Source organism: Triticum aestivum, chromosome 1B, assembly GCF_018294505.1.
Source record: "Triticum aestivum cultivar Chinese Spring chromosome 1B, IWGSC CS RefSeq v2.1, whole genome shotgun sequence".
In the NCBI taxonomy this organism is placed as follows: Eukaryota; Viridiplantae; Streptophyta; class Magnoliopsida; order Poales; family Poaceae; genus Triticum; species Triticum aestivum.
The window spans coordinates 584,987,235-585,058,931 of NC_057795.1; the positions used below are offsets into that span (position 1 = coordinate 584,987,235).

At 46.7% G+C, this 71,697-nt stretch overlaps 2 protein-coding genes and 3 long non-coding RNA genes across 8 annotated transcripts; 1 reads left to right on the forward strand and 4 right to left on the reverse strand.

Annotated features, from left to right (window-relative positions):
* Window positions 1–7,658: 7,658 nt before the first annotated feature.
* LOC123080099 (bisdemethoxycurcumin synthase) lies at window positions 7,659–10,272 on the reverse strand. Its single transcript, XM_044502981.1, has 4 exons — window positions 10,210–10,272; window positions 9,183–9,225; window positions 8,846–9,049; window positions 7,659–8,737 (listed from the first exon to the last, which is right to left on the reverse strand). The coding sequence occupies exons 1-4, from the start codon at window positions 10,270–10,272 to the stop codon at window positions 7,743–7,745; spliced, it is 1,305 nt and encodes a 434-aa protein (XP_044358916.1). The 3' UTR covers window positions 7,659–7,742.
* A 7,100-nt stretch (window positions 10,273–17,372) lies between these two features.
* On the reverse strand, window positions 17,373–19,272 carry LOC123096179 (uncharacterized). The gene is made up of 2 exons (XM_044517826.1): window positions 18,296–19,272; window positions 17,373–17,747 (listed from the first exon to the last, which is right to left on the reverse strand). Exons 1-2 carry the CDS (start codon window positions 18,707–18,709, stop codon window positions 17,529–17,531), a joined length of 633 nt encoding a protein of 210 aa, XP_044373761.1. The 5' UTR covers window positions 18,710–19,272; the 3' UTR covers window positions 17,373–17,528.
* Window positions 19,273–19,632: 360 nt separating this feature from the next.
* On the forward strand, window positions 19,633–22,341 carry LOC123140088 (uncharacterized). Of its 3 annotated transcripts, XR_006469781.1 has the most exons (3): window positions 19,675–20,139; window positions 20,214–20,439; window positions 20,521–22,341. It is a non-coding gene; the product is annotated as an uncharacterized lncRNA (long non-coding RNA). The 3 variants fall into 3 exon arrangements; XR_006469779.1 differs by lacking the exon at window positions 20,214–20,439 and having other exon boundaries at window positions 19,633–20,139; XR_006469780.1 differs by lacking the exon at window positions 19,675–20,139 and having other exon boundaries at window positions 20,146–20,439.
* Window positions 22,342–22,546: 205 nt separating this feature from the next.
* On the reverse strand, window positions 22,547–27,619 carry LOC123140097 (uncharacterized). 2 transcript variants are annotated; one of them, XR_006469786.1, is made up of 8 exons: window positions 27,090–27,619; window positions 26,303–26,349; window positions 25,349–25,411; window positions 24,829–24,971; window positions 24,074–24,265; window positions 23,769–23,859; window positions 23,483–23,640; window positions 22,547–23,338 (listed from the first exon to the last, which is right to left on the reverse strand). It is a non-coding gene; the product is annotated as an uncharacterized lncRNA (long non-coding RNA). The 2 variants fall into 2 exon arrangements; XR_006469787.1 differs by lacking the exon at window positions 23,769–23,859 and having other exon boundaries at window positions 24,120–24,265.
* Window positions 27,620–40,212: 12,593 nt separating this feature from the next.
* LOC123096187 (uncharacterized) lies at window positions 40,213–41,177 on the reverse strand. The gene is made up of 2 exons (XR_006446496.1): window positions 40,834–41,177; window positions 40,213–40,759 (listed from the first exon to the last, which is right to left on the reverse strand). It is a non-coding gene; the product is annotated as an uncharacterized lncRNA (long non-coding RNA).
* Window positions 41,178–71,697: the final 30,520 nt, after the last annotated feature.

A 71,697-nucleotide genomic window follows, 5' to 3' on the forward strand; every position in this document is an offset into this window, starting at 1 on the left:
ACTTTCATAAATATTATATGATTCAACATCCTCCAAAATGGTGGGATCATTACTTCATAAAGTTGACACTCTTCCAAACCCACTTTCCTCAATATAATCATCATAGGTAAGAGGCATGCTATCATCATAACAACTTTGCATATCAAAACTTGGGATGCTAAAAATATCATCTTCATTAAACGTAGAATCCCCAAGCTTGGGACAAACATTAATTTCAGCAAATATATTCTCAAATATTTCATCCTCATCAAACATAGCTTCCCCAAGCTTGGGCCTTTTCATATCATAAGCATAATCACTCTCATCATTAATAGTATGGATAGCACAAATAGTATAGCAATTATCATCATCACAATGAGTAGTAGGAGTAACATCATTTGGGAGAGATACCTTTTTACCTTTGTTGCTCCTTCTTTTCTTTTTCTTCTTCACATTATGTGTGGGTTCAACCTTCTTTTTGAGCTCCTTATTGATGAGATTGGTTGAATAGAAAGCTCCTCCTCGTTACCTGATTCATCATAAGAAATAATAGGAGGATATTGGGAAGTATCTTCCCTTTCATTAGTGTTCTCTTCATCTTCTATTTTCTTCCTTTTCTTTAGGTAATTGGCAATATAAGGATTTTCAATGCAATTCACCGCACAATACATATAAATTTCCTCTAGATCAATATCAAGAAAATTCTCAAGATTAAATTCTGGAATAAGCTTAGTTGCACGTTTCAATTCTTCATAATCCAAAAGAAAACTAAGTTCATTATGATGCGCAAGGGAAATCAATTCATCACAACTTTTGGACACGATTCGATCATGAAACAATTTGCATAGGAGATTTAAATGACCACGTTCATTGCAAAGTTCACAAGTACGGCAAAGATATCTTAAATTTTCAGCACTAACATTAAGCCTTTCTTGCAACCCTTTAGTTTCTAAATACTTATGCCTCTTGCAATATCTATTTTCCCTATTTGGTGTGTACTTGCAAACCCAATCTACTCCACAAAAATCGACATGCTTATAAGAGATATTTTCATCATAACTAGTGCAATCATCATTAGTACTATGGATATTCAAAGGGTTCATACTAACAACATTGCAATCATGCTCATCATTCAAAGATTTAGTACCAAGCATTTTAATGCATTCTTCTTCTAGCACTTGAGCACAATTTTCCTTCTCATCATACTCACGAAAGATATTAAAAAGATGAAGCGTATGAGACAAACTCAATTCCATTTTTTGTAGTTTTCTTTTATAAACTAAACTAGTGATAAAACAAGAAACAAAAAGATTCGATTGCAAGATCTAAAGATATACCTTCAAGCACTCACCTCCCCGGCAACGGCGCCAGAAAAGAGCTTGATGTCTACTACACAACCTTCTTCTTGTAGACGTTGTTGGGCCTCCAAGTGCAGAGGTTTGTAGGACAGTAGCAAATTTCCCTCAAGTGGATGACCTAAGGTTTATCAATCCATGGGAGGCGTAGGATGAAGATGGTCTCTCTCAAACAACCCTGCAACCAAATAACAAAGAGTATCTTGTGTCCCCAACACACCCAATACAATGGTAAATTGTATAGGTGCACTAGTTCGGCGAAGAGATGGTGATACAAGTGCAATATGGATGGTAGATATAGGTTTTTGTAATCTGAAATATAAAAACAGCAAGGTAACTAATGATAAAAGTGAGCGTAAACGGTATTGCAATGGTAGGAAACAAGGCCTAGGGTTCATACTTTCACTAGTGCAAGTTCTCTCAACAATAATAACATAATTGGATCATATAACTATCCCTCAACATGCAACAAAGAGTCACTCCAAAGCCACTAATAGCGGAGAACAAACGAAGAGATTATGGTAGGGTACGAAACCACCTCAAAGTTATCCTTTCTGTTCTATCTATTCAAGAGTCCGTAGTAAAATAACATGAAGCTATTCTTTCCGTTCAATCTATCATAGAGTTCATACTAGAATAACACCTTAAGACACAAATCAACCAAAACCCTAATGTCACCTAGATACTCCATTGTCACCTCAAGTATCCGTGGGCATGATTATATGATATGCATCACACAATCTCAGATTCATCTATTCAACCAACACAAAGTACTTCAAAGAGTGCCCCAAAGTTTCTACCGGAGAGTCAAGACGAAAACGTGTGCCAACCCCTATGCATAGGTTCATGGGCGGAACCCGCAAGTTGATCACCAAAACATACATCAAGTGGATCACGTGATATCCCATTGTCACCACAGATAAGCACGGCAAGACATACATCAAGTGTTCTCAAATCCTTAAAGACTCAATCCAATAAGATGACTTCAAAGGGAAAACTCAATCCATTACAAGAGAGTAGAGGGGGAGAAACATCATAAGATCCAACTATAATAGCAAAGCTCGCGATACATCAAGATCGTATCACTTCAAGAACACAAGAGAGAGAGAGAGAGAGAGAGAGAGAGATCAAACACATAGCTACTGTAACATACCCTCAGCCCCGAGGGTGAACTACTCCCTCCTCGTCATGGAGAGCGCCGAGATGATGAAGATGACCACTGGTGAGGGACCCCCCCTCCGGCAGGGTGCCGGGACGGGCTCCTGAGAGGTTTTTGGTGGCTACAGAGGCTTGCGGCAGCGGAACTCTCAATCTATTTTTTTCTTCGATGGTTTTAGGGTATATGGGAATATATAGGCGAAAGAAGTCGGTCGAGGGAGCCACGAGGGGCCCATGAGAGTGGAGGGCGCGCCTAGGGGGTGGGCACGCCTCCCTATCTCGTGGCCTCCTTGAAGCTTCCTTGGCTTGCACTCCAAGTTCCCTCGATTGCTTCTGTTCCAAAAATAAGTTTCCCGAAGGTTTCATTCCGTTTGGACTCCGTTTAATATTCCTTTTCTTCAAAACACTAAAATAGGCAAGAAAACAACAATATGGGCTGGGCCTCCGTTTAATAGGTTAGTCCCAAAAAATAATATAAAAGTGTATAATAAAGCCCATAAACATTCAAAACAGATAATAAAATAGCATGGATGCTTCATAAATTATAGATACGTTGGAGACGTATCAATGGTGAGAAGTATCGATATACTAGGAACTCTTAAGAGGTGGAGCAATCCTCACAACATCCTTGTCGTAAAAGATAGTAATACTTCAAGGTAGAACATAATATAAGCTGGGAGGCAAGTTGCATCCATAACATGAACAAGTTTGTGATGAAAGGAAGGTAAGGATGTTGTCGATGGTAACTCAAATTACCAAGGGACGAGGATGGCACTTATCATCATGAATTCAATTGATATCTTGAAAGGAGTCAAAATGTTAATGATGATCATGACAAATTATGTCGAGAGAATCCACGAAGAAGCAATCGAACAACGACTGTATCGAGCAAAGGACTGATGCAACGAAATATTATTGGAACCACAAATACAACACAAACTTGGAATCAAGTTTGCTGTTCGAGATAAACGATAAGACGAGGAAATCGATGTAAGCTTAGCTCATCGTCTTCCGGGAGTAAGGAACAAGTAGCACAGTTAAAATCGGCACGATAATGCTATAGCCGAGCAGGCCAGGAATGACATGGTCGAGTACAAACTCATAAGTAAAGAAGATTACTAAGAGTTGTTTAATCATGGTGCGGACCCGATTTAGTTATCGGTTTCCTCGAGTAACTATCAACTCGGAACCCAGGAAAATTGGAATCGGTCAGGAATAATACTTGATGAAGGCTCATAATTAGCAACGTGGTTCGATGATATTATCGAGATACCAGAGGGTAATACTCTGAGGTAGAGCGAGATAGAGGGTTGACAAGTGTATTGATCTGCAGAAGACAAGTACTTTAACTTGACTGAGAAAAGGAATCAAGGAATATCAATATGGCTGAAACCATAGCTGCAAGGGATCCAATTTAATGACACCGAAAGTATTATCCAACCGATTATATGTTCTGTAAGAAGCTTCCATGATAAGTTCCACATCGGGTCCATGGGCATGAACACTAAGTTTAAGGGCGACTCCCACTTCTTCAATGCATAACCCTCCATTCACTTCTCGTTTCCAAAAATGACATTAGTTGTTGAAAGTTTTTTCTGGCGAAGCACCAGAAGAGTATGACTCGTGAAAACTTTCGGGTTCACACATATTAGAGAAGGCTTCAACCCATAGGTGCATCTTGGGAACATATACCACAAACTCCAAGGGTAATCGACACAAGCTCAAAGGTAGAGCATGGTTGACAAAAGCAGAGGATACAAATTGTCAAAGACATTATGTATCATGGGAATAACTCACAAGAATTTTGAACGTGAAGGATACTATCGGATAATAACCCAACAATCACTACAAGGATTCCGGTCTATTGCAACAAAATTTATTGCTACAACTATGTTTTGTTGCAATAAAACACAATATTACCAAAAATTCCCCGGTTGTGGTAATAGGCCGCACATATTGCCATAACTTAGTTTGGTCGCGATAAATACTAACTTTGTTGCAATAGAGGCCTCATATTGCAACAAACTGTATTGGCATTGCAATATGGTAGCGGTATTGCAACAAACAAATTCTGTTGCGTGAGGGCAGTCATTTTGTTGTAATAGAGAGTAGGTATTTCAACATAACAACTATTCATGGCAATATTAAGAAAGATATTGCAACATCGGCGTGACGTTGCATTAGATACAAATATTACTGCAAAAAGGGGCTAAGTATCACAACAAACTGCATCGGCGTTGCAATATGGTAGCGATATTGCGACAAACGAATTCCGTTGCGCCAGGCAGCCATTTTGTTCAAAAGAGACTAGGTATTTCAACAGAATAACTATTTGTGGTAATATTCCAAAAAATATATTGTAAAATCGGTGTGACATTGCATTAGTTACAACTAAAATAGTGGGAAAAAATATTATTCAAATTTATAGATATTAAGTTATGATTTTTGCAAGCTTTAAGGAGTAATTAAAATATATTTTAATTGCACCCATTTTGATTAACCAAAATAATAGAAAAAGTTTATAAATGGATTGAATACACTTTCTTGATAGGAATACATATTTAATTTGTTAAATTTGGATTTGAAATGGCCAAGTTGTTGGCATTTTAAAACAAGGTTGTTTTTTGCAAAAACTAGGGTGGCATCCACGGTGACCTCTAGGGGCAATGACAAGTGTGGCATGCCACCGCGCAGTAACCCAAAAAACTATGGAGGCTCTCGCCTGGGCAGGGATTCGAACGCTCGTCCTCAGACTCGAAAACCCTTCACATCCACAACGAAGAGTATCGGTACTCAATCAGAGTAAGAATTTTGTGGTAATATATTGCGTTTTATTGCAACAGAAGATAGCTATAGCAATAAATTTTGTTGCAATAGACCAGAATCCTTGTAGTGGTATTCTCACATCTAGGACATGGACAACACATAAAACCATTTTGCTTGTTTGCCTCAGCCACTTCGAGAAAATTATGCACGCCCTTAATGTACTCGGAGGTGCGTCTATTACCGTACATCCATTACCGGTTCATCTGCGTGCATTATATATAATTAAGTATGTCAAAAACCATTACAGAACATCATGAATAGAGAAGTGACCAAATTAATAGAAGTTCATCATCACATTAAAACCAAAGTACTGTAATGATCAAATGTTATTACTGAAAAAATAAATACATAAAGTTCATACACTAGTTCTCATTGAACAACATATCTCTCTCTAAAGCATCTAATTAAACCATACATTGAAACGTTGCAAAATATTTCAATGCAACAAGAAATGTGATCATAATTGCAACTAAGGTAACAATTGATTCAATGGCATAATGATACCAAGCCTCGGTATGATGGCATATTTTCTAATCTTTCTAATCTTCAAGTGCATTGCATCCATCTTGATCTTGTGATCATCGACGACATCAGCAACATGCAACTCCAATGCCATATTCTCCTCCTCAATTCTTTTCAATCTTTTCTTCAAGTAATTGTTTTCTTTTTCAACTAAATTTAACCTCTCGACAACAGGGTCGGTTGGAATTTCCGGTTCACATACCTCCTAGATAAAAACATCTATGTCACGTTGGTCAGCATAATTGTCATAAACACTAAACGAACCAAATAGTTATAAAAGATAATATATACCACATCAGAATCATAGACAGGACGAGGGCCGATGGAGGCGGATACCAAAACCATCGCACTATATAACAAATAATAATAAAAGTAAGAAAATTATACAAGTATCTATCTAAATCATACAAGTAAGAATTTTTTTTCTATTAGAAAGAAGATAAGAACAAGAGGCTCACCACGGTGGTGCTGGCCATGAGATCGGCGCGGGCGATCGACGACGGTGAGGACGGGGACGGGACAGGACATACCGCCAAACCTAGACAAATTTTGAGAAAAATGGAGGTTGGACAAGGAGCTTCGAGAGGAGCCAGCTTAAGTGTGGCTCGGGCATTTCATCGAACACCTCATGTGCATAGAAGGTGAGCTAGAGCACCACAAAAGCTCTCCCACAGTTGGCCAAAAAATAGATCAGTGGCTCTGCTCGCGGGCAGGGGCGGGGGTATATATAGGCCTATCTTTAGTCCCGGTTTGTGGTTAAAACCGGGACTAAAGGACAACCTTTGGTTTCGGTTCCAGCCACCAACCGGGACTAAAGGTTGTGGGCCAGGAGCGAGGACCATTAATTGGTCCCGGTTCGTGTCAAGAACCGGGACCAAAGGGGTCATACGAACCGGGACCAATGGCCCCCGAGGCCCAGCCGGCGCCCTGGCCTCACGAACCGGGACCAAAGGCCGATGCCCCCTTTGGTCCCGGTTCGTGAGTGAACCGGGATTAATGCCCTTACCCATGCCTCAACCAAAGCCCTGTTTTCTACTAGTGAAGGACGGCATGGGATGGGCGCGGGCTTGACACCTATGGTCACCTTAACGTTGTCAGTTTGCAACCATTACATCACCTTAACCTATGGTTGACGGGCCCCTTTCGCACTGCGCTACAAAAACAGGGTGGGGGCTTCACGAGGTTCGTCGCGTTGCCAGGATCCCACCAACACTCCCTACCGATCTAGGGCTCGCAGCAGTGACGGAAAGCACCGCCACCACCGCTACTCACTCACCGCCGCCACCACAGCTCCACCATGGCCACCAGCTCGAGCTCATCGAGCCAAGGAGAGGGTATACTGCCGATCTAATCTAGCCTACACCGATCCACAAGATCCATCAAAGGTATTAGAACCAAACTTGGCTGAGATTTTTGGTGGAAGAGAAACACAGAGAAGCAGTACACAACAGGACTTATGCGCACGGATCTCAAACCCATCGCACGTCTATGCGTTACGCGTTAGAAACAGGTTCTGCTAGAATTTCATTTCACGCCCAACTTTGACTATTGTTGTCTTGATATTAGAACAGAAAGATGAGAAAGCGGACTACATTTTGATGATTATATTAGCCTTCCATAGGCTATTAAACTCACGGCTAAAAAGCTTGTCATGAATAGTGTCTTTGTTTATATGGATCCTCTTCACATTAAGAACAAATCAGTTCCAAAGTACGGCCTGTTGGTCAGTGTGAAAGTGATGCTTACAAACAGTTTTAGTTTTTGTATAAGTCAAACGATGAAAGTTTGAAGATATGTGTAGAAAAATATATCAGCATCTACCACATAAAATCAATTATATCATTAGAACAATCATACTTGGTCAAACTTCTCATTGTTTGACATAACAACTAATAGTATGCACTACATTCTAGCATGATTTTGCTTGAGATTTGTGGTCGCATGCAGCACCATAGTCTCAATTGTGAACCCCGGTCCAAATCCCAGCATCACACCCCAAACACCTTCCTCTCCGTCCTCCTCCATTCGGCGCCGCTGCTCATCAAGCACAAAAATCACTGTGGCACTGAGCATATTCCCGTACTCCCTCAGCACGGTCCGACTTGCTGCCAACTTCCCTGGGTCCAACATGAGAGCCAGGTCGATGCTGTCCAAGAGTGCGGTGACGCCAGGATGCACTGCCCAGAAGAGGTCGTTCCATTGGGCGTCAATTCCAAGCTGCTTGAGCTCATCCGATATGCACCTCTCGATGTTGTGTGTAGCTATAGGGGCAAGCTCCTGCATAAACAATTGGTGGTAGATGCCGCCTTCCCCGGTTTTTATAACGGCAACACGATCTGTGTCCGGAATCACGGTCTGTGATGCGGATACCATCTCAAAGAGCGGGCGCTCCAGTGGATGCACCGCGTCAGCGCCGACGATTACCGCGCCGGCGCCGTCACTGAAAATTGCCTGGCTAATGAGGGTGTGGGGGTAGTTCTCCTCTGGCCCCCGCAAGGCAGCAACGCTGAGCTCGACGCATGCCACCAGGACACGGGCGCCACAGTTATTCTCGGCAATGTCCTTGGCGAGGCGCAGCGACGCGGAGCCGCCGGAGCATCCGGTGAGCTGGAGCAGTGTGCGGACCACAGAGGATCCGAGGCCCAGCAGGGATGCGAGGCGGAGGTCGACGCCCGGGGAAAGGGCGCATGAGTTGGTGCTGAGGATGAGGTGGGTTATGTCGGTCGCTGGACGGCCCCACTTGGCTATGGCCTTGGTGGCCGCGGACGCGGCGAGCTCCGGGGCAACGGCAGCGGCGATCTCCAGCCTGTCCTGTCCACCGTCGAAGAAGCGGGGGTGGGCGTCCAGCAGCTCCTGCGTGTGGTGAAAGAAACGTTTCTCCGTGGCAGTCCTGTCACCTGCACGTACGATTGACAGAATTTTTTTTCCCGCAAAAAAAAATATTGACAGAGAAGATAAACAAACGCGCCAAGGCCGATCGACCTGTCATCGCAGATTTGGCTTACATATTAACTTGAATTTGCGTTTGAGGTCCGTGAGGTGTTGGCTTTTGGTGACGCGGAAGTAGTACTCCACGTACTCCTCCTGGGACAATCGGTTGGGCGGGTTTGCTGTCCCGATGGCCAGCACTGCCGCAGGACCGTCCGCACGCTTCAAATGCCGGATCTCGCGCACGGTATTTCTTGCCAAGCTGTCACAGGCCTGCTTAGCTAATGTGTGTGTGTGAGAGAGAGAGAGAGAACAAAATAAGAGTTATTTTTTGTTGATGAAACTAAATAAGAGTTAACGCTGCACGAAGAAAGAAAGAAAGAAAGAAAGAAAGAAAGAAAGAAAAATACGTACCTAGCCACCGGCAAGACAGAAGGGGGACAGTGAGAAGGCTGCTCTTGTTTGCATAGCATGTTCAGATCATGATTCACCTAGAGCCCAAGGGATCGTGTAATGAACGTAATTATTCCTATACCAAACATAAATTCTAAATCTCACATATAGTAATGAATAAAATAAAAGTTAAATAGCTGAGAGGAAGAAAAAGGGAGCTGAGGAGCAGCTCCAACATGTACTAATGAATAAAATAAGAGTTAACTCTGCACATAGAAAGTAAGAAAGAACAGGCAAGAAGGAACCGGAAATACCTAGACAATATGAAGTGAGTGCCACCGGCAAAACAGACGGGGAAGGCTGCTCTTGTTTGCCTCGCGAGATGCAAAGGCTTGGTACTTTATAGGGACGGGAGAGCAGAGCCGAAGCATCTCCGTAGTAGAAAGGCTACCAGCGCAGGCATCCACCAGCCACAAGTAATACTTGGTAACCGTTTTTTTTTCTTTTGCGGGGGAATACTTGGTAACCGTTGCCATGTGAAAGTGAAACACTAGTGCTACTTGTACTAGTTTATGTAGATACATCCACCATCCAGTACAAATCTGAGTTTTAATTAGAGTCGGTTCGTAGATCTGTTTTTTCTAATAAATCTCGAGCCGAGTCTGAGCACTATACCAGTGGCCGGGATTTTCTTAAAACAAAGAAAAAAGCGGCACCACGTTTTTTTTCTAGAAAACAGACACCAAAGATTTTTAGAGTCAGTTTACATATATATTCAATCGACTGTCGTAATTATAATATTTGATACAGCTTTCAGTATTTTGTGCAGAGAGTTGAATTGCAGGTCACACATGACCATTTGGACTTAGTTCTGGGGAACTACTTTCGCAGTTCCTAAATCTTATAGCCTCATCCTTGTTGATTCTAATGTTTACCTTTATTTCAATTAGCTTTGGATTCTTGCTGTAAACAACACAGGGTGTTCTTCTGGCATCTGATTCGTAACAGGCTCAACACCAGAGCAATGTTGCAACGAAAAAACATTCACTTGCTGGATTATAACTTTGTCATGTTTGACTGTTGAGATGCCAGGAGCACAGAGCATCCCCATCATTTATTTTCTCATAAGATGCTACCAGTACATGCATCCACCAGATACAAGTACACGCCAACTATTTTATAACTACTCCCTTGTGAAACACTAGTGCTACTTGTTGGGATTATGCCCTAATGGAAATTTTACGATGACGACATTTACACATGGCTATGTAATTAATACTACTGAGATCAACTGTAACCATGGAAATTTGGGAGAATCTGATGCCAGTACAGGGATTCAGTTTTTTTACGATATATATTACTCCCTCCGTTCCGTCACAGAAATAGATGTATTTAGAACTAAAATATATCTAGATACATCCATACCTGCAACAAGTAATTTAGAACGGAGAGAGTACTATATATAAGACGTAGATCCCAACATTGGTTGTTGAGAATCCATAAATCAAACAGTTGTCGAGATGCCAAGGATCCTCCTACATTACAAGTGATATGTACAGCTAGAAGTTCCTTGGACACAAACAACAATTTTGTAAAATAACGCAACCAGGAGCATAGAGTATCTCCATCAGTTTTTTTTTCTCATGAGATGCTACATCATATGGATCCACCGGCCACAAATAGTAGACGCCAAATATTTCGTAACTACTCACATGTGAAACACTAGTTCTACTTCTTGGGAATTTGCCCTCAAAGCAATTTTAGGATGATGATATTTACACATGGCTATGCAATGGATAGTGCTGAGATGCCTAAGTGTCCACATCAGTACTAGGCTACTAGCCATGGAAATTCGGGAGGATCCAATACCAGTCCGGGGGATCCAGTGTTTTGATGATACTCCCTCCGTCACGGTTTAGAAGGCGCGCTTGGAAATTCTCTGGGACCTAGGTTGTTAGACTGTATATATGTAGTCCTGTATAGGCCTTGTATTGTACCCCTTGGTACGTCTATATAATGAGATAGCCACACCCCGTTTTAGGGTGTCGAGCCGGTTTCCCAAACCCTATGTTTTACATGGTATCAGTTTAGGTTACGATGTCTTCCGCTACACCACCTCCCCCCGCCGCCGTCGCCGCCGCCGCGCCGATCTTGACCACCGCCGCTGTCGCGCCGGCCCTAGCCCCAATGTCGCCCTTCCTGGCCTCCCGGCCACTCGCGGCGACGTACGGCGCCACCCTGCCGCCGCCCGCTTCTCCGCAGGCGCCGGGCTTCGGGGAAGATCTGGCCGCCCCGCCCGACGCTGCGGCGCTGCCGGCTACAGGCGGCCCTCCTCCGCCGAGCAACCCGTGGTACGACGCCTACGGTGCCCCCCCGCCACCGTCGTCTCTCTGGCCGGGATCGGCCCCCGCTGCGCCGCCGCCGCACCCCTGGCCGGGATCGGCCCCTGCTGCGCCGCCGCCGCACCCCTACACGGCGGTGCCACCGCCGCCGCACCACAACTACTCCGCGCAGCCGCAGCAGTCCTATGGGGGCGCGGCTGCCTCGCCGTATGGTGCCCCCGTAGCTCCCGGGCACGATGACTCGGCCACTGCAGCGCCCGGCCTCTACGGCCCTCCTGCAGCGCCGGGCGCCCTGGCTGCTCCCTCGCCCGACTACCCCTACGCGATGATCCCTCGTCCAGAGATGGCTCCGTCCATGGATCCCTATGCATCACTAGCGCAGGCGTACACTGCTCAAACCGCGGCGCCGCCGCCGTTTTATTTCTCGCACCTGCTTCCAGTGAAGCTCGGGCCGGACAACTACCTGTCATGGCGTGCGCAGGTCTTGCCTCTCCTCCGCAGCCGCTACTTGGAGGGCTACGTTGATGGGTCCATCCCGTGCCCACCTCCTCACCATCCGGCATATCACACGTGGGTGGCGCAGGATCAGGCCATTCTCTCTGCCATCCAGTCCTCGCTTACGCCGAGTGTTTCGTCGATGGTCATCATCGCCGCTACGTCCAGGGAGGCGTGGGCGGCCCTCCACACCAGTTTCGCCTCTCAGTCTCAGGCGCGTGCGCACTTTATACGCACCGAGCTGGGTGAGACCAAACTTGGCGATCTCAACATCACGGAGTACTTCAACAAGATGACGAGCCTCGCTGACACCCTGGCCTCTGTTGGTCAGCCACTTCTGGACGCGGACTTCACCACCTTTGTGCTTAACGGGCTCGATGATGATTATGATAATCTCATTGAGAACGTCCATGGTCGAGATGATACACTCCCGCGTCGTGAGCTCTATGCGCGCCTCCTTGGGCGTGAGCAGCCCATCAAGGCGCGCCGTGTTTCCCCCGCTTCGTCTCCGCCAACGCCGCCACACGCGGCAAACCTCAGAAGCCGGCCCCATCAGGTGGCAAACCACCGGCTTCCCCGTCGCATGCCTCGAGGGGCAACGCGCCGACCATCACGGGAGGGAGTCGCCCAGTTGCTTGCTGTTCCAGTTGTGGCGCTCCTCGGGCTTGTCAGCTTTGTGGCATAGATCGTCACCTCGCCTCTCGCTGGCACAGACGCTACAAGCAAGACTTCCTTGGCCTTGGCAACAATGGAAAAGGGAATGATAAGCAGGCTGCAGCTGCGGTGACAGGGCACGAGCACGGGGGCACCCAGTCATACTCCCTTGATCCGGCATGGTACATGGATACAGGAGCGACGAATCACCTCACCAGCGAGATGGGCAAGCTCTCCGTTCAGGAACCGTACCGTGGACATGATTAGGTGCACACCGCCAATGGAGCAGGTATGCGCATCTCCCATGTTGGTCAGGCATCACTTCTTGCACACAATTTTCGCAAACTGCATCTTTCTAATGTCCTTCGAGTTCCCTCTGCTACGCGTAGTTTGTTGTCTATTCCTCAACTTACTCATGAATGTCCTTGCTGAGTTTTACCCTTTTCGTTTCTTTATCAAGGATCGGGACACGAGGGCCGTTCTGCTTAGTAGTCGTCTTCGCCATGGCTTATATGCACTTGACACACCGTCTACATCTCCTACGCCGTCTTCTCCTCAGGTGTTCAGTGGTGTTCGTGTGTCGCCTACGCACTGGCATGCGCGCCTTGGACATCCTGCTGCTTCTATAGTTAGTCATGTGCTGCATCGCCATGAACTACTAGTTGTGTCCAATAAGAGTGCTAAAACTATTTGTGATGCCTGTCAGCAGGGCAAGAGTCACCAACTACCTTTTTCAGAGTCTAGTCGTGTTGTGAAACATCCTCTTGAGCTTGTGTTTTCTGATGTATGGGGTCATGCCCAAACATCTGTTAGTGGTCACAATTACTATGTCAGTTTCATTGATGCTTACAGTCGGTTTACTTGGCTATATCTTATCAAGCGTAAATCTGACATGTTTAATGTTTTCATTCAGTTCCAAGCACACGTTGAGCGTCTCCTTAAGCACAAGATTATTCATGTTCAATCCGATTGGGGGGTGAATATCACAACCTCAACTCGTTTTTTAATAAGCTTGGGATTTCGCATCGTGTGTCTTGTCCTCATACACATCAGCAAAACGGCACCGCTGAACGTAAGCATCGTCATCTTGTAGAGACTGAACTTACTTTACTAGCTCATGCCTCCGTCCCGTTTCGGTTCTGGAGTGATGCCTTCTCCACCGCCCATTTCTTGATAAATAGGCTTTCCTCACGACTGCTGAAAATGAAAACCCCTCTTGAACTCTTGCTCGATGATATTCCAGACTACACGTTTCTCAAAGTGTTTGGGTGCGCATGTTGGTCGCACTTGCGGCCTTACAACAAGCGCAAATTAGAGTTTCGGTCTAAGAAGTGTGTTTTCCTGGGGTACAGTTCTCTTCACAAAGGGTACAAGTGTCTTCATGTTCCCACCAATCGTGTCTACATTTCTCGTGACGTCGTGTTTGATGAGAATGTGTTCCTGTTTCGTGCTCTTCCGAACCACTCTACCTCTAGTTTACCACCTATGCACTCCACTACACCTTCACCTAACCAATTTGTGGATGTTGCAAATTCTCCTGTGTTGCTTCCTAACCATGCTGCAGGTATTGGACGCGGTGCCCGCCTTGAACTCCTAGATGATGAGGTTATGGACGACACGCATGATGGCCCCGTTGATTCGATGCATGGCCCATGCATGGCGGGTCATGCCCGTCGGCCCGACACGTCCACAGCCGCCCCGCGGGCGTCGGCAGTGCCCGCGACTGCACCCGCCTCGGCCGCCCCGTTGGCCGGCTCGCCCGCTCCAGCACCCGGGTCGCCCGCCCCAGCGCCCGGGTCGCCCGCCCCAGCGCCCGGGTCGCCCGCCACGTCGACCGGGTTGCCCGGCCCATCACCCGGCTCGCCTGGCTCGCCCGCCAGGCCACAGGCGCTGCCCTCGCCGGGCCCAGTGGCAGGTGGCCCATCAGTAGGCGGCCCAGCAGCCACGGAAGCTGCGCCGGCCAGCCCCGCCTCGGCTACGTCGTCGCCTAGGGTTGGCAGCCCCGTCCTGGCAACGTCGCCCGGTGTTGAGTCTGCTGACTCTGGCTCCTCCAGCCCCGTCTCGGCCACGATGCCTTCGTCGCCTGTGGCAAGCCCCGTGGTTCCAGCACCGCCCGCTGTGGTTCATCATCGACCACACACGCGCAGCCGGTCTGGTGTTTTTTGCCCTAAGGAACGCAAAGACGGGACGTTGGCGTGGCTTGCTGCATGTGTGGCTCATGCTGCTGCGGATCCCACGGCAGAGCCGCGTCCTTTTCAGGCTGCACTGGGTATTCCTCACTGGCGTGCTGCGATGGAGCAGGAATTTCAGGCCTTGCTGAAAAATGGTACTTGGCAGCTTGTTCCTCCGGTCTCTGGCGTCAACATCATTGACTCCAAGTGGGTGTTTAAGGTCAAACGACATGCAGATGGTTCTATTGAGCGCTACAAGGCACGACTGGTTGCCAAGGGTTTCAAGCAGAGGTACGGTCTTGATTATGAAGACACATTCAGTCCAGTTATCAAGCCTACTACTATTCGTATACTGTTGTCTCTTGCCGTTACTCATGGTTGGTCGCTTCGTCAGCTTGATGTGCAGAATGCTTTCCTCCATGGAATTCTTGAGGAAGAGGTTTATATGCGTCAACCACCCGGTTTTGTTGATCCTACGTGTCCGCATCATCTCTGTCGTCTGGTCAAGGCGTTGTATGGACTTAAACAGGCGCCTCGTGCATGGCATGCTCGTCTTGGTTCTGCTCTCCGGGCTCTTGGGTTTATTCCCTCAACTGCTGACACGTCACTGTTTCTCCTTCAGCGCCCTGAGGTGACGATGTATCTCTTGGTGTATGTTGATGATAGCATCCTTGTCAGTTCCTCCAATGCTGCTGCCGATCGCCTTGTGTCTGCATTAGGTGAGGAATTTGCTGTCAAGGATTTGGGTGCTCTGCATTATTTTCTTGGATTGGAGGTGTCACGGTCCTCTACTAGGTTGACTTTGAGTCAGAAAAAGTACTCCATGGATCTATTGGGCCGTGCCGGGATGCTCAAATGCAAACATGCTATCACTCCGATGTCTGCCACTGATCGGTTGTCTGCCCTTGATGGAGACCTTCTTTCCACTGATGACTCCACTGAGTATCGCAGTCTTGTTGGTGGTCTGCAATATCTCACTATCACCAGACCTGATGTCTCTTATGCAGTCAACCGTGTGTGCCAGTATCTGCATGCACCTCGTACCACTCATCTCTCGGTAGTTAAGCGCATCCTGCGATATATTTCTTCTACTGCTTCGTATGGTCTGCTCCTTCAGTCTGCACCGTCTTGTGAACTTTCGGCTTTCTCTGATGCGGATTGGGCTGGAAGTCCTGATGATCTGCGATCCACGGGGGGATATGCAGTGTTCTTTGGTCCTAACCTGGTCGCCTGGAATGCAAGCAAGCAAGCCACCATGTCTCGTAGCAATACTGAAGCTGAGTATAAAGCTATTGCTGATGCTACCGCTGAGATCATATGGGTACAGTCTTTGTTGCGAGAGCTGAGAGTCTCTCCAGGTCATCCTCCAGTTCTATGGTGTGATAACATCGGTGCTACATACCTTTCATCTAATCCGGTGTTTCATGCTAGGACGAAACACATCGAGGTTGACTATCACTTTGTTCGGGAACGTGTTGCACAGAGACTGCTTTGTATCAAGTTCATCTCCTCCAAAGATCAACTTGCTGACATCTTCACGAAGCCTCTTCCACAACCACAGTTTGTAGGCTGTAGGCGCAATCTTAACTTACTTTGTACTTCAGGCTACAGTTAAGATTGAGGGAGGGTGTTAGACTGTATATATGTAGTCCTGTATAGGCCTTGTATTGTACCCCTTGGTACGTCTATATAATGAGATAGCCACACCCCGTTATAGGGTGTCGAGTCAGTTTCCCAAACCCTATGTTTTACATAGGTGGTTATCTATTGGTTGTGATATGGGCTAAAAAATAGCATTCACACTACACATGCATATAGAAATAGTATATCGGAGTACTAATTAGCTACTAGAAATAAATGCAATGCGCCCTAAACCTTGTCTATTGTGGAAACGCACGTAAATTTAATTGTGCCTTCTAAACTGTGACGGAGGGAGTAAATATTATTAGTACAATAGATAAGACGTATATCCAAATAATGGTGATTAATATTCCATAAAACAAATGGTTGTTGAGATGCCAAAGAGCCTACAACATTACAAGTAACACATACAGTTAAACAGTTCCTTTCATACAATTTTTTTCGTAAACTAACACAACCTAGAACACAGGAGCATCTCCGCCGGGTTTTTTTTATCATGAGATGCTGCCAGCACATACATCATCTTTGACCAGAATCTTGCACGTGCTACCAGCACATGCATACAGCATTGCTTCATCATCGTTGGCAAAGAATCTTGCAGACAAGCTGCGGGATGTGCGAGGAGGATGGGGTGGGGAGGTGATACAAATCGTCTCCAGGGCATGGATGGAGATGCTATGTTACTAGATCGGGTTCGCGCCGTGGTGCGAGGGTGCCGGTCAGAACGTTTAGACAAAACCATGTAATAATTTGTCAGTAAGAGCTCAGAAATAGCATGTGTAGACAACCAATTGTGTTAGAAGCAAAACATAATGGAACTGAAGATGAACATCAGGTTATAAGACAGAATCATATGTTTTGCTTTATAACCTGATGTTCATCTTCAGTCCTATTATGTTTTGCTTTCATACAACCAGAGATAAAACACAGGACCATACATTAGTTTTTATGACAGAGAGATAGGAACTAAAATCTGAAATCTATACATGCCTTGTTCAGAACAAAGTGAAAATAACAACATACCACCAGGTGGTACCTTCCACTACAAAGACAACAACGGGAATCTAAAGGCAGATATCGAGGTTGGAACAAGCAAACCATGATATCGAGGTTGGAACAAGCAAACCATCAAACAATTGTAACAACGAATTAGAAGTAACCGTCACAGGAGACTTGCTGCCCAGACATGTCTTGTGATGGTAAATTGCAGGGGCAGCTTTAGAGCTTGCAACATGAGGGCAAAAAATGTGGGAATAGGGAATCACCATTAGATAGTCATCATCCTGTAGAGGAAAGTCAAGGATAAAATAATTGTTTTACGAAAGGATATGCATGCAAGAGTATTGTTGTTGTAAAACTACTGAAACTACTCCATAGAATTTACAGAATTAAGATGATCTCCTGGAGTAGTTCAAGCAATACTGGAGTAGTTCAAAATACTGAATCTTGGTGCAGCACTAAGCATGAGATACAATACTCCAAAAAATTAACACAATCAAGAAAGTATAAATGCAAGTTAACAATCTAACAAGGCAGGTTTCAGTACTGCACCAAGTCAAAATCTACCGCAATCTTTAAGCTACTGAATATTACAAAACAGAAATGAAGTTCCATTTTAAGCTACTGCAATCTTTCTCTTAAATCTACTCATGCATCTGTGGAACTTAGCAGTACTCATTTAAGAATGGAGTAAATTAACTTGGCAGTATGCAAACTTTGAGTAAGTTGACTTGGCATTATATTGAAATTCCACTACAGTCTTTAAACTACTGTAACCAGTCGGAAATCTACTGGAACCCCCCCAAAAAAATTCATCATTTGTACTGAGTACCTTGCGGATGGCGTTGCAGCCGGCGAGGACCTCCTCGATGTGCGTGCACTTCATCGCCGGCATATTCTTGTCATCCTCGTTGGCTTCCTCGAGCTTGGTCTTGGCCTTGCTGGCGGCACCGGGCTTGGACTTGGGCTCCCACTTCCACTTGTGATCAAAGCTAACGTTGTTGGGGGGAGGCGAGCTCCGCCTCCCACTTGAGAGCCCAGCCCCACCGTGCGGCTTCTCCTCGGCCGTCCACTTCACCTTGCAGCCCCCCGGGGAGGCGGCGGCGTAGGTGTACTTGCGGTGAGCTGAGTGTGCGCCTTGGTGCGAAGGTGCCGGTCCAAACGTTGTAATTAAGCAGGTAATGGTCAAGTTAGTAGGAAGGTGTGAGAAACTGTTTACATCTAAAAAATCAAAGTAACAATCCATGATAGATGAGCTTACTATATCACAAACAACAAAATAAACTCAATGCAAGGTAAGCAAGCCATAGTCGATCCACATGATAATTGATTTGCATGGTCACGACAAAAGCAGGAAGAGAATTGGCAGTGAACTGGACACTAAAACTGAACATTTTTGTTTCATACACATAAACGATTAATTTCACAAGGGAATGAAATGTTCCAGCACATGGGTGTTACATGACACACACGCACGCACGCACGCGTGTGCGCGCGCGCGCACACACAGCCGCTCGGCCATGGCCAGCACTCAGCAGTAGCAGCGACGGGCCAGTAGTGCATGGAGCAGCAACAACAGGAGGAGCAGCAGCTAGCGGCAGCAGGAAACATCAGTAGCAGCGCCTAGCAGAACAGCAGAGCAGCTGCAGGCAAGGCAACCAGCAGCGGCGCAGCAGCCAACGGCAGCAGCAGACGCACGCAACAAAAGGAGCACGAGGACATGGGGAGGGGGGGATCTGGTGGTGGCTACAATCTCCTGGGTTAAACAATGTACAGTCATCCAACACACAACACTTCAATCATTTACAAACCTTCTCAACCTAAGACCCAACGGCAGCTCACCTTGCCTCATGTTGAGTCTCAAGGAGGGTGTCAAGGAGGCGAGGCACCCCAATCGCAACAGGGCGAATCAGAGGCAACCCATCTTAACTCGCCGTCTTGGTCCTCCTTCAGGCAACCGTCAACGGACAAACCAATAAATGTTCATTTGATGAAAATGCCCTTCTTCTTTCAGTTCATTGTACCTTGCATCTGGTCAGTTCACTGAAAATTAAAGCGAACATTAGAAAGGAAAAGGTGAGAAAAGCGGTCCTCACCGAAGTACAAAATCTTTATCTTTACCTCTTTACCTATTAATAAACCAGCTATTGCTTCCGGTCGTCCGTCGTGGCAGTTTTGCGAAAAAGTCCCCGCGTTTCTGAGAAATTAACCAGTAGGAAGGAGACAAAATAAAAAAGAATAGCGCAGCCACCCGCAGTCCCGCGCGACCTTGCCTCCTCGATCCCATCTCGACATCCATCCCGCCGCCACCTCCTGCCCCGCCCCACCGTGCGCCGCCCGCCGCCGCCGCGCCTGCGCCGACGTCCCCCGTATCCATGCTCCTCTGTCCGAATCCCGCCGCCGCGCCCGTCCCGCTCACCGTGGCTGATGATCGTTTCCCTCCCCAAACGGCGGCCATAATGAAGGGCGTCGCCCAGCTCCTGACCGGCGGACGGACTCGCCGGGTCCCCGCTCCTCGGGGCCAGCCCCTCCTCCGTGGATCGCGCATCGGCTTGGAGGCCCCTCGGGGCTGCCGCCGGTGCGGGAGTTCCTGCGCGGCCGTGCGGGCTGGGGACCGAGCGGCGGGGCCCGTGTGCGTTCCCGGCGAAGGCTTGCTGGGGCTGGCCGGGATCTGAGGTTGGTTGATATTTTCATGTAAAGATTGACACTCCTTCTTTTTCGTTTTTATCTTCTTCCCAGTTCACGTGCAGGGACTAGATTGCTGGCTAGATCTTCCTAACTGAACCACTTGATGTTAAACTCTGTACGTGTATAGCTAGATTGCCTGCTAGATCTTGCTTTATAAATTATTCATTGCCTTCCATACAAAGGTTCTGGTTTTGACTTTTGTTTCAGATATTAATTTTTGTTCTAGCTCTTTTTTGTACAGACAATGTGTGTGCTGTTTAAACGATGATTATGACATTGCGAGGCCTGGTACAGATTGTATTTATAATGTATTTATTTCCAGTTTTGGTTAAGAGTTGTTACTTGATACAACGTGCTTTTCAATTGCAGGTCCATGATGCAGTTCCACCTCTCTCCGTAGCACAAAACCTTTCTTGCCACACATTATGCAAGTCATCCTCATTGATCATACATTTATAATTTCTTCACGGTTCAGTATATCACATATATTAGGATGTTAAAGCCACTCATGGGTTGGATGCTATAGCATAAGGAAAATTGATAGCCAGCCATGATCGTCCATCCATCAATTTAGTTTGCTTTTTCTTCTGTTGTTAGTTTCTACTACTTTGCTAGCTAAGTGATGTCTATCTGAAGCTGTGAACCTTATGAACCCTGATCTGAATCTTGGTGTTTGCGAATTCTGAATGAAGGGCATGGAACCAGTCCTTCTAAATGAATTTGCTGATGAGTGTGTTGCATTGTTGATTTCATGGTTATTCTTCATTTTGGATGCATGGCTATTCTTGGGTTTGAGCCATAGGCATGCAGCAATGAAATCTAATTGCATTGATGCCGAGAGGCGAGAGGAAAGTTCTCGCCTTGGGCTTGATCCAGGTCAGGGAGGATTGGAGATTGAATGAATTTGCTGGGCTTTTCACACTATTTTAAGGCAGATAAAATGAAAATTAGTTAGAAAATAGAAGTGACTGGATAGGGAGAGAGAGAGACTTGTTCGAAACAGAGTGGGGTTGGGAATATGACAAATTTTCAGCTGTGACAATGAGCAATAATTAAACTATCTGGTGGTTATGTTGTTCAGCAGGCTGAGTGCACACAAAATCACTCCATTCGTTGGAATAAAATGAGAAGGCGCGGTGCACACAGACGCTGGTGAATCCAAGACGCGGCGACTTCTCGGTCCTGCCATCTAACTATTGCATTTACGAGTGATGCAATTTTTAAAAGGGTTTGGTTTCTGTCAATAAATTAAACATGAATGAGTCTCCAAAAATAAAATACTATTGCAAAAGGGCCCGTGCGTTGCAACGGGACAAAAAAACATATCACAATCTTCAATGTAATTATGTAACACTTATTTAATTCATTTTTTTCAAACGTCAGAAATAAAGCTACATTAAGTATTTCTTTTTGGACTATGGAATTTGGACGTATCGTAGACATGTTTGTCATGACCCATTTCAGCTCTTCGATGAAAGAGTTTTTCAATCATTTTTATTTTTGTTGTTCAGAAAAACATGAATATATATTTAATTTGAGAAGGATTTTTTTCCTAATTTGTTAGAATATTTTTTAAATGGAATCATTTTTTTGAGATGGAAATGGAATCATTTTTATGGTGACTAACATTTGGAATATTATATTTCATCTGTAATAACTTTCGTGAGCATCAAACAATGATGCATCCTAAACATAATTTTAAAAATGATTAACCTGGAAGATAATAGCATATTTAAAATCTACACATTTTTCTGAGAAATTTTCATATAAAACATGTTAGATTTGAAGTTAGGATTTGAGAGATACCACTATTTTTAAAATATTTGAATTTGAAAAAAGAAATTGAACAAAGAGAAAAAGCATGTTGGGTCGAGCAGCCAAAAAGGAAAGAAAGAACGGTCACGTTGTGCAGCCAAAAAGGAAAGGAAGAAAAAAAAGAAGGAAGGACACAAGCTCCAACCACCCGGGTAGGACATATGCTTGTTTTATATTAGAGTGTGGCATCCTATATGAACCAGACGCGAGGCGGATGCAGCCGCAGTGAACAGTTTTTTCTCACTTACCGGTGGCATAGTGGGTAATTAGTGCGAACTTTGGGGGCAATTTTTCTGACGGACGACCAGAAATACTATTTGCTTTATTATTAGGGAAAGATTTGAAGAATTCACTTCACAAGAGCACATGGTTCCAGTAACCTCTTTCATGTCATTTAATCATATGTCTTATTGATTTAGTTGCATTTTACATATTGCTTTTTTCTCATATTATTAGTTGATAGGGAAATTTTACAGATCACATGCTTATAGGAATGCCTCAATATTCTCATGGCAGAATGAGGATGGGGGATTCCGTGATCCAACATCTGTTGTACCATCAGGGCTGATGGCATTCTTTGGCAATACTAAGCCCCTTGATAAATCATGGCATGAGATGGGCCTTGGATATAATCCAAGCATCAGCCCTGGGTGATCTGTGGTGATGCACCTTAATTGAAATATGAACCATGGCTTTATTGGATTAGAGAGAGTTTTTTTTTCTCCCGTTGCAACGCACGGGCATTTTTGCTAGTATAACTTAAACATGAATAAAATGTATTTTATATTTGACTCTCAAACACATGATGTTATTAAAGTAAGACAATAGAAAGGACGTGTAGTTTTCGAACACATTCAGATTCAGAACAGATCAAACTGGTGGAATTGATTCATCATGGTATTGAGGCACATGTATCTTCTAACTACAGAACAGTTTATTTAGAAAATGCTCTTTCAACAAAATGATTAATGGATCATCACATGGACTGATTGTTAGCATGATCTGCCATCTAAAATGTGAATGAAAGAGTAAAATATTTTTCAAGATTGTTCACCTAAATTTAGGAGAACTGCACTATGAGTCAAGCATTTTCAGATGCCTAATTGGATGAATGTGTTCCTACGACCAAGGAAGTAACAATAATATAACTAATATGATATATGCATACTCCTATCTAGGTATCTAAGTTCCTGCAGGAACAGAATCTGTCACAATTCATATCGACTATTTACTATATGGTGTCATCCTTATACTGGGTAGCATAGTAAACAGACTAAACAATTAGCTGCTATATACCATGAAGAAATGTTCCTTCAATCAGTTCTTCGGTCATGACGCAGTGGCCAGTGAGTCCATCTTTGCTCTTGCAATCCTAAACATAAAAGTACAATGACTCCACTATCCAATTTCACAAAACACATGACATATACAAGACATAGATGCTGGCATGTTGCTGGTATGAAACAAATCCAAAAGAAGGCAATCAACACAAAGACTGGGGAAGAAAGAACTCAACAGTGAAAGGCTCGAATATCGCCATTATGTTCACTCCATATGTCGTTCATAAACACATCTTCCATGCTGATTGTCTGGTGTTTATCCTAATTCTTTTCCACTATAGCCGTCAAATCCCTCTCTCATGCCAATGTTCGACAATGGAATGTGAAGGCTTTCCTAAAAAAATACATTGCATATTGTAACTATAGAGTTGATCAGAATTCTTCACAGGCGTCTTATAGAATAATTTGTCTCACAACCACCATTTTTAGCTTATAAAAGAGGAAAAGATGGTTGCTTTGTACCAGATTAAATCTAAAACAAACAATGATGGATGATACACCCCCACCGATATAAAGATCCCATAAACCAAGCATTTTAAATGTCTGAGATCCCCTGCCATAAGCACATAATAGTTAGACAAAGCATTTTAAAGGAATGAAACAGCAATTGGAATGATAGATCTAACTGACGACATGGCTAGAATAACCGCAGAGCGAGCAAGTTCTCGATAGGTCATCATGCTAACTGACGACATGACTACATAAGAAGGTAGAAACCCCGAGAGCAGAACAACCTCAAAAATTTGGAACAGAGATTAAGGATCGACCTAACCTAGGCCACAACTCATAGAAGTGACGTTGTGGTGCAAGTACCGAGCGTGTGGAATGGGAGGCTTCAGTACATCACAACAGTGTTGTTGGGGAGAGCTGCTCTTGTAAATGAAGCATCCCTTTCGAGGAGACGACCTTCTAGGTCTTCACGTTCATATAAAGAGAATGCAACTATTGCCGCCTCATCCCTGTACATATTTATGAACTAAAAGAATCAGACTTAACCAAGAGTGCCCTGTTCAAAGAGTTTCGCTGGGAAGAAAAACAGAGGATAAAAAGCTTGCATATTTATTAGGAACAAGTGAGTGGTACTACACACTTATTTGAAATGTTGATAACATATTTCCAATCCAAAAAAAAGAGGCATTTTTATTTCGAAAGCATATACTACTACAGGCTGCAACAACTCCTACATCATGTATGATGTCGGTCTGAGTGCCAATGCAGATAAGATAACCAATACAGGAACGGACTGAATTAGCATTCCTTATATGAAAAAGGACTGAATTAGCTTCCTTTATATGTCAAAAGGGACTGAATTATCTCCCTTTCCTGAATTAGACAACTACATCAAGGTGATACAGATACAATGGAACCAGCACCAGTTAACTCAATAATCAGTCCTATCAACCTAAGCTATGCATGCCTGACAAACACTAACCTCCACAGCTCAGACAATTCTACTAAATTGCAATCAAATTGGCTAGATAAGATAGATGTGCAGGGGGTAGGAATAGGGGGTGGAGCCCACCACGTCAAAGGGGTAGGAGGAGGGAGGAGCCATGAGGGCTCGTGCCTCGTCCACCTGCAGCGGCAGCAGCAGCTGTTGCTTGTCCAGATCGGAGCAACTAACCTTGTCCATGGGGACAGCGTCATCTCCCTAATTCGATTAACCTAGATACACAATAAACAATCAAAGAAGTCAGAATACATCAACTATTGACTTCAACTCATAAATCAAAGCGGCGCGAGAAGTAAACTGCTAGGCATGCAAGCTAAAACACAAGAACGCAAACACCATCTTAGAGAACAGAAAGACACAGATCAGATAACAATAAGTTTCAAAAATGAAGTACCCAGTGTAAATTAAGAGAAAGAGAATAATCAAGATACGGTAAATTAAAAAAATAGAGTAAGCAACATGTAAGGAAGATAACTTCGATACTATTACCTCCATTTGGAAATAAGCAATGAAATAAAACAGCATCACTTGTTTCCAAACGGGGGAGTCTACAGTTGTAACTGAGGAAGTTTAGAGGACAAATTATTACCTCTCCTGGGTGAATGATAGTCTTGTATTTCTTTAAAAGAAGTGTCCGCGCTTCCTCATTGAACTACAGTACAAACAGACTTCTGGTCAGCTCTATTCTAAACCAATTAATCACCAGTATGAAAAATTCCTAGTTTATGCACTCTCAAACCTGTTAATGTAAGTATACTCCAGAATACATAAAAATCCAAAGAACCGCCATAATTATACCATTATGCACATGCATAAGAAACTCAGACTTTGCCGAGATGAGAGGCCCGATGTTTTACCTTTGTTTGGTTTGTATGTTTTAAACTTTGTGTGGATGTTGCCTAGTGGCTTTAATTTAAAGTCGGACTCCTCTAGCGTCTACGTTCCAAAAAATAGTAGCAGATCAATAGTGATAGGAGCAGGAGAAATAGCAGCAGATGATGATCTGAATTACAATAGCAGCAAATCAACTGAATTACAATAGCAGCAGCAGATCAACACATCACTTTTTTCATTCAAAAAATACACGTCTCCCTCTCTATTGGCAAACACCATCTAAATTTGACCCAGGAAACAATCATGCATGCTCAACACCATCTACATTTGAGCATCTTCTGACTGAATATTCTAGGGACTACAGCTAGGAGTATTTTGTCCTAAATGATTGGAAATAATTATCCAAATAGTCTCCTTTGCACTATCCATAGAAGTAGTTCCTTAATTTATAATCCCATAGGAGTAATTTTGGCTTTGAAAAATTTAACCCACCACATTCTTGGTTTCCAGATGTAACATAAGCAGTACATAAATTGGATTATTCTGTGGTGAACATTTTGCAATAAGTGCTGACTAAATTCAGAAATGCCAAATTTCCCAATGTAACATAAGCAGTATAATGATCAATCTCAAGATTCAGTAATCAATCTGGAGTACAGCAGTAGCATCAATCTATACAACAACTAGAGTTAACTGAATGTGTGTGTACCTGCAGTACAGCCGTAGCATCAATCTGTAGAACAACTGTGTGTGTACCTGTAGTAGTACCAATATTCATCATCCATCATTTTCTCTCTCATCAATACAAGGAGTAACAAGAAGAAACTAATAATGCCTTAAGGAATGAAGCAAAAATTAGCTAACATTATGAAACTGTATTAATTGTCACAGGAGATTAAACCCAATTTTTACAAACTACTCCATCCAAAGTACTGAGATGGCTACCATATTACTCAGAAACTACAGAGATGGTTATCAATGTCCCAAGAGAAGGACATGCTCCTAGCAATCCCCACTACCTGAAAACACTGTACTGTACCATCCCAGAACCTAGTGTAACCAATGATAGACATGAACACTAACAGGAGTATGCAACACAAATATATGCAGGCAACCTTGCATGTTGTTTTCTAAAATGCAGGTTGCAGACTTGCAATATATGTGGAGTTGAAATACACATGACCTTGCAGTATATATAGACTTGAAATACGTATGACCTTGCAATATGTATGAACTTGCAGTATATATTACCAAAAAAGACAGGTAATAACCTAGAAATATATGGAGTTGGCAACATGAGAACAATAAACAGAAATACTTCAATGGAAATCATGCAGCATGACTCATCAAGAAATAATCATCATTATATTCTCACAATATCAAGTCTACAACAAGTAATCAGGAAAAAAACTTGAAGAAACAGAGGATGGAAGAGGGAGGAGGGAGAGGGTGAGGAAAGAGAGGGGAGGGAGGAAGGAGGGAGGAGTGGTCGCTACCTGCCTCTGGACGGGTCGCCGGCGCAGCTTCGGGCGGCGGCGTTGCTAGGCAGGAGCGGCTGCTCCAGGGAGGGATGCGCTGCTGGGTGGGAGCGGCTCCTCCAGGGAGGGAGGCGCTGCTGGGCTCCTGTATTAGCGGCGGGACAGCGGAGGCGTCGGCCGGCAAGGCGCGTCGCGGCGGCGGGCTGGCGGTGGTGGAGGCAGGCCACGACCCCGTCTAGATCGAGGGGGGGCGGGGCCTCCCCCCCTCGCCCGCGGCCCTGTCCCGGTCGGCTGCGCGTCGTGGCCCCGGAAGACGCGGAGGTGGAGGAAGCTGGAGGAGAGGCGCAGGATCTCGGGCTCGATGCCCGCGATCTCGACGTCGGCGTCGTCCTCCTCGCGCTCCGGGGGGTGGGTGGTGTTTCTCCTTCTCGCGCGCAGGGGGGAGGAGGAGAGGGAGGCGCTGGTGGGGAGGAGGAGGCGGCGCGAGCGGGAGAGGAGCCGGCCGGAGGGGTGGAAGGAGGAGGCCGAGCGGCGGCGGGGAAGGAGGAGAGGGAGATGCTGGTGGGGGGAGGACACGCGAGTGCGGGAGCGAGGCGGCTAGGGTTATCTCCACATGAGCCGCCGCTTTTATACCCATGTGTGTGAAATGACGAAAATGCCCCCCGGGGGCGTCGGAATTACGAGCGGTGGCACGAACGGGGTGAACCTGTTCATTGCTACAGGAGCTCCTCCTTGATCCGACGAGCGAGGTCTTCCCAGGGCAGGATCCAACGGCCCAGATCCCATCAAGCCGCCAGATCCAACGACCAGGAAGCCCAAATCGCTGGAGAGGCTGGAGGATGACTGGCATTCTTGTTTCTCAATACGACCATGACCAGCCATGGCAGCAATGACTCTTAGTAGTAATCTTGAGTTAATTGATTGATGAGATGCGTAGGAGTACTAGTCCGGTTCATGCAGGTTGGAGTCCTACTCGGAGTCGTTGGAAATAGCGTGCTAGTTGAGCCCGGCTTAGGAGTTGCACTAGGTTTGTTTAGGATGTAAGTGTCCGTGATGTATCAGGATTTACTGCAAGCCGATGATCTGGCGGGACTAGAAGCAAACACGCGCTTTGCTGCGCCGTTGGATCCCAAACATCACCAACGCAGTGGTAATTAAAGTTTTTGTTCCTATGAATCTTTATATATTTAGTCATACGGCACCATGCCTCAACAAGCAACATGTACAAAATTAAAATTTATGTCTTGTGCATACTGATATCGAGATACATACTAAGATATTAACTATAGTACGTAGGACGTGGAGTAACTGAGCGCGAGCTCAAATGGGCTCGATATCCACCACGTTCGCTGGTGCATATAGATCTGTGTCATTTGTTTATACAAGCGGTGGTGAGCTGCTGGAAAATGCGAACTGTGGAAAAATACGTACGAGGCAGCGGTGGGTGGTGGGCCATGCTTCGGGGTTAGAATATGCAGATTTGACGTGCAGGGGAACGCCCGTCCGCCGTTGACAACTTCACTTTCCGTTTGTTGGTGGAGGCACTAATTGGATGCAAGTTCCAGTGTATTCTCTACGTAGGGCGGCGATTCTACCAGGAGAGAAGGAGCGCCGGCGGCGAGCCACCATGGAGTTTCTGATGCAGCCAATCAGAAGGTACGTAGATCCTTGCTTCCATGGCGTCTTCGTCTCAAACTCTCAATTTTTAGGCGCCTGGTTTCGTCACTGAAAGGATCTTGTTTGGCTTTGAATCAGTTCTGCTGTGCTAGACGAAGCATGAGAGCTTGGTGCCAGCCCGTGTCTAGGCATGGCGGTATGGTGGTGGAGCAGGAGGTGGCGGAGCTGCAACGGCCGGTGGGGAGCGCGGACACGCAGATTTTGGCGGTGAATGAAGAGGCGGCGGACAGGAGAACTCGCCTCCGACTTCAGAGCTTTCAATGGGGAAGATGAATCCCCGAGCGCCTAGCTGGAACAAGAGGTCTGTGCGGAAATTTTTGTCCCAGCGAGATCTCTAGGGATTTAGAGAAACTTGGCATGACTGGATAAAAGCGTGGAATTAGCAGAACTACTGGTAGAATCCTGCTTACTGAATTTAGGCAGTTCATGTTCAGAAAATGGATGTGTCTTTTTCAGGCTTAGGATAGGTGCTGCAGCATCGAGCAGAACCCCTTTCCTAAAACGCATCAATGCATTTGAGAAAGTTGTTAGGAGTTATGGTGACAACCCAACTGAAAATGTCATCACGCCAGTACTTGGGACTTCTTTCGACTCTTTAGGCGAGGCATACGACTTCTACAATCTATACTCGTGGGGAAGGGCTTTGACATCCGATATGGGAAGAGTCGGCTTATTGTCGAGAGGACGAAATGCATGCAGGAAATAGTGTGTGGGTGCTCGCTTAGTACAAACTTTTGACTGAGACTAGTGGTTGAAATTTCAGTCCATTTGCTGGAAGGGGGGCGAGCGTCAAGTAAATCCATAGACCAATAATATTGGTAATAACAAGATTTTCAAGTGGCAAAAGGTTCCACTGATTTTGTGGTTGTGTTGCAGGTGTAGGTGGTCAGGCAAGCTTGGAACTTGGCCACATTGAACGGACAACGAAATCAAACCGGGAGGTAATTCCCAAAACAATATCGTTCCAGAGAATGAGAATATGATTGTTGAACAAGTGGAAAAAATGTATCCTTTGCAGGGCGAAGTCGCAGTACTGGAAGTGCCGATTGTGGTGGACAGAGATCTATGTTAAGAGGTCTAAGAGCCGGAAAGTCAAGAAAAAGGGGAAAAGAGGGATAAATAAGAGGCGGAGGATAGTTTGGTTCTCAAAACATAGTTCAAACAATCTGTCCAATCGAAAGCTCAAAAACCGATGACACTAGCAGTGATGATGGCAACATTGCTAGTGGTGAAGACAATGGTGGTGGTGCACGCGCAAGTATGAAAAACAGTAATTGTGAATTAATTACAATGCATTATTTTTTTCATTCATGGAAGTGTGTGTGACACAACCTGTGTACATCATCAGGCTGTATGAACAGCCCCAGAAATGATATGTCGGTGGCATGGGTCAGGGTGGAAGCAAATGTAGGGGCGGTTGATGCGCCTAGTATAGTCGTGCCAACTGTTACAACAAGGAGGAATGATGGTGAGTGTCGGTGTCAAAACCGGCGGATCTCGGGTAGGGGTTCCCGAACTGTGCGTCTAGGCGGATGGTAACAAGAGACAAGGGACACGATGTTTTACCCAGGTTCGGGCCCTCTTGATGGAGGTAAAATCCTACGTCCTGCTTGATTAATATTGATGATGTGTGTTACAAGAGTAGATCTACGACGAGATCAAGGAGGCTAAACCCTAGAAGCTAGCCTATGGTATGATTGTTGTTCGTCCTACGGACTAAAGCCATCCGGTTTATATAGACACCGAAGAGGGCTAGGGTTACACAGAGTCGGTTACAATGGTAGGAGATCTACATATTCGTATCGCCAAGCTTGCCTTCCACGCCAAGGAAAGTCCCATCCGGACACGGGACGAAGTCTTCAATCTTGTATCTTCATAGTCTTGGAGTCTGGCTGATCATGATAGTTCGGCTGTCCGGACACCCCCTAGTCCGGGACTCCCTCAGTAGCCCCTGAACCAGGCTTCAATGACGACGAGTCCGGCGCGTATGTTGTCTTCGGCGTTTGCAAGGCGGGTTTTCCTTCATGTTTCATGTGTTTGCCGGATAGTGTCCGGTTGCTTCATAAATGCTGCGCTCCTTGGTTTCTACCTTCTTCCACGTGTTGTACGAATGCGAAAAGCCAGGGTTTTCTTACGTTTTACCCCCTAGCTAAGCTGCCTATAAGAGAGGCGAGGATCCAGATCCAAATCACACCATCCTCCTTCCGCAAGTACTCATCGAGGCGCATCTGACAAAAAATCCATTCCAACATGGACAGTCGACGCGGCTCCTCTTCTCGCGCTCCCAGTCCTCAGCCAGGAGATTGGAGGAGATGCTCAGTCCCGCATAGCGAGTTAGTGACGCTCCAAGCAGAGGGATACCTTCCCCCGGCCTTTATGGTTCCCGTTCGAGCTGGACTGGCCACCTACAAGGGGGGGAAGCAGGCGGAGAGCGTCCCCAATCCCTCCAAAGGAGAGCAGGTATGCTTCGTCCCCTACTTAATAAGGGGAATCAGATTTCCTATACATCCGTTTCTCCGGGGGCTCCTGGAGTTCTATGGACTCCAACTTCACCACCTCACGCCTGCCTCCATTTTGCACATCGCGGGCTTTGTAGCTCTTTGCGAGCTGTTCTTGGGCATCGAGCCCCATTTTGCACTGTGGAAGAGGCTGTTTTGCCTCTTAACCCGTTCTCACGAGGGGTCGATATATCAAGTGGGCGGAGCCGAAATATGGCGCATCGCCGGGACCGGATATCTATCCGGAACCTCGAAGAAGGCGTCCGAAGACTGGCCTTCGGAGTGGTTCTATATGGAAGACGCCCCGCTGCCGGATCCAGTTCGGATCGGCCTCCCGGAGTTTAGCAACGCTCCTCTGAAGAAACGCCTGAGTTGGCGCCCGCGGAGCCCTCAACGGGAAGATGATAGGAGCGTCCACTATCTGATGGGCCGGATACGGCTACTAGCCCATTCCGGATTAACCATGATTGGAGTCATGGCCACATGCATTATGCGAGGGGTGCAACCGCTCCAACATAGGGGCCACCCCATGTGGGATTTAAACGGGGAGAATGACCCCACCCATCATGGCCGCACGGGACCGGGATCGGCCGCCGATCTGGTGAAGATCCTGTCCGGCTTGTACAAGGGGGAGGAGGAGGACTTTCTCTGCACGAGTCCATTGAATGGATTCTTCATGAATAACCCTCGAAGCTAGGTAAGCGGACATTTATATATCTGATCCGTGCTTTCAAAGATAAGTGTCTTACCTTATGATTTCAACGCAGGAACTGCACCGGGATGTGGAGGGCATAAAAAGCCCAACTCCACAACCCGAGGATCCGGGAAGATCCCTTGATCCGGCCTCCGAAGAGGATCCGGACATAAAGGTGGAATTGATTGACGGGGTGTTCCACCAGCTCAGCATAGACAATGCTTTAGTCGCCATTACGGCTGACTACCCCGGTTTATGTCCGGCTTCCCAGGTGAGTACGACCGAAGTCCTGACACTGTTACTTTTTAATGCTTATTTCTGACCATCGTGTACCAATGGTGCTTGGCAGGAGGTGCCTTTACGGCGGGAAGCCGAGCCCGCGGCGACTGACCAAACAAGGTCAGTGCGGCCTAGCGGGCGGAAGAGGAGTGCGGCGCGAATCGAAACATCGCCGCAAAGGTATGGTGCACCATTGTCTTTTAAGGGAAAGACTCCTGGGAGGCATATTAGTGCTCATGATTCTTTCAGGAGAAAGAGCGCTCGCCGGACTGAGTCCGGAGAGAGTGCCCACCAAGCCTCCGCCAGCCAAGCTCCAACGCCTGGTCCGGAGGGGGAGGCGAGCGCAAGGCGCGAGCCGGATGCTCCTCCAACGGAGGATGCCGACAGGTTGTCCGCCACCAGGTCTGAGGTGGAGAGCGCCATGAATCACAGGCGCCGTCGGACAGTTCTTCGTGACGCGTGTTTCTCCCCTGAGGCGTTAAATGCCTTTAATGCGGGAGACGCGCACCTCCGTGCTGCTCAAGATGGTTTAACCAGAGCCACGGAGCAGTATGTAAAGGACATACGGGTAAGGAATTTTAATAGTTATATATGCCAGTAGCCCCCGAGACTTAAAATAGTTAAACTAACTGATTTAAGGATCATTTATTATGCAGGATCTTACTGAGAAGAATACCCACCTGTCTCAAGAGCTTCAAGAATGCAAGGCCCAACTTGAGGCCGCACTAGCCGCTGCCGGGGGAGCCACGGAGACCCCCTCTGGTAATTCATATTTTGAAAAGAGAAGTAGTTTATGAAGTGCGGCGTGTGTGTATAGTCTGACAATAATATTGCAGAGGGTGCCGGACTAGATCCGGACAAGCAACAGCTGCTGCGCCAGTTGAAGGCCGGCGAGAGGGTGCTTATGAGGGTGCAGCAGGAGAGGAACAAACTCCAAGATACCAACACCCAGCTGGGCGAAGAAGTAAAAGATGTTCGGGTCCAGCTGTCTAACTCCGTAAAGGAGAATCGGCGGCTTCGTCGCGGCATTTATAGTAAGTGCTTGAGCAAACTCTTTTGAAAAGAAGAGTTCGGCGAGGAAGTCGATTGACAGAAATGTGTCTGTAGGTGTGCTCACGGGTCGTCCGGCGGAGGAGATGCCTGGTTCCACGGGAGACCCTCTTCCCAAGCTGCTGCAACTGCACGAACGTGTTCAGCAGGCGATGAGCGGCGTCGTTCAGGCCTTATGGCCTTCCGTCTCCCTACCTGAGGGTCTTGGAGGGCTTGCTGAGAAGCTTCAGGGAGTACGGCGGCGTCTCCGTCTGTGGAAGATATCGGCTTGCCGTCAAGGCGCCAGGGAGGCCTGGGCCATGGTGAAGACACGGTACCCGAAGGCTGACCCAAACCACATGGCCGAGGTCGGACCTGTGGGGCCCGATGGGAAGGAGATCCCTGTGAGCCTGATGTACGGCCAAGTAGAGTTGGCCGCGAAATATTCCCAACAGGACTGTAAATTAGACAGCCTGTTAGATGGGATTGAAGAGGAGTACAATCAGTCAGTTTGACGATGTAATGTTAAAATGACATGTAAAATGCCTTCTAGCCGGATTGTAGATCGTTTGTCTTTGCGGACCTTTTCGCTTCAACCTCGGGACCCAAGAGTCCGGAGTGTGTCTGAATACCCTTACGGTTATGAAAGAACCGGGGCATGCATGGAGACAAGGCGTAGGGGTCATAATTGCTTTATCAGACAAGTGCCCAACTAGCTATGTTATATTACATGGTTAGTAAGAAACATCTTCCAGGGAGAATAGTTCCGTTAAGGGTTCCTTTCCCTGGGAGGCATGCCCTAAAGTGCATGTCCGGACTGCGAAAATAGCAGAAAAGTATCTGGGGGTAGATAAATAAGTAAGTAATAAATCATCTTTCAGGTCACCGACCGAATATTCCCTTAAGAACGCTAGCCTTCGGCTTCACCTAGTCTGAGGTACACATCCGGCTGACCCGACAGTAACAATCGCAGAGGTGCTCCCTTTACCTCCTAGCCGAACAATTGGGAACGTAGGGGTAACCACAGGAGCCAGGCAACCCGGCTTGGCCAAAACTTAAGTCATATCGATGCATATAATGGTGATCAAAAGGTACATGCGGAAGTGTGACACATGTGTTGGGCATGAAGCCCATATAAATAAGCTTCTGTTAAAGAAGCCCCCAGGTATAACGAGTGCAAGTAGCACATCGAGTCAGTGCGAACAAAGCGCAGATTAGCCCTCAAGAGGTTTGTACTGAAAAAAGGTGGGAAAAAAGAGGGAAAACAAAGACAGCGAAAAAATATGAAATGTGGATGGAGGAAGGAGACGAACCCTGAGTCCGGCGCTAGGCGTAAAATCTTCGGAGACGGGCTGTGTTCCATGGGTTTGGCTCGAGTCGGTTGTCAGATGCGTTGCATAGACGGTATGCACCGCCGGTAAGGACTTGGTCGATGATGAAGGGACCTTCCCATTTGGGTTTAAGTTTGTCCTTTTTCTTGTCCGACAGGCGTAGAACTAGCTCGCCAACATTGTAAGTTTTGGCCCGTACTTCTCTGCTTTGATATCTTCGAGCCTGCTGTTGATAGAATGCGGAACGGGATTTTGCCACGTCGCGCTCCTCCTCTAAAGCGTCCAAACTGTCCTGCCGATCCAACTCGGCTTCTCTTTCCTCGTACATGCGCACGCGAGGTGAGTCATGAATTATATCGCAGGGCAAAACTGCCTCAGCGCTGTATACCATAAAAAATGGTGTGAATCCGGTTGTGCGGTTTGGCGTGGTCCGCAGCCCCCAGAGTACGGAGTCGAGCTCCTCTACCCAGTGTGTGTTAGATTCCGTGAGGGACCGCACTAATCTGGGTTTGATGCCGCTCATGATTAGACCATTTGCTCGTTCCACTTGACTGTTAGTTTGAGGGTGGTAGACTGAAGCGTAGTCGAGCTTGATGCCCATGTTTTTGCACCAGAGTTTAACCTCGTCGGCCGTGAAATTCGTGTCGTTATCAGTGATGATACTGTGGGGGACGCCAAAACGGTGTACTACCCCGGATATGAAGTCTATCACAGGTCTGGATTCTGCCGTTTTAACCGGCTTGGCCTCTATCCATTTGGTGAATTTGTCCACCATGACCAATAAGTATTTGTGCTTGTGAGTTCCCCCTTTAAGGGGTCCAACCATGTCAAGCCCCCAGACCGCGAACGACCAAGTATTGGGTATAGTTTTGAGGGCGGTGGGTGGCATGTGGCTCTGATTAGCAAAGAGCTGGCAACCGACGCATCGTTGGACTAAGTCCTGAGCATTTGCCCGGGCGGTCGGCCAATAAAATCCTGTACGGAAGGCCTTGCCTATAAGGGCCCGGGCGGCAGCGTGGTGCCCACCGAGTCCGGCGTGAATTTCAGCCAGGAGATTTCGCCCTTCCTCTTCGGAGATACACCTTTGAAGGACTCCGGTTGTGCTTTTCTTATAAAGTTCTCCCTCATGGACCTTGTAGGCTTTAGATCGCCGAACTATGCAGCGGGCCTCATTTTGGTCTTCGGGAAGTTCCTGCCTGATTAAGTAGGCTAGGAATGGTTCCGTCCACGGGGCAATTACTGCCAGTATTTCGTGGGCTAAATCTGTTATTTCATTGGCTGAGCCACCGATTGTGTCAGAATGTTCTGCGTTAGGTGATGCAGTTGGTTCCGGATTGTTATTTCTGGACTCCTCTTCCCATAATACGGATGGCTTAAAGAGCCACTCCAGGAAGATGTTTGGAGGGACGGCGTCGCGTTTTGCGCCGATGCGTGCCAATACGTCTGCTGCCTGGTTATTATCCCGGGCTACATGGTGGAATTCGAGTCCTTCGAATCGGGCTGACATTTTTAGGACGGCGTTACGGTAGGCTGCCATTTTCAGATCCTTGGCGTTAAAGTCTCCATTTACTTGGGATATTGCGAGGTTTGAATCCCCGCGCACCTCTAGGCGTTGAATACCCATGGAGATTGCCATCCGGAGGCCATGTAGAAAGGCCTCGTATTCGGCTGCATTGTTGGAGTCCGTGTACATTATTTGAAGCACGTATTGGACTGTGTCTCCGGTTGGGGACGTCAAGACGACGCCAGCCCCCAAGCCAGCCAACATTTTGGAGCCGTCGAAATGCATGATCCAATTGGAGTATGCGCCGTACTCTTTAGGGAGTTCGACTTCGGTTTTCGCAGCATTATAAGTCCCGGATTATCCCAAAACCTGGTTTCGGTTTTTCAGGCGCTCTCCATCGCACAGTATTTTTGTACAATGGTCGCTAGGTCGGTGAAGCGTGTAACTTCGCGACGACTTATGGCGTTTATGATTCCCTTGTCCGTGCAATTGTTGCAAAAAATTGAAATCGCGCTTTCTTCACGGCAGTCCTTTATCCTGTTCATAACCAGGAGAAATCTGGCCCAGTAATGATGTACTGTTTCATCGGGCTCTTGCCGTATTTGAGATAGATCGCTTATGTTTGGGTGGGCGGGTGGAGTTAAGTTCGGAACCCCGCCCGATCTGAGGCTCAAAGGCCAAGAAGTTTCCAGATTTGGAAGCTTGGTTTGTTGGATGCCTTTCAACAAATCTGGTCCGATGCCTGACTTTAGGTTCAGTATTTGATTGACGTTCGTCCCTCCGTGGGAATCCGACATGGAGGGATCGAGAATCCGGACATAGCTGGTTTTTAACATAGAAGAAGAGTCGCCGTATTGTTCCTCTACCACAACAACGTGGTGGGTAGCCTGGGGAGAGTTAATTTCTCTCAGATCGGTTTTAAGACCAATCTGATCGTAGTCTGTAGCGACTCCCAGGGCGGCGATGCGATCCAAGAGCTCGTTTACGGAGGAGAGCTCAATCGAATCTAGCTGCTCGGCGAATTCCGAGCTGACGTGAAGATCGCTTTTGATGACCTGAGAGGTCATCGTCGGGGCGGTGGCCGAACAGGCGATCATAAAAGAACCACCTAGCCGGATAGTTTGGCCGGCGGCCAAAGCTCCCTTGACGACGGCGCCGTCTTTAAAGACGGGAAAAGGCATTCTTCATGATTGCGACGACACAGAGGAACTCTCAATGAAAGCACCAATGTCGGTGTCAAAACCGGCGGATCTCGGGTAAGGGGTCCCGAACTGTGCGTCTAGAGGATGGTAACAGAAGACAAGGGACACGATGTTTTACCCAGGTTCGGGCCCTCTTGATGGAGGTAAAACCCTACGTCCTGCTTGATTAATATTGATGATGTGTGTTACAAGAGTAGATCTACCACGAGATCAATGAAGCTAAACCCTAGAAGCTAGCCTATGGTATGATTGTTGTTCGTCCTACGGACTAAAGCCATCCGGTTTATATAGACACCGGAGAGGGCTAGGGTTACACAGAGTCGGTTAGAATGGTAGGAGATCTACATATCCGTATCGCCAAGCTTGTCTTCCACGCCAAGGAAAGTCCCATCCGGACATGGGACGAAGTCTTCAATCTTGTATCTTCATAGTCTTGGAGTCCGGCTGATCATGATAGTTCGGCTGTCCGGACACCCCCTAGTCCGGGACTCCCTCAGTGAGTGTCCTGGTTTAGCTTGTTTCCTTATGGTTGATTTCTTATTGGTAGTTCTGAAATGTTACTGCCGATTTGTGTACAGCCGGTGGCGCTGCTGCCGAAAACCGTGAAGGTACCGTGCAAGCAGATGCAGGAGTGGTTCCAGAAACTATTGGAACACTGCATCGTCATGACAACAACTCTGGATACACTTTTAGGGGTACTATAGGTGATCTCGGGTCCATAGAAATTGCATATTTGTCAGTCATCCTCATCTTACAAACGAACTCGTGGTGATGGCGCGCAGTGTTAGAAGTTGGCGGTAGCTCAAGGCAAGGAGCAGAGTGTGTGCACACAAATGTTGAAGGTACACAAAAAAATGGGGACAAATACCTATACTGAAGGCCTGATAGCATGCATTTCCATTCTGGTTTTAAAATGTTGTTTTTCACCTGATGTGAGCCTATGGTTTTTGTGTTGGGGGTGGAAATGTGCATAAACATGGCCTTATAATCATGTGGTTGCCGTGATTTGGGGGGGGGGGGGTCTGAGTTTTCTTTTAACTTGCATTAATCCTAGTTGAAAAACTATGGGCCTAAGAGTGCAGAATGTTATGGTTTTTCTATTATTACTAAGTCCGAAAACTGACTGTGATAATGGGGGGGGGGGGGGGGGGGGGGGGGGGCGGTCTGAGTTTTCTTTTAACTTGCATTAATCCTAGTTGAAAAACTATGGGCCTAAGAGTGCAGAATGTTATGGTTTTTCTATTATTACTAAGTCCGAAAACTGACTTTGATAATGTTTGGTGCAGTAGGTGCAGAAGGGCATCGTGCTAAGGCACACCCGGATACGTTAGTTCATGCAAATACTAGGGTACAAGGCTCTAGTAGGGGGGGAGGTTTGAACGTAAGGCTCTACACTATCCACATCTGGAGGAGAATTATATCAATACATGGAATGGAGAGCGATGCTGATTTTGATTGCTGACAAGAATTATCATTGATTGTACAACCGCAGTGTCTGCTAGAATGACAAGGAATCTGGGGTTGCCAGTGGGGATCAACATAGCATGCAAATTCTTACAGACCAAAATACTCTAGGTGAAGCAACAACTAAGAGATGTGGCGCATGATGGTTTGTCCAGTGGCTGGGTAATGTAGCTTCCTAGTCGTCGAAGGCTGAGTCGGACGGCGCTAAAACTTTCCATTGTGCCTTATGCGCGTGTGCTGAGAAGTTACCCTGCAGCTTGAAGCACTCATGCAGGGCATCCTTCTTGGTTTTGGAAACATTGTGCTGTGAAACAAATGTGCATCGACGTGTGAACCCTGGTTGGAAATGCATTTTGCAGAAAAACTTGGCTGAGAAGATGCAAGGATGGAATGATAAAGTTCAGTACTGCTTAAGACTGACCTGCGTAAGCGGTAGTTTCAGCTTGACTCCGTCTAAATGGCGAGCAATGTGTATGCATTTGAAGATTGAGCATGCTGCCAACGCCGATGCTTGTGACAAGAAAATGCTTGAACTAAGATTGAGCATGCTGCCAGCGCCGATGCTTGTGACAAGAAAATGCTTGAACTCATTGAATGCCTGTATAACTTCGAGTCTTCGACCAGCGTGCTTCACCAACAAATGAGAGGTTGGGGCTGGTGGCACACAGCTGGGTCGCCACTCTGTACTGAATTGTGACTAGCTCCGTGTAGGTTTTCGTCAGCCGTCTCCCCCTCGCAACTTCCTTCATCCGACATCTCGGACCTGAAAAAGTGCTTGTAATATAAAGCATGGTATTATGTACTGGTAAATAACTGCGGCATGTAGCGGCAAAGGCCAGTGGATGATTGTGCAATAATGTTACTCGATATAAATAGTATGCGTGAACTTTCTGTTACAATTGTACCTGTCATTCAATCCAAATAAAAGCTACCATGTATCATGAAGGTTCAATACAAAATGCTGCTGTTTTTAAAATACTGAATGTCTGGAACTATGCATGTACAAACAATGTAGATTTCAAGGACTGAATCTTTATATGTATGAATCTATGGAACTTTTTCTCTGAAATATCGAATGTATGACAACAACAATGTTCAAAATGTGAATGCATGAAAGCATCACTGCCGAATTCAAAAGTGTGAATGTTTATATCTATGAATACAGTGTGTCAATCTATGCAAGAAAGGTAAAATGGATCCAGAAGGTTCAGTACAGAGGCTACTGCTTTTGAAAGAGTGAATCTATGAATCTAGAAGCAGTGTTGATTTCAAAGTCTGAATATTTGTATCCATGAATCTATGCAACTTTGTTCTGACAGACTAAGGGGCTGTTTGAATATTTGTATCCATGAATCTATGCAAACAGACTAGTGTGACTGGACATGGTGAATAAAAAATGAGTGGTTAAAAAGTTATGAAAGTACTTTGATTCATGAAAATTATTAAAATGGACAACTGCAAAATTGCAGGCAGAGAACCTGAAAATTTATTTAGAGATAACCATCATTAGGTACATAATGCTCTGACAAAAGCATAAGCGGTGGAGATAACACAAAACAGAGCAATACAACTTGGGACTGCGCGCTACACACGGGTCCTTACTACAGACTAGAATTAGCAAATTAACTACTAGTCAGCTCTCCTTATTACACAGCTCTTGTACTAAAGTAACTGCTGTGCTGCACGAAGATTAAGTACAGCATAGCCATCACAAGAACCAGGTTGGTTCCAGCCAACAGCAGGGCCGTGCGTTGGCTGTCCGTCGATCAGCAGTGCGGTGCAACACCGGCGGGGCTAGCTTGCTGCATCTGTGGCTGGGCACGCATGAGCTGATTGGATCTCTGCCTGGCTGCCGTCCACGAAAGTGTGTTCTCACCTGGATCTCTGCTGAAGGGGAGCGGATGGATGCACGGCTAGAGGCTGATGCAGTAAGTACGGCTGGGACAAGCCATCCCTAGTCAGCTCCGACAGGTACATATCACTGGATCTCATGAACTGTCATAACCCAGCCTGCATGATGCGTGCTGATCTTCAGAAAGGGGATCCGGATGCGAAAATTGAAATTTGCTGGCAAGGAGAACTACATCTTTCCTGACGCACTTGTAGAAGCATGCTCCGGCTCGGGAGATGAAGCCATGAAGGTGACCACCTTGTGGCCACAGGTTGGGCATGGAATCAGCAGGAGAACCTCTTCTGGCTGCGAAGAAGAAGACGAGGTAGTCATCGTTCCCGATCTGGTCCTTGCCGGTGAGGTTGAAGATCAGGCGTGGGGGACAGCGGGGGAGGAATCTTCGAGAGGAAGACCAATTTGGAAGCACGCCGTTTCTTATGTAACGTCTGAGCCGTGGCCCCGACGCAGCGCACCGTCTGAGCCGCCTCACGGGGAGATGACGGCCTCGACATTAATACAGTAGTTGAGTGGGCCACGGTCCGGGAAAATAGCGGCACATACATCTTCGAATACCGAATAAAATACACGTGGTGTTCTGAATCTTAGCGCGGGCTGACATTCTGGATATCGAGCTCATCTGAGCTCGAGCTCAGATTAGTACTTTCGTTGTACACATATTCTCTTCTTAGGCAAGGGGGAGGGGGGAGCATGTAGATCGTGCCACGAGTTATGTATGACTATAGCAATGGCTGCTAAACAGAGGAACGGTGCTCGGCAAGGTGACCAGTGTGGTATGTTTGTAAGTGTAAACGGCAGGATTGTACATGTTGGGTGCACCCAAGACCAAACCACTTGTATAGGAAGGCAGCAGCGTAGTTAGTTTTGCGGCACAAGCTGGTGTTGCATGTGCTAACAACACCAAAGTCTCGCCTTTTTCTCGTACAAGTTAACGGTGACCTGAATTCCAAGTAATAAAGCAAGATGATGCCGCTTAAAAATGCTCCTTTCAACAGGAGCCTCCTGGATATTCTGTTGACTGATATTGTATATGGTGTCTCCTTGAGGACCAAGGCAAGGGGATCGATCAAACGGAGAAGAAAAAGTGGTCATGGGATACGGTCTCCGGCGGATCGTTGCGCCCGATCGATCCGTGTCTCGAGTCTGGACACGGCACGCTCGGTCTTGGGGGCACGGTGACCATGTCCGGAACGGTTCAACTCTGGACGGTGCTGCATATGCATGCATGCCCAGTCTTCTACTTCTTTTTTTAACACCAGTAAAGACACAAGCGCTCATATACACGCGCATACATTCACTCCTATAAACGCACGCACAACCTACCCCTATGAGCGTCTCCGAAAGACTGAGCTGGCATATCATCTTGAGATTTACGAAGTCATTGTAGGCGTCTCATCGTCGGCGGAAACATCTCCTCCTGTCTTCTCTTCCACACGGACATGGTTGAGCGTGCCCCCCCCCCCCCCCCCCCCCCTTTAGGAACAAAAGATTTATGGCGTATCTTCTAGGCTCAGCGCAATGATCAACGCGCAAAAAGAGGCCGTGGGGCGTGTGCGATGGTACATTCTTGCACCAACAGTGCTAGTAGGAACGATTCAACTTCCGGCACCACTGCATGCATGACCGGTCTTCTGGTCTACTTATACAGCGTGTGGAACGATCCAGGGAGAATAGCGGAGATGCGGCAACGGTCCGTGCAAGGACAAAGCTGGAGTCCTAGGGCGAGTTTGGTTGCCTGCGTCGAGGCCAATCAGCCCCGCGCGGTGCAGCATCTTTTTGGACCTTTGTTGTTTGGTTACCCGCATACGCTGTTCAGCCCACATAGCACGATTCTTAAAGCACCTCTGGGCCTGGCCCGTTGGGAACGCACAAAACGACAGTTTCCCGAGAGCCAGGCCCGAGCGATGCTTCGAGGCGCACGTGGGTGGCTTTTTGGAGACGTATGTCTTGAGTTAATCCCTCTCTCTCCCCCTAATCCTCAATCCCCTCCCTCTCTCTCCCTCCACTCCGCCGACGCTGCTTCTCCTGGGCCGGCCACCGCCTACCGAGCCTTCCCTGCGTCCCCTGCGCCGGCGATGCGGCTCGGTCCAGCCCCTCGAGCCACGCCGCGGGGACCTCAATGAGCCTCCGCCACCGCAGGGACCTCCACGAGCCTCCGCCCCGCGGCGACGGCAGCGGCAGCGTGGCCGGCCGCGCCGCACGTAAGTTCACGCTCATCGAGCTTCTGCTGGGTGTCAGGTTGTCCTCCTGCACCACAGAGACGAGGCCGAGGATGGAGTGGAACGGCGGCGCATTCCCTGGCTCATGATGCGCTGGAACGCGTCCCGGGCCTCATTCGCCATGAGCCTGTCCCGCCGTGCCTGCAGCAGCTCGAAGTTCTGCTCGACGAGCCGGTCGCGCATGGCCTGCGACTCCTCGAGCAGCGACGCGTGCGAGAGCGCCACGGCCACCTGGTCGGCGACCACCTCGACGATCACTGTCTCGTGGGCGCCCCAAGTCTTGTCGCGGGCGGCACCAGCACCAGCACGACGTAGCTCATCTCGATCACCTCCGGTGTGCCACCCTTGAAGTCCGACACCTGGAGCATCGGCCGCCATGAGCGCGTGCCCGGGCCAAGCAGCTTGACGCCGTCGCTCCGCCTGCATCGTTGCCCCCGCGTCGGAGCTTGTGGGTGAGGTGTATCGTAACCTAGCCGTCGCCGGCAGCTGCGGAGGGCATCCAGACGGCGCAGTTGGTGAAGCTGAGCACCCGGGAGAGCTCGTTGAGCGGTGGCCGTGAAGCAGCTGTGCCGCGACGGCGTAGGTGAGCCACGAGTTCGTGGTGGAGTGCGCGATGTTGATGATGCAGCGGCGAGCAGGTTGGGGTGAGCAGCGGCGAGCAGGTTGGGGTGCCGCGGCGCAGTGCCTCGACGCCCACCTCTTCCTCTCTCTCCCCAGCGACCTCTCTGCCCAAGCCCAGTACACGACCGCGGTGAGCTGGGCGAGGCCGCAGCCACAGCGGCGAGCCGGATGCGGCCACGGCCACGGCAACGAGTCGGGCGCTTCCACGGTCGCCGGGAGCCGGTGGTGGGCACGATGGGCAGTGGAAGCTCCGGCGCGCTCAAAGTGTTTGACGAAATGTCAAGCCCAACCTGATGGCTGTTAAGTTTTGTTGTTAACGCTGGTAATCGTATGCATGTATGCAACCAAACGCCGGGTGAAAATTGCATCTCGAGAACCCCAATGCAGGCCACCAATCAATTGGTCATCTACGTACTTGACCCTGTTTTTGCATACCCAGGCCTTACTTAGTCTAGCTCGTTTTTCTCCTCTGAGCCAGGCCCGGCAGCGAAAGCAACCAAACACGCCCCTAGTACACTGGCTGACTGATAGCTACTGGTACCTGGCTACTATATCTCAAGACTCTAGATCCGCATGGTCCATTTCTTTGAACCGAAGACCGTAGAACAATCGTTCTACGGTAATTTTCATTCAAATTAAAGCAAAGTTATTTACAAACAAGTAAAGAAAAGCAAAAGGAGCCATCTAACCAATACCAGCTCTAGGAATGTCCATGATCAATTAATTTAGATTATCTGTAATCCATCCACTAAAAGCTTCCATGTGTTTTTCTTTGGTTCTCAGAATCATCAACTTAAGATCGTCTTTGAGTAGCTTTCTCCATCCTTGAACCGATGGGTTTTGCGCTTTGAAAATTTTGGAGTTTCTCTGCATCCAAATGTGCCAGCAACCCATGGTGATGATGCTCATTGCAAACTGCTTGGGCAGATGGATTAACAGCAAGTTGATCTCATCGAAAGCATTTATACCTCTGACTTTGGAAGGAAAAATTGAATCCCAGCATTGCAGAGCAAAAGGACAGTCCCAGATGAGATGGAGGCTGGTTTCTTCGCAAGAATAGTTACATAGTTCATAGTTGTAGTTTGGCAGATGAAAGTGCTTCCTGGCAAGAAGATTTCTGACATTTACTCTATCATGCAGCAGTCACCATAGAAAGATCTTATATCTTAGCATGGAAGCACTTTTCCAGATCCTCTTAAAGAGTGGAGAGGCTACTTCTGTTCCTTGTATGTGACAGTACATTTTGATAGCCAAAAAATCATTCTTATGCTTGTTCCATGGTAGGCACCAAGTGTCCATAGAATTATTCAATTGGGTAGCCTGCATGAGGGTCGATAGCTCTTGGAATTGTTGATGGGCCTGGGTTGATAGTGGAGTAAAGAAGTGTTTAGATGCATCCTCCAAACTTTTGATTTTCTGAACAGAAATCTGCTCTTGCCTACTGAAAGAGAACAACTGAGGGAACCTGTCTTTCAAGATGCCTTGATTCCAGCTGTCAAACCAAAATCTTATAGTGTTGCCAGAGCCTAGCTTGGGAACAGCAGCTTGCCTAAACTCAGGCACTAGCTTGAGAATACTTTTCCACCAAAAAGATCCTTGTGGGTTTGTGTGAAGCATTCTGTCAGGATAATAAGCCTCCCAAATCAATTTGACCCAAGGAATATTCTGTTGATTTAAGAACTTGTGGACATGCTTCATAAGTAAACATTTGTTGTGACTGGAAATATTCAAAACCCCAAGTCCTCCTTTTTCTTTTGGTTGGCAAACTTTGTCCCAGGCAATCAAGGCAGTGCCCCTGTCTTCCATTCCATATTTCCTCCAAAAGAAATGTTTGAGATATTTCTTAATTTGCTCCATGACACCAGCTGGAAGTGCCAGTGTACACATGAAGAAAATGGGCAGGCTGTAGAACACAGACTTTACCAGAACCAATTTATCTCCATAAGATAACAGGGAGGAACAACCAGCCAACCTTCTTTCAATTCTTTGCATGATTGGCATAAAATCTTCAATCTTTGGCTTGGACAGACAGAGAGGTAAACCCAAGTATGTGAAGGGAAGAGATCCAACTTTGCAACCCATAATATTAGCCAATTCCGGCATCTTATCATTTGCAGTGTTAATAGGAACAATCACTGATTTTTCATAATTGACTCTCAAGCCAGTGAAGGTACTGAAATACATGAGCAAGTTTTTGAGCTGATGCAGCTGAGCAGCATTGGCTTGCATGACAAGGACTGTATCATCTGCATACTGGATTACAGGAAAATCCTGATCAGCATTAGTGTGAATAGGAGCAGAGATCAGACCATTCCTCATAGCTTCATTTAAGATTGTTTGAAGCAGATCAACAACTATGACAAACATCAGAGGTGAGAGAGGATCCCCTTGCCTAACTCCTCTTTTACAGAGAAACTGCTTTCCAGGAACCCCATTGAGTAGCACAGAGGAAAATCCAAAAGAGAAAATCATATCCATCAACATAATCCACTTAGGTCCAAAGCCTCTAGCAATGAGAATTTTCCTGATAGCTTCATGCTCAATCATGTCAAAAGCTTTTTCAAAATCTAATTTTAGGATGATTAATTCTTGTCCAGATTGATGACATTGATGAATGAACTCATATGACCAGGCCAGACAATCTTGTATTGATCTCTTCTTAAGGAACCCACATTGATTTTGATGAACCAGCTTTAGGATGACAGCCTGCAGTCTGTTGGCAAGAATTCTCATGCGCCGTCACAGGGTCCACTTGTGTTGTACCTCCTACAGATACACACGCATGCAATGTGTTAAATCTCTGTATTGCTACGTCTGCAATGTCAATCTGATCTAATCGAGTGAATCACAGAAAATCACTACAGTGACGCCTAGCTTTGTAAAACAACACCGTTCTACGAATTTCTATTAGAAACCAGTGATTCTCAGCCTAAATTTTTTAGAAAACATTTTAATCTCGGGCTCAATTATGACAAGAGGGTCCCGATTATTATTAGAAACCCGGCCCGGCCCACCTAGGCAGACCACTGATTCTATTAGAAAACCATCATTTTAAGCATTTTAATCTCGATTATGACAAATGGGTCTTGATTTTGACGATGTGATGTAATGGCTGTGAACTGCTAACGTTAAGGTGACCATAGGTGTCAAGCCCGTGCCCATCCCATGCCGCCCTTCACTAGTAGAAAACAGGGCTTTGGTTGAGGCCTAGGTAAGGGCATTAATCCCGGTTCACTCATGAACCGAGACCAAAGGGGGCATCAGCCTTTGGTCCCGGTTCGTGAGGCTAGGGCGCCGGCCGGGCCTCGGGGGCCATTGGTCCCGGTTCGTATGACCCTTTTGGTCCCGATTCCTGACACGAACCGGGACCAATTAATTGTCCTCGCTCCTGGCCCACAACCTTTAGTCCCGGTTGGTGGCTGGAACCGAAACCAAAGGTTGTCCTTTAGTCAAGGTTTTAGCCACAAACCGGGACTAAAGATAGGCCTATATATTCCCCCGCACCTGCCCGCGAGCAGAGCCACTGCTCTGTCTTTTTGGCCGGCCGTGGGAGAGCTTTTGTGGTGCTCTAGCTCACCTCTATGCATATGAGGTGTTCGATGAAATGCCCGAGCCACACTGAAGCTTGCTCCTCTCGAAGCTCCTTGTCCAAGCTCCATTTTCCTCAAGATTTGTCTAGGTTTGGCGGTCTGTCCTATCCCGTCCCCGTCCTCACCGCCGTCGATCGCCCGCGCCGATCTCGTCGCCAGCACCACCGTGGTGACCCTCTTGTTCTTATCTTCTTTCTAATAGAAAAAAATTCTTACTTGTATGATTTAGATAGATACTTGTATATTTTTCTTACTTTTATTATTATTTGTTATATAGTGCGATGGTTTTGGTATCTGCCTCCATCGGCCCACGTCCTGTCTATGATTCGGATGTGGTATATATTATGTTTTATAACTATTTGGTTCGTTTAGCGTTTATGACAATTATGCCGACCAACGTGACATATATTTGTTTTTATCTAGGAGGTATGTGAACCGGAAATTCCAACTGACCCTGTTGTCGAGAGGTTAAATTTAGAAAAAGAAAACAATTACTTGAAGAAAAGATTGAAAAGAATTGAGGAGGAAAAGATGGCATTGGAGTTGCATGTTGCGGATGTCGTTGATGATCACAAGATCAAGATGGATGCAATGCGCTTGAAGATTAGAAAGATTAGAAAATATGTCATTGATACTGAGGCTTGGTATCATTATGCCATTGGATCAATTCTTACCTTAGTTGCGATTATGATCACATTTGTTGTTGCATTGAAATGTTTTGCAACGTTTCAATATATGGTTTAATTAGATGCTTTAGAGAGCTATATGTGGTTCAATGAGAACTAGTGTATGAACTCTATGTATTTATTTTTCAGTAATAACATTTGATCACTATAGTACTTTGGTTTTAATGTGATGATGAACTTCTATTAATTTGGTCACTTCTCTATTCATGATGTTCTGTAATGGTTTTTGACACACTTAATTATATATAATGCACGCAGATGAACTGGCAATGGATGTACGGTAACAGATGCACCTCTGAGTACATTAAGGGCGTGCATAATTTTCTCGAAGTGGCTGAGGCAAACAAGCAAAATGGTTTTATGTGTTGTCCATGCCCTAGATGTGAGAATACCACTACAAGGATTCTGGTCTATTGCATCAAAATTTATTGCTATAGCTATCTTTTGTTGCAATAAAATGCAATATTAGCACAAAATTCTTACTCTGACTCGAAAACTCTTCACAAATTTATTAATGGGCCTGACGGTCCACAATGAAGCTGATGTGAGTATCGATACTCAATCAGAGGAAGAAAGAATGCAAAGGCATCGGATTATATAACATCTGAATAAGTCGATGCTTAGATAACAAAGGAATTATGATTTCCAAAAAGAAGGATCGGAAGTAGACGCTCTGATCAAGGTTAGATAAGTTGAATAGACTTAGGGGAACAATCAATGGCAATTTTATTGGTCGAGATCCAGCTCCTATTTAAAATGACGTGTGAGTTGGAAGGATGGATTCTAGGATCTGATTGAGGATTGCGAGCATTCGCAACATATTGAATCAAGGGACTCAAGATGATAAGGTAAAGGATGTCAATGAATATTGCTAGGCATTTGGAACTAACCATAATGCAGGCAGACAAGAATTACAAGAGCATAGGCTATAGAGGATTCTCGATAGATCGGATAGTATTTCGAAGAATTTTGTGAGACACCTAAACAACTGGGGATGGACGGATCCCTGGTAAGTGCGATGAATTGTTTGTGGGGGTATTAATGCAGAAAAGAGCTACAAAGTAGTAGGCTCAAAGGATTCTCGAAATATCGGAGAATTTTTTAGGGTATCAAGTAATAACAAGGGCAAATGTGAATGAAGGTATGAACGACAAGCGTAAGTAGTTATCCATAAGGATTTATCGATGGTCAGGAATAGCAAAAGCGGTGGGCACAAAGTCTTGAGAGAACATCGGAGAGTATCTTCGAAATCTTCTAGTGCAGCAGGCGATCATCTGTAATAAGGGGCTCTCCGGGAGGAAGTATTTACGAGAACCTAGAGTTAGAGTTAGTAAAATCATTTAACCTGAATAGAAGAGAGATCAGAGTCCCAGAGTATAGACGAGGAGTAAAAGATCCTAATACCACCCAATGGCGACGTGGGCCCGTAAGCCTCACAACCATGTTAGTAAAAAGTTTTGTAATGACTAGAGTCAACTTCGCCAAGAAGTTTGGAAGGGGGATTCCTACAGGCAGTCGGCTCTGATACTAATTTGTGACGCCCCCGATTTGACCATACACTAATCATGCATGCAAATGTGTATGATTGATAACCCACAAGTATACGTGATCGCAATGGTTTTCGAGGGTAAGTATTTAACCCAAATTTATAGATTCGACACAAGGGGAGCCAAAGAATATTTGAAGGTATTAGCAGCTGAGTTACAATTCAACCACACCTGGAGATTAATTATCTACAGCAAAGTGATCAGTAGCATAGTAGTATGATAGTTTTGATGATAGCAGCAATAGTAGCGGTAACAGTAATAGTGGTAGCGGTGATATTGTAGCAGTAACGATAGCAGTAGCAATAGTAGTAACTTAGCAAGAACAATATGAGATAATATCGTAGGCATTGGATCGATGACTCGTTGGACGATATTCATCATGAGACAGTTATAACCTAGGGCGATATGGCACTAGCTCCAGTTCATCGACATAATGTAGGCATGTATTCCGTAAATAGTCATACGTGCTTTATTAAAAGAACTTGCATGACATCTTTTGTCCTACCCTCCCATGGCAGCGGGGTACATATTGGAAACTAAGGGATATTAAGGCCTTCTTTTAATAGAGAACCGGAACAATGCATTAACACATAGTGAATACATGAACTCCTCAAACTACAGTCATCACCGAGAGTGGGCCCGGTTGTTGTCACTCCGGGGTTGTTGGATCATAACCGTAGTAGGTGACTATAACTTGCAAGATCGGATCTAAAACATGGATATAATGATGAATTCATAAACGGTTCAGATCTGAGTTCATGGCACTCAGGCCGAAAGTGACAAGCATTAAGCATAGCAAAGTCATAGCAACATCAATCTAAGAACATAGTGGATACTAGGGATCAGGCCCTATAAAAACTAACTTGGTTACATGATGAATCTCATCCAACTCCTCACCGACCAGCGAGCCTACGAAGGAATTACTCACTCCCGGTGGGGAGCATCATGGAATTAGCAATGGAGATGGGTTGGTGATGACGAAGAACGAAGATCCCCCTCTCCGGAGCCCCAAACGGACTCCAGATCTGCCCTCCCGAGGAAGAACAGGGCTTGGCGGCGGCTCCGTTTGGATCGCGATAATTCTTTCTCACTGATTTTTTTTCTGGAAATATGTGTTTTTATAGTATTAGGGGGGTCATCTACGGGGCCACCAGGTGGGTACAACCCACCTGGGCGCGCTAGGAGAGGGGGGCGCGCCCTGGTGGGTTGTGCCCACTCAGGTGCCCCTCTCCTGCATGTCTTGGCTCCAGAAATTTTTATTATTGATATAAAAAATCCTCGCAAAGTTTCGTTCCATTCCAAGAACTTTTATTTCTGCACAAAAACAACACCACGGTAGTTGTGCTGAAAACAACATCAGTTTAGGGTTAGTTTCATTCAAATCATGCAAATTAGAGTCCAAAACAAGAGGGAAAGCGTGAGAAAAAGTTGATACGTTGGGGACGTATCAACGATGAAGATCAAGGACTCGCGGGAAGATTTCACAACACAACTTTAAAGGTTAAAAAAAGTCATACATGCATCATATTATAAGCCAGGGGCATCGAGGGCTCAAATACAAGTGCTTGAACATAAACGAGTCAGCGGAAGCAACAATATCTGAGTACAGACACAACATTAAACAAGGTGACATAAGATGGATAGCACAAACTAGGATAAAGATCGAAAGAGGCGCATGCCTCCTGCTTGGGATCCTCCTAAACTACTCCTGGTCATCGGCGGCCTATACATAGTAGTAGGCACCCTCGATGTATTAGGGGTATTCGTCCATGGTGGCGTCTGACTCCTGTGCTCCAACATCTGGTTGCGACTTCCGAGAAGAATGGAAAGGGGAAAAAGAGGGAGCAATGCAACCGTGAGTACTCATCCAAAGTACTCGCAACCAAGGATCTACACTACATATGCATGGGTATCTGCGTAAAGGGGCAGTATCGATGGACTGAACTACAGAATGCCAGAATAAGAGGGGGATAGCTAAGACTACGCTTCTGGCAGCCTCCATCTTGCAGCATGTAGAAGAGAGTAGATGGTAAGTTCAGCAAGTAACATCGCATAGCATAATCCTACCCGGCGATCCTCCTCTCGTCGCCCTGTGGGAAAGAGATCACCGGGTTGTCTCTGGAACTTGTCTGGGTGTGTTTTATTCAGTATCCGGTTCTAGTTGTCATAAGGTCGAGGTACAACTCTGGGTCGTCCTTTTACCGAGGGACACGGCTATTCGAATAGTTAAACTTCCCTACAGGGGTGCATCACATTACCCAACACGCTCGATCCCTCTGGCCGGACACACTTTCCTGGGTCATGCCCGGCCTCGGAAGATCAACACATCGCAACCCTACCTAGGCACAATAGAGAGATCAGCACACCGGTCTAAATCCTAAGCCCGCAGGGGTCTGGGCCCATCGCCCATTGCACACTTCATGTTGCGTGGGCGACCGAAAGCATACCTAGCCTCCCTAATACAAGAGCAGGCGTTCGAGTCCAATCTGGCATGCGCCGCTCAGTCGCTAACGTCAAGAAGGCTTCGGCTGATACCACGACATCGAGTGCCCATAAATGTTCCTGCGTAGTTGGTTAGCGCGTATAGGCCAGTGGCCAGACTCGGATCAAATACCAAGATCTTGTTAAGCGTGTTATTTTGAAGTAACCGCGGATGCCGACCAGGACCAGGCCCACCTCTCACCTAGGTGGTGTCAACCTGCCCTATCGCTCCGCCACAAAGATCTACTCAGAGGGCCGTCGAGACAAATGACCTTTCAGCCCCCAATCCGTGAATTACTCGTGGGTACTCTACGAGCCAACCCGACTTTAGTCACCACTTGTATCATGTATAATATGTATGTATGTATATACCCGTGATCACCTCCCGAGTGATCACGGCCCAATAGTATAGCATGGCAGACAGATAAGAATGTAGGGCCATGATACGGCTTCAGCGTATCTACTTTTCCTAATGCTTTTCCTCTTGTTTTGTACTCTAATTTGCATTATTTGAATGAAACTAACCCCGGACTGACGCTATTTTCAGCAGATCTACCATGGTGTTATTTTGTGTAGAAATAAAAGTTCTCAAAATGGAACGAAACTTTGTAAGGGTTTTTTATATCAATAAAGAGAATTTCTGGAGCCAAGAGATACCAGAGGGGGCACCTGGGTGGGCACAACCCACCAGGGCGCACCTGCCCCCCTAGCACGCCCAGGTGGGTGCTGCCCACCTGGTGGCCCCGCTGACCCTGAAACTGATGCTATAAAATCCCATTATTCCAGAAAAAATCAAGGAGAAAGAATTATCGCGTTTCATGAGACGGAGCCGCTGCCTTCTCCTGTTCTTCATCAGGAGGCCAGATTTGGAGTCCGTTTGGGGCTCCGGAGAGGGGGATCTTCGATCTTCGTCATCACCAACACATCTTCATCGCTAATTCCATGATGCGCCCCACCGGGAGTGAGTAATTCCTTCATAGGCTCGCTGGTCGACGAGGAGTTGGATGAGATTCATCATGTAATCGAGTTAATTTTGTTAGGGCCTGATCCCTAGTATCCACTATGTTTTGAGATTAATGTTGCTATGACTTTGCCATGCTTAATGCTTGTCACTTTGGGCCCGGGTGCCATGATTTCATATCTGAACCGTTTATGTTATCACCATTATATCCATGTTCTAGATCCAATCTTGCAAGTTATAGTCACCTACTACCTGTTATGATCCGGCAACCTCGGAGTGACAATAGTCGGGACCACTCCCGATGATGACCGTAATTTGTGGAGTTCATGTATTCACCGTGTGTTAATGCTTTGTTCCGGTTCTCTATTAAAAGGAGGCCTTAATATACCTTACTTTCCAATAGGACCCCGCTGCCACGGGAGGATAGGACAAAAGATGTCATCCAAGCTCTTTCCATAAGCACGTATGACTATTTACGGAATACATGCCTACATTATATTTATGAACTGGAGCTAGTGCCGTATCGCCCTAGGTTATAACTGTCTTATGATGAATATCATCCAACGAGTCACTGATCTAATGCCTGCGAATTTATCTTATATTGTTCTTGCCAAGTTACTACTGCTACTGCTATCGTTACTGCTACAATATCACTACTATCACTATTACCGTTACTATTGCTACTGCTGCTATCATCAAAACTATCATATTACTGTGCTACTAATCACTTTGTTGCAGACAATTAATCTCCAGGTGTGGTTGAATTGACAACTCAGCTGGTAATACCTTCAAATATTCTTTGGCTCCCCTTGTGTCGAATCTATAAATTTGGGTTGAATACTCTACCCTCGAAAACTGTTGTGATCCCCTATACTTGTGGGTTATCAAGAACTTTTTCTGGCGCCGTTGCCAGAGAGCATAGCTATATTTGTTGAGTCACTTGAGATTATTATCATATTGTCACTATGAAGAATCCGAAGGATGCTAAGACTAAGATTTTTCCCTCAAAGACGAGGGGAGGTAAGGAACTGCCATCCAGTTCTGCCATCCAGTTGTTTTGGTGATTGATGACAATGCTTGTGCGGACTAATCGTGTGCGTTAAGTTCTTTCAGAGATTCATCCATTGGCACGAGACGATTACCTCCCCTCGGTGTTTTATTCAAGACGGTGTAGCTCCTTCGTTTCATTGTTGGTGGTCTAGTTTCATAGGAGTCACCGTACTATCAAGAGGGGATCCGCTTTGGTAAGGCTAGGGTGGAATCAACACGTACACATCCACATCACACCCGACGTTTTCCTTCCGCTTCATTGGAGCTGCCTTTTCCCCTGTGTCTGCCTTATCCTGCCCCAGCGGTAGTACCGTCGAAGCACTCAAGCGGTAGTACCGCTCCTAGAGCGGTAGTACTGCTCCCCAAGCGGTAGTACCACTCTCCGAGCGGTAGTACCGCTTGTGGTCTTCGGCCGTAGTACCGCAGTGGTTCTGGGCTACTACCGCCTTGATTCGAGATCGATGTTTTTCGTGTCGGGTTTTACGGTACTAAGTGCGGTAGTAGTGGCGGTAGTACCGCTCCAAGCGGTAGTACCGCGCCTACTTCCATGGTAGTACCGCTCTGGGTCCAGGACCCTGACCTCCTCGTCAGCGCGGCAGTACCACTGGGTGAGAGCGGTAGTACCGCCCTCAGCGGTAGTACCGCCCTGCCCAAGCGGTAGTACCTCTCTATGCGTGGCTGTTCAGTGGAGTAACGGTTGGATTGGTTCCCCCATTATATAAAGGTGTCTTCTTCTCCAAAGTTGACCCACCTCTTTCCCCCAAAGCTCCATTGTTGCTCCAAGCTCCATTTTCGACCGATCTCTCTCCCTAGCCAATCAAACTTGTTGATTTGCTCGGATTGGTTGAGAAGGCCCGGATCTACACTTCCACCAAGAGAAATTTGATTCCCCCACTTATCCCTAGCGGATCTTGTTACTCTTGGGTGTTGAGCACCCTAGATGGTTGAGGTCACTTCGAAGCCATACTCCATTGTGGTGAAGCTTCGTGGTGTTGTTGGGAGCCTCCAAGTGTTGTGGAGATAGCCCCAATCTTGTTTGTAAAGGTTCGGTCGCCGCCTTCAAGGGCACCAATAGTGGAATCATGGCATCTCACATTGTCTGAGGGCGTGAGGAGATTACGGTGGCCCTAGTGGCTTCTTGGGGAGCATTGTGCCTCCACACCGCTCTAGCGGAGAAGTACTTCCCCTTAAAAGGAAGGAACTTCGGTAACACATCCTCGTCTCCACCGGCTCCACTCTTGGTTATCTCGTGCCTTTACTTTTGCAAGCTTACTTGTGTTATATCTATTGCTTGCTTGTGTACTAGTTGTCTTTGCATCATATAGGTTGTCCACGTAGTTGCACATTTAGACAACCTATTTCGTTGCAAGGTTTAAGTTGTTAAAGAAAAGTCTAAAAATTGTTAGTTGCCTATTCACCCCCCCTCTAGTCAACCATATCGATCCTTTCAATTGGTATCAGAGCCTCGTCTCTTTATTAAGGACTTTGTCGTCCGAAGAGTATGGTTGACACCAACGACGGTGCGGAGGAGCACTCCGGTGTGAATCCTATCTCGTCTTCGGCCAAAGGGGGAACCTCGATCTCACGTGAGGAATTCAATATGGCTTTAGACACATTGAAAACCTCCATGACGGACGAGGTTAAAAGCATGTTTTCTGAATTCTTAGAAGGACTTAAACTATCCACCTCGCCAATGAAAGTGGGTGATCCCACTAACAAGGTGACGAATGCTACCTCCGACAAAGTGGAAGCTAATAGTGAAAAAGGTCCTTCTACTAGTGGTAGAAATGGCTCCGGCATCTTTGCCCATGTGGGACCTCCTACTTATGGTGGACCGATTCCTACTACTCATTTAAATCATGCCGGTCCTCCTCCTAAGATTGTGAAAAATGAGGATTTTGATGCTTGGGTTTATCGTTTCAAGCATCATTTAAAGCATGTGAATACTAATCTTTGGAAAATTATAGAAGAAGGTTTCTATCCACATGACCCAAGCAACTTCACCCCTCGAGAAGCCGTGGATAATCAATTCAATGAAAGTGCTCTCTTCATCATCCAAGATGCAATCCTTCCCGAAGATCTCCCTCATCTTCGTCCTCATGCCATGGCTAAAGACGCATGGAAATGTGTTGTGTCTCTCTATCGAGGAAGTGCTAGCATTCAATGCTCCAACTATGAAGTGGTGCAAGATGAAGCCGATGAGTTTGCAATGAAAGAAGATGAAGAACCTCGTGAGCTCTTTCGAAGAGTGACCAAACTCGCGGTCTCACTCCGAGATCATGGGAGCAAGGACACAAATGACAACTGGATCAAGCGCAAGTTCCTCAAGGCCATGATGCCCTACAACAAGGCCATGTCCTCCGTCATTCGTCAAAGACCGGACTTCCACTCCATGACCTCAGGTGAAGTGTTGGATGAGTTCGTTGCAATGAGCATCTTGGACAAGACCGCCGACAATGCGGTGCTCCGTTCTCAAAGGGCAAAGAAGCCCAATCTTGCCTTGAAGGCCAATGTTAGTGTGGAAGAAGAAGAAGAAGAGGAAGATGAGGAGAGCAACCCCGAAGACACGAAGTATGATTATCATGAGCACATGGCTCTTGCCTCAAGAAAATTTTGGAGTAAGAAGAATACAAGACCCAACTTCAACAAGAACAACTCAAGTGGCCTCAAGGGAAAGCAAAGAGTTAGAACTTGTTTCAACTGTGGCAATGTGAGCCATTTCGTTGCGGATTGTCCTTACGAGAAGCGGGAAGACAATGGTGGCAAGTTCATCCGAAAAGACAAAGCCAAGTCCTTTCCCAACAAGAACAACTTCACCAAGAAGACTCCTTCTCGCGGGTTGGTGGTTCAAGAAGAATACCGTGAGGATGACGATGATGAGGAAGATAGTGAAACAATGGCCATGGCATCCGTTGCCATTGTCACAACTCCCCGGGTGTCTCTCTTCGATTCACCTAACGAGAACATCACCGCCAAGTGCCTCATGGCTAAGGCCACCAACAAGGTAACCCCCAACATCAAAACCACCATTATTCTTAATCCTCCTTCAACCGATGACTTTGATAATGGTAAGGGGTCTAATGAGAAGGTAAATGAATTTGAGTCCTTCATGAGTAAGCTCAAGGGCAAATCCAGGAAGCACTTCGTTGCTCTCTTGGAACAACTTGGTGAAGCCAATTACATGATAGAGGCTCACGAAGAAACCATCTCTAAGATGGAAGGTCATAGTTGTGACTATGCCGATGAGATATCGGATCTATCTAATGCTCTTGAGGAAGAGAGCGGGCATCGTTTGGCTCTTGAGGAGTCACACAATGATGACCATGCCAAATTAAAGAAAGATCTTGATCATGCTCTTGTTGTGTCTCGTGTTCTAACTTCCGAGAAGGCTAAACTTGGGGTTGATCATGCTAGACTCAAGGAGGAGTTTGATGTACTTGACAAGGCCCATAAGGTCTTGAAAGGTGCTCATGCAAACCTCAAGGAGTCTCATGCTCAACTCCAAGTTAAGCTAACCAAGGAAAAGGCCACATTTCCTCACATGGTCTTAGTTGATAATGCAAATGCTACTAACCCATGTTGTGAGCATGTGCATCTTGTGTAGGAGAATGCCAAGTTGAAGGAACAACTCGAGAAAGGCCTTGTGTCATGCATACAAGGCGAGAAGAACCTAAATGACCTTTTGAGCAATCAAAAGGAAGTTGTGGGCAAGGAGGGAGTTGGGTTCTCGCCCAAGTCCAAGAACAAGAAGAAGAACAAGGAGAAGAATAACAAGACCAATCGACCTCCCCCGCTCAAGCAAACCTTTGTGAAGGAGGGAGAGGGTTATCCTAAGGAGAAGAATAACAATGCGAAGAGTGGTGATGCCAAAGAGCGGAAAGCCATCTCTCCCAACAAAGCCGGCGACTTTAACCCCTCTTATGTGTTGTACCGTGCTAGTGATGGGCATGTTTATGCTAAATTTGTTGGTTCTTCTTATGAGTACATTGAATGGTCTATTTGGGTTCCTAAGACCCTTGTTACTAACATCAAAGGACCCATTACTCAATGGGTACCTAAAACCAAGCATTGATCTCTTGTAGGTGTTTGCTTCCGGTGGGGGATCATGGTTGCTCGATAGTGGAGCAACAAATCATATGACCGGGAGCAAGGACTTGGTGGTGGACGTGCACAAGATCCCATCTATGCCCACCAATGTCGAATGGGGTGATGCCTCACATTCTAAGGTATTGGGTCTTGGCAAGGTTGTCATTTCTCATGATCTAACGATCGAGAAAGTCATGCTTGTTGAGTCCCTTGCGTTCAATTTACTTTCCGTTCATCAACTTGCACTCATGGGCTTTGCCACCTTCTTTGATATTGATACCGTGGCCCTCTTGTGGAGCAAGACTCTTAAAGTAGCCTTTGTTGGGCATGTCGAGAACGGTCTCTATGTGATTAACTTTTCGGAGCAACCCACTAAGACCGCGACATGCCTAATGGCTAAAGTTGATGTGGGATGGCTTTGGCATCGCCGTTTAGCCCACGTCAATATGAGATCTTTGCAAAGTCTTCTCAAGGGGGACCATGTTCATGGACTAACGAATGTTAGTTTTGCCAAAGATCGTGTTTGCAGTGCTTGTATCGAAGGAAAGCTTCATGAGACGGCTCACCCTCCCACGACTATCATCTACTCGAAGAGACCCTTGGAGCTCCTGCACATGGACCTCTTTGGGCCTCCATCCTTTGATAGTCTTGGGGGTAGAAAGTATTGCTTGGTGATTGTGGATGATTATTCAAGATACACTTGGGTATACTTCTTCAAGAGGAAGAGTGAGACTCAACAAACCGTCATCGACTTTGCAAATGAAGCTCAACGTCAACATAATGCAAAGATCTTGACAATAAGAAGTGACAACGGCACCGAGTTCAAGAACTACACCTTGGATGAGTTTCTTAGTGATGAGGGGATCAAGCACCAATATTCTGCACCATATACCCCTCAACAAAATGGTGTTGCGGAGAGGAAGAACCGGACGTTGATGGATGCGGCAAGGACCATGATGGCGGAGTTCAAGTCTCCATACAACTTTTGGGCCGAAGCCATCAACACTGCATGTCATGCATCCAATCGGCTCTATCTCCGCAAAGGCTTGAACAAGACTCCGTATGAGATACTCACCGGGAACAAGCCCAATCTCAAGTACTTCCGGGTGTTCGGGTGTAAGTGTTTCATTCTCAAGAAAGGTGTTCGTTTGTCTAAATTCGAGGCTAGAGCTCATGAGGGCATATTTGTTGGTTATGCTACAAACTCTCATGCTTACCGTGTTCTCAACAAGTCCAACGGACTCATTGAGGAGACGTGTAACGTGGAGTTTGACGAAAATAACGGCTCCCAAGTGGAGCAAAGTGGTACTTGTGATGTAGGTGATGAAATTCCTCCCCAAGCCATAAGAAGAATGGGTATTGGTCATATTCTACCCATTGAGGAACCCCTTGTGGCCGAAGGAGAAGGACAATGCTCCACTCCAGTGGAGCCTTCACCTACTCAAGACCCACACGCTTCCGAAGAACAAAGTGTAGGCCCTCAACCTCGGGAACAAGACCAAGGGCAAGATCAATCTCAAGATGGTGGTGAACCTCCACATGATGCCCAAGGTCAAGTTCTCCCTTCGAGCAAGTTCAAGATCATGAGCAAGCTCAAGATCAAGAACAAGCTCATGACGACGCTCAAGATGATCAAGTGAACCCTCCTCCTTCCACATCCGAGGAGGAATTAGAGCGTCGTGCCGCGAAGATTGCTTCCAAACTCACCACCAAAGGTCATCTCATGGAGAATGTGGTTGGAAGCCTAAGAAAGGGGGTAAGCACTCGTAGACAATTAGCAAACTATTGTGAACATCACGCGTTTGTCTCTTGTGTTGAACCCCATAAGGTCTATGAGGCGCTCGAAGACTCGGATTGGCTCAATGCCATGCATGAAGAACTCAACAACTTCGAGTACAACAAGGTGTGGAGATTGGTGCCAAGGCCTTCGGGGAACCATAACATCATTGGAACCAAGTGGATCTTCAAGAACAAGCAAGATGCTCATGGGAACATCATTCGCAACAAGGCAAGATTGGTAGCACAAGGCTACTCCCAAGTCGAGGGTATCGACTACGGTGAAACCTTTGCTCCCGTTGCTCGCCTTGAATCCATTCGTTTGTTGATTGCTTATGCTTCCCATCACAACTTTAAGTTGCAACAAATGGATGTGAAAAGTGCTTTTCTTAATGGTCCCATTAATGAGTTGGTTTATGTCAAGCAACCCCCCGGGTTCGAGGATCCTTACTTCCCGGATCATGTGTATCAACTCGATAAGGCACTCTATGGCCTTAAACAAGCCCCACGTGCGTGGTATGACCACCTTACCGAGTTGTTACAAGATCGTGGATTTGAAGTTGGGCTAATCGATCCCACTCTTTTTACTAAGAAGGTCAAAGGGGAGTTGTTTGTGTGCCAACTATATGTTGATGACATTATCTTTGGTTCTCCTAACAAAGCTTTCAATGAAGAATTTGCCGCTCTCATGACCTCTAAGTTCAAGATGTCTTCGATGGGAGAGTTGAAGTTCTTCCTTGGTTTTGACATCAAACAAAGAAGAGAAGGTACCTTCATCAACCAAGCCAAATACACTCAAGACATGCTAAAAGATTCAAGCTAAGTGATGTCAAGCCGGCTTCTACTCCAATGCCCACCAAGTGCCAACTTGACATTGATCCCAATGGTAAAGCGGTGGATCAAAAGGTATATCGCTCCATGATTGGTTCCTTGCTTTACCTTTGTGCATCTAGACCGGATATCATGTTGAGTGTGGGGATGTGTGCACGGTTTCAAGCCGCACCAAAGGAAAGTCACTATGTGGCGGTCAAGCGAATCTTTCGATATTTGGCTCATACCCCAAACTTTGGCCTATGGTACCCAAGAGGGGAAAACTTCAAGCTTGAAGGATTTAAGGATTCCGATTGGGCGGGAGACACAGTGGATAGGAAGTCCACTTCCGGAGGGTGCCAATTTCTTGGGTGCTCTTTGGTGAGTTGGTCTTCCAAAAAGCAAAGTTGTGTATCTCTCTCGTCCACCGAAGCGGAATATGTGGCGGCCGGTAGTTGTTGTGCACAACTCTTATGGATGAGGCAAACTTTAAAGGAATACGGTGTCATTTGTGACAAAGTGCCTCTTTGGTGTGACAATGAAAGTGTCATCAAGATTTCTCTCAACCCGGTGCAACACTTCAAGATGAAGCATATTGAGATTCGGTATCATTTCATCCGGGATCACATTAGGCGAGGGGAGATCGAGCTCAAGTATGTCAACACTCATGATAACCTTGCAGATATTTTCACGAAGCCCTTGGATGAAGCAAGATTTCACGAGTTAAGGCATGAGCTAAATATCATTGATTTGAGCAATGTGACTTGAACCCGTGCACCCCCCCACCACCACCACACTCTACCTGTTGTCTAGTTTAGATGTAGGCATGGACATAGGGGGAGTGTTGTTCTCTCAATGAACTCTCCCTCCCCCATTATGCATAAATTGATCTAGTCTTTCATTTTAACCATATTTGTATGGTACTAGTGCTTCAAGGACGAGTTGTGGTCATGGGCCCAAGGATAATTCTTCGCGGTGCCATACCAATTGACTCAAACATAGGTGGCTCCGGCCACCGCCCTCTCTTGACAGAGGCCAGAGCTCACTCTGTTTCATGTGGTTGTTTTGAAAGAGTGGGTTCTGGACCGTTGTTAGTGTGTGTGTGTTGCCTTGCTGGTCTTTTCTTTCTCTTGGCCTTGCTTTCTCGTCTCTTTGGTGCTTTAGCCGTTTGTCTAGAAGCCGTTTGGTTGCTGAGTGGTACTATCGCTGGTGGCGAGCGGTACTACCGCCCTCCAGCGCGGTACTACTGCTGTGAGGCGCAGGTAGGGGGTTATATCGGGGGCAGGGGAGTTTCTTCTCCCCCATACCCATTCGCTCGCCCCCGTGCTCTGTTCCTTTCTCTCCAGCAACCGGCGCCGTGGGAGGGCTCCGGCGGATCTCCCTCTCCGGGGCGTTCCTCTCCATTTCCTTCGGTGGAGACGATCTCCACCTTGTCCTCTTGCCATGGATGCCGGTATTGCCCCCGCTCCCTATTTCTTCTTGTCTAGATTTCCAATCTAGCATCTTAGGGGCAATAGCAGTTGCATCTCTAGATTTTTGGCCAGATCTAGGCTTGAGTAGGATGGAGAATGCTTCTAGACAGTTTGGATTGGTGTTTGGTTGGAGTATTTTTGAATTTGGTAGGACGGTAGTACCGGATCTGACCACGGCACTAGGAAACTGCTGTTTCCCTGTCTCGAGCGGTACTACCGCTCTCTCCAGAGCGGTACTACCGCTTGGAGCGGTACTACCGCTCGCGGGTCGCGGTACTACCGCCCTCTACCAGTTTCCACCATGCTCTTACCTCTCAGTGATCTTTTGCTCATGTTTTGTGGCTTATGCTCGTTCTTTCTGGTTGTTTGCGTGTTCTTGTGTGTGGTTCCAGGTGATGAGGTTCCTGAGCATCAGGCTCGTCGTGTCAACCCCGGTCGTGCCACGTCCAAGCGCTACCGCACCACTGAGTCTGCCGGAGGTTCTTCAAGTGCTCCACCTCCACCTCAACTCCAGAAGAAGCCTGGGGTCAAGCCGAAGCCAGGCAAAAACCGTGCCAGAAATGCCGCCCAAGGAGTTCTGGGCAAGGCGTCGCCGCAACCCGTATGAGGAAGACCAAGATCCCACTTTGGTCAACCATCCGTTCTGGAACAGGTTCCAGTTTGCCATCTTCTTTGATGTTCTCAAAGCCAAGAAGAACCTCTTTGTCAACGTGCACTCCATCGACACCGACCATATGGAGAAGGATCCTGAATACTTTGGTGAAGCTCTTCAGATGTGCACTCAACTGAACATTCTTGGGGTCATGCAATTCAACAAAGATTATGATGCTGATATTGTGGCCCAATTCTATGCCACGGTTCACCTCGGGACTGATGAGGACAGGACACTGACTTGGATGACCAATGGCAAGTTGCTTTCAGTCAAGTGGAAAGCTTTCATGGAGTTGATTGGGGTGCAAGATCTAGGTCTTGAGTCTCCTGTCGGCTTTCGCCCCACCACCGCACCAACGCCACTCACAAGCAAGCTCTATGGCCCTACTGCACTTTGAGGATCAACCCTGAGACGAAGAAGGAAACTTATGAGTTGCCTGCCTATCTGGATATCCTTCACCGTATCTTCAGAGAGACTCTTTTCCCTCGTATCGGGAATCTGGATATGGTTCACTCCTATCTCGTGGACATGCTTCTCTTCTGCCAGCGTGAGAAGGGACAGAACACCGGAGAGTCCCTGGATATCTCTCATGTTATGTGGTCTGAGCTGTTATCTGCTATCTCCGAGCGCAAGTGCCCGATTTATGGTCCGTTCATCATGCTGCTTATTGAGAAGGCCTGGGATCGTGTCTATCCCCAGGTGATTCTGGAGACTGGAGAGTTGGTCTCTCATGACGTCAAGCGTCTGAGGAAGAAGGATAACTGGGGCACTCAGGCCCCTAAGACTGGAGTTCCTTCATCTGCTACTGCCATGGAGACCGAGGAGGAGACTGGGGCTGAGGCTGAGGATGATGATGATGACTACGTGCCTTCTGAGGCAGAGCCCTCTTGGGCAAAGAAGCTCAAGCTCAAGATGAAGAAGCTGTTCTGCATGGAGTCTCACGGTCAGTACATGACTCATGTGGCTGAGAAGAAGGCCCGAGGTCGCCACAAGGAGCTCATGCGTCAGTTGGGTGCTACAGTTATCAGTGGATCTGAGGACCAGCTTACTAAGGAGGAGGAGGAGTGGATTCAGCAGCACTGCCCGTGGACCGATTCTGATGCCGAGCACTTCCCGACTAACGACGGTGGCGCAGATGATCCCGCTGAGCTCTGATGTGTGTGTCCCTCGTTTTGCTATCACCTGGAGCCGTAGCAACACTCCCTCGCCTTTTTGGTGTCTTGATGCCAAAGGGGGAGAGAGTTTAGGGATTTGTGCTTTGTGTCTTCCGTCTTCTGTGTTTGTGTTTTCCTCGCCTTTTGCCTTGTTTGGTTTGTGTCAGTGAGACCTAAGTTCCAGTCATATGGTGTGAGACATATGCTACCTTATCTTTCCAGTATCATTATCTATGTCACTACCTAGCTTATGAGTTGCATGCTTATCCTGTTAAGTTATCTATGCTACTCTCATATACCCTGCTTAGGAGGTTGGTCTCTAAAATATAGGGGGAGCGTTGATCCTAGTATGTGTGCCGTGCAGTCCAAAGCACTTATCGAGATAGCACACATCTAGGGGGAGCTCATCTACATTTTAGGATGGTGGGGTTTTTGCGCTTGTCCTATATCTCTCATGTTGTCCAAATCCCGTATTGTCATCAATCCACCAAAAAGGGGGAGATTGTAAGGGCATATTTATCCCCAAGTTGTTTTGGTGATTGATGACAATGCTTGTGTGGACTAATCGTGTGCGTTAAGTTCTTTCAGAGATTCATCCATTGGCACGAGACGATTACCTCCCCTCGGTGTTTTATTCAAGACGGTGTAGCTCCTTCGTTTCGTTGTTGGTGGTCTAGTTTCGTAGGAGTCACCATACTATCAAGAGGGGATCCGCTTTGGTAAGGCTAGGGTGGAATCAACACGTACACATCCACATCACACCCGACGTTTTCCTTCCGCTTCATTGGAGCTGCCTTTTCCCCTGTGTCTGCCTTATCCTGCCCCAGCGGTAGTACCGCCGAAGCACTCAAGCGGTAGTACCGCTCCAAGAGTGGTAGTACCTCTCTCCGAGCGGTAGTACCACTCTCCGAGCGGTAGTACCGCTTGTGGTCTTCGGCCGTAGTACCGCAGTGGTTCCGGGCTACTACCGCCTCGATTCGAGACCGATGTTTTTCGTGTCGGGTTTTACGGTACTAAGTGTGTGTTGGGGAACGTTGCAGAAAATTAAAATTTTTCCTACGGTTTCACCAAGATCCATCTATGAGTTCATCTAAGCAACGAGTCAAGGGAGAGAGTTTGTATCTACATACCACTTGTAGATCACGAGCGAAAGCTAGCCAAGGGGATGGTGATGATGGAGTCGTACTCGAACGTGATTCGGATCACCGATGTCCAAGTGCTGAACGGACAGCACCTCCGCGTTCAACACACGTACGGGACGGGAGACGTCTCCTCCTTCTTGATCCAGCAAGGGGGAAGGAGAGGTTGAGGAAGATTGCTCCAATAGCAGCACGACGGCGTGGTGTAGTTGGTGCAGCAGTACTCCGACAGGGCTTCGCCAAGCATATACGGAGGAGGAGAGGTGTTGGGGAGGGGAGGGGCTGCGCCTTGGCTTGTGTTAAGCTCCCATGCGCCTCCCCACTATATATAGGGGTGGAGGGGCTGGTTTCTTGCCCTCCAAGTCCATTGGGGCGTTGGCCAAGGTGGGAGGAAAGAAATCCCATCATTTCCTTCCCCACCGATTGTTATCCCCCTTTTTTAGGGATCTTGATCTTATCCCTTCGGGATATGATCTTATTCCTTCTAAGGGGGGATCTTGGTGCGCCTTGACCAGGGGTGTGGGGCCTTTCCCCCACTACTCACGTTCATGTGGGTCCCCCCATGCAGGTGGGCCCCACTCCGGAACCTTCTAGAACCTTCCCGGTACAATACCGAAAAATCCCGAACATTTTCCGGTGGCCAAAATAGGACTTCCCATATATAAATCTTTACCTCCGGACCATTACGGAACTCCTCGTGACGTCCGGGATCTCATCCGGGACTCCGAACAACATTCGGTAACCACATACAAACTTCCTTTATAACCCTAGCGTCATCGAACCTTAAGTGTGTAGACCCTACGGGTTCGGGAGACATGTAGACATGACCGAGACGTTCTCCGGTCAATAACCAACAGCGGGATCTGGATACCCATGTTGGCTCCCACATGCTTCTCGATGTTGTCATCGGATGAACCACGATGTCGAGGATTCGATCAAACCCTGTATACAATTCCCTTTGTCAATCGGTACGTTACTTGCCCGAGACTCGATCGTCGGTATCCCAATACCTTGTTCAGTCTCGTTACCGGCAAGTCACTTTACTCGTACCGTAATGCATGATCTCGTGGCCAACACTTTGGTCACCTTGAGCTCATTATGATGATGCATTACCGAGTGGGCCCAGAGATACCTCTCCGTCATACGGAGTGACAAATCCCAGTCTCGATCCGTGTCAACCCAACAGCTACTTTCGGAGATACCTGTAATGCACCTTTATAGTCACCCAGTTACGTTGTGACGTTTGATACACCCAAGGCACTCCTACGGTATCCGGGAGTTACACGATCTCATGGTCTAAGGAAGAGATACTTGACATTGGCAAAGCTCTAGCAAACGAACTAAACGACCTTTGTGCTATGCTTAGGATTGGGTCTTGTCCATCACATCATTCTCCTAATGATGTGATCCCGTTATCAACGACATCCAATGTCCATAGCCAGGAAATCATGACTATCTGTTGATCACAATGAGCTAGTCAACTAGAGGCTCACTAGGGACATATTGAGGTCTATGTATTCACACGTGTATTACGATTTCCGGATAATACAGTTATAGCATGAATAAAAGACAATTATCATGAACAATGAAATATAATAATACTTTTATTATTGCCTCTAGGGCATATTTCCAACAGTCTCCCACTTGCACTAGAGTCACCAATCTAGTTACATTGTGATGAATCGAACACCCATAGAGTTCTGGTGTTGATCATGTTTAGCTCGCGAGAGAGGTTTAGTCAACGGATCTGCGACATTCAGATCCGTATGTACTTTGCAAATTTCTATGTCTCCATCTTGAACATTTTCACGGATGGAGTTGAAACGACGCTTGATGTGCCTGGTCTTCTTGTGAAACCTGGGCTCCTTGGCAAGGGCAATAGCTCCAGTGTTGTCACAGAAGAGTTTGATTGGCCCCGACGCATTGGGTATGACTCCTAGGTCGGTGATGAACTCCTTCACCCAAATCGCTTCATGCGCTGCCTCCGAGGCTGCCATGTACTCCGCTTCACACGTAGATCCCGCCACGACGCTCTGCTTGCAGCTGCACCAGCTTACTGCTCCACCATTCAACATATACACGTATCCGGTTTGTGACTTAGAGTCATCCGGATCTGAGTCGAAGCTAGCGTCGACGTAACCCTTTACGACAAGCTCTTCGTCTCCTCCATAAACGAGAAACATGTCCTTTGTCCTTTTCAGGTACTTCAGGATATTCTTGACTGCTGTCTAGTGTTCCTTGCCGGGATTACTTTGGTATCTAGCTACCAAACTCACGGCAAGGTTTACATCAGGTCTGGTACACAGCATGGCATACATAATAGATCCTATGGCTGAAGCATAGGGGATGACACTCATCTCTTCTTTATCTTTTGCCGTGGTCGGTGACTGAGCCGAGCTCAATCTCACACCTTGTAACATAGGCAAGAACCCCTTCTTGGACTGATCCATTTTGAACCTCTTCAAAATCTTATCAAGGTATGTGCTTTGTGAAAGACCTATGAGGCGTCTCGATCTATCTCTATAGATCTTGATGCCTAATATGTAAGCAGCTTCTCCAAGGTCCTTCATTGAAAAACACTTATTCAAGTAGGCCTTAATGCTGTCCAGAAATTCTATATTATTTCCCATCAAGAGTATGTCATCTACATATAATATGAGAAATGCTACAGAGCTCCCACTCACTTTCTTGTAAACGCAGGCTTCTCCATAAGTCTGCATAAACCCAAACGCTTTGATCATCTCATCAAAGCGAATATTCCAACTCCGAGATGCTTGCACCAGCCCATAAATGGATCGCTGGAGCTTGCATACTTTGTTAGCGTTCTTAGGATCGACAAAACCTTCCGGCTGCATCATATACAGTTCTTCCTTAAGATGCCCGTTAAGGAATGCTGTTTTGACGTCCATCTGCCATATCTCATAATCATAGTATGCGGCAATTGCTAACATGATTCGGACGGACTTTAGCTTCGCTACGGGAGAGAATGTCTCGTCGTAGTCAATCCCTTGAACCTGTCGATAACCCTTAGCGACAAGTCGAGCTTTATAGATGGTGACATTACCATCCGCGTCTGTCTTCTTCTTAAAGATCCATTTGTTTTCTATCGCTCGCCGATCATCGGGCAAGTCTGTCAAAGTCCATACTTTGTTTTCATACATGGATTCTATCTCGGATTTCATGGCTTCAAGCCATTTGTTGGAATCTGGGCCCGCCATCGCTTCTTCATAGTTCGAAGGTTCACCGTTGTCTAACAACATGATTTCCAGGACGGGGTTGCCGTACCACTCTGGTGCGGAACGTGTCCTTGTGGACCTACGAAGTTCAGTAGCAACTTGATCCGAAGTACCTTGATCATCATCATTGGTTTCCTCTTCAGTTGGTGTGGGCATCACAGGAACATTTTCCTGAGCTGCACCACTTTCCCGTTCGAGAGGTAGTACTTCATCGAGTTCTACTTTCCTCCCACTTACTTCTTTCGAGAGAAACTCTTTTTCCAGAAAGCATCCGTTCTTGGCAACAAAGATTTTGCCCTCGGATCTTAAGTAGAAGGTATACCCGACAGTTTCCTTAGGGTATCCTATGAAGACGCATTTTTCCGACTTGGGTTCGAGCTTTTCAGGTTGAAGTTTCTTGACATAAGCATCGCATCCCCAAACTTTTAGAAACGACAGCTTAGGTTTCTTCCCAAACCATAATTCATACGGTGTCGTCTCAACGGATTTAGACGGTGCCCTATTTAAAGTGAATGTAGCTGTCTCTAGAGCGTATCCCCAAAATGATAGCGGTAAATCAGTAAGAGACATCATAGACCGCACCATATCCAATAGAGTGCGATTACGACGTTCGGACACACCGTTTCGCTGAGGTGTTCCAGGCGGCGTGAGTTGTGAAACGATTCCACATTTCCTTAAGTGTGTGCCAAATTCGTGACTTAAATATTCTCCTCCACGATCTGATCGTAGGCACTTTATCTTTCGGTCACGTTGATTCTCCACCTCATTCTGAAATTCCTTGAACTTTTCAAAGGTCTCAGACTTGTGTTTCATTAAGTAGACATACCCATATCTACTTAAGTCATCAGTGAGAGTGAGAACATAACGATATCCTCCGCGAGCCTCAACGCTCATTGGACCGCACACATCGGTATGTATGATTTCCAATAAGTTGGTTGCTCGCTCCATTGTTCCGGAGAACGGAGTCTTGGTCATCTTGCCCATGAGGCATGGTTCGCACGTGTCAAACGATTCATAATCAAGAGACTCTAAAAGTCCATCGGCATGGAGCTTCTTCATGCGCTTGACACCAATGTGACCAAGGCGGCAGTGCCACAAGTATGTGGGACTATCGTTATCAACTTTACATCTTTTGGCATCTACACTATGAACATGTGTAATATTACGCTCGAGATTCATTAAGAATAAACCATTGACCATCGGAGCATGACCATAAAACATATCTCTCATATAAATCGAACAACCATTATTCTCAGACTTAAATGAGTAGCCATCTCGTATTAAACGAGATCCAGATACAATGTTCATGCTCAAACTTGGCACTAAATAACAATTATTAAGGTTCAAAACTAATCCCGTAGGTAAATGTAGAGGCAGCGTGCCGACGGCGATCACATCGACTCTGGAACCATTCCCGACGCGCATCGTCACCTCGTCCTTCGCCAGTCTCCGTTTATTCCGCAGCTCCTGCTGTGAGTTACAAATATGAGCAACGGCACCGGTATCAAATACCCAGGAGTTACTACGAGTACTGGTAAGGTACACATCAATTACATGTATATCAAATATACCTTTGGTTTTGCCGGCCTTCTTATCTGCTAAGTATTTGGGGCAGTTCCGCTTCCAGTGACCCTTCCCCTTGCAATAAAAGCACTCAGTCTCAGGCTTAGGTCCATTCTTTGACTTCTTCCCGGTAACTGGCTTACCAGGCGCGGCAACCTCCTTGCCGTCCTTCTTGAAGTTCTTCTTACCCTTGCCCTTCTTGAACTTAGTGGTCTTATTGACCATCAACACTTGATGTTCTTTCTTGATTTCAGCCTCTGCTGACTTCAGCATCGAGAACACTTCAGGAATGGTCTTTTCCATCCCCTGCATGTTGTAGTTCATCACAAAGCTCTTGTAGCTTGGTGGGAGCGACTGGAGGATTCTGTCAATGACCGCCTCATCTGGGAGGTTAATGTTCAGCTGGGTCATACGGTTGTGCAACCCAGACATCTTCAGGATGTGCTCACTGACAGAACTGTTTTCCTCCATCTTACAACTGTAGAACTTGTCGGAGACATCATATCTCTCGACCCGGGCATGAGCTTGGAAAACTAGTTTCAGCTCTTCGAACATCTCATATGCTCCGTGATGCTCAAAACGCTTTTGGAGCCCCGGTTCTAAGCTGTAAAGCATGCCGCACTGAACGAGGGAGTAATCATCAGCGCGAGTTTGCCAAGCATTCATAATGTCTTGGTTCTCTGGGACGGGAGCGTCACCTAGCGGTCCTTCTAGGACATATTGTTTCCTGGCAGCTATGAGGATGATCCTCAGGTTCCGGACCCAGTCCGTATAGTTGCTGCCATCATCTTTCAGCTTGGTTTTCTCTAGGAACGCGTTGAAGTTCATGTTGACATGAGCGTTGGCCATTTGATCTACAAGACATATTTGCAAAGGTTTTAGACTAAGTTCATGATAATTAAGTTCTAATCAAATTATGAACTCCCACTCAGATTAGACATCCCTTTAGTCATCTAAGTGTTACACGATCCGAGTCGACTAGGCCGTGTCCGATCATCACGTGAGACGGACTAGTCATCGTCGGTGAACATTCTCATGTTGATCGTATCTTCCATACGACTCGTGTTCGACCTTTCGGTCTCCGTGTTCCGAGGCCATGTCTGCACATGCTAGGCTCGTCAAGTTAACCCTAAGTGTTTTCGCTGTGTAAAACTGTCTTACACCCGTTGTATGTGAACGTAAGAATCCATCACACCCGATCATCACGTGGTGCTTAGAAGCGACGAACTGTAGCAACGGTGCACAGTTAGGGGAGAACACTTCTTGAAATTTTTGTAAGGGATCATCTTATTTACTACCGTCGTCCTAAGTAAACAAGATGCATAAACATAATAAACATCACATGCAATTATATAGTTGTGACATGATATGGCCAATATCATATAGCTCCATTGATCTTCATCTTCGGGGCTCCATGATCATCTTGTCACCGGCTTGACACCATGATCTCCATCATCATGATCTCCATCATCGTGTCTTCATGAAGTTGTCACGCCAACGACTACTTCTACTTCTATGGCTAACGCGTTTAGCAATAAAGTAAAGTGAGTTACATGGCGTTCTTCAATGACACGCAGGTCATACAAAAAATAAAGACAACTCCTATGGCTCCTGCCGGTTGTCATACTCATCGACATGCAAGTCGTGAATCCTATTACAAAGAACATGATCTCATACATCACAATTCATCATTCATCACAACTTCTGGCCATATCACATCACATGATCAATCGCTGCAAAAACAAGTTAGACGTCCTCTAATTGTTGTTGCATCTTTTACGTGGCTGCAATTGGGTTCTAGCAAGAACGTTTTCTTACCTACGAATAACCACAACGTGATTTTGTCAACTTCTATTTACCCTTCATAAGGGCCCTTTTCATCGAATCCGCTCCAACTAAAGTGGGAGAGACAGACACCCGCCAGCCACCTTATGCAACTAGTGCATGTCAGTCGGTGGAACCGGTCTCACGTAAGCGTACGTGTAAGGTTGGTCCG

Coding starts and splice junctions, on each gene's coding strand:
- LOC123080099 (XM_044502981.1), bottom strand. CDS start 10,272: ATGGGGATGCTCTGTGCTCCTGGCATCTCAACAGTCAAACATGACAAA. Junction 9,226..10,209: donor ACAAAGTTATAATCCAGCAA/GTGAATGTTTTT, acceptor TATGCAAACAAG/AGCAGCCTTCTCACTGTCCC. Junction 8,738..8,845: donor ACGCAAATTCAAGTTAATAT/GTAAGCCAAATC, acceptor TCGTACGTGCAG/GTGACAGGACTGCCACGGAG.
- LOC123096179 (XM_044517826.1), bottom strand. CDS start 18,709: ATGGATTGTTACTTTGATTTTTTAGATGTAAACAGTTTCTCACACCTT. Junction 17,748..18,295: donor GCTGCAACGCCATCCGCAAG/GTACTCAGTACA, acceptor TTTCCTCTACAG/GATGATGACTATCTAATGGT.